This window comes from Poecile atricapillus, chromosome 2 (genome assembly GCF_030490865.1).
Source record: "Poecile atricapillus isolate bPoeAtr1 chromosome 2, bPoeAtr1.hap1, whole genome shotgun sequence".
Classification (NCBI taxonomy): Eukaryota; Metazoa; Chordata; class Aves; order Passeriformes; family Paridae; genus Poecile; species Poecile atricapillus.
The window spans coordinates 21,596,370-21,660,553 of NC_081250.1; the positions used below are offsets into that span (position 1 = coordinate 21,596,370).

The 64,184-nt window shown below is 35.7% G+C and overlaps 1 protein-coding gene across 3 annotated transcripts; it reads right to left on the bottom strand.

The window, feature by feature from the left end:
* Positions 1–3,116: 3,116 nt before the first annotated feature.
* Positions 3,117–51,937, bottom strand: ABCB1 (ATP binding cassette subfamily B member 1). Of its 3 annotated transcripts, XM_058831919.1 has the most exons (31): positions 51,758–51,931; positions 45,044–45,155; positions 39,922–40,084; positions 39,549–39,600; positions 39,004–39,118; positions 38,185–38,245; positions 36,734–36,881; positions 33,782–33,842; positions 29,918–30,109; positions 29,077–29,248; positions 27,827–27,951; positions 26,935–27,106; positions 25,238–25,351; positions 24,826–24,936; positions 23,638–23,763; positions 23,241–23,444; positions 22,704–22,874; positions 21,298–21,459; positions 19,563–19,745; positions 18,613–18,759; positions 18,117–18,221; positions 16,706–16,783; positions 15,221–15,304; positions 14,029–14,232; positions 12,082–12,182; positions 10,965–11,105; positions 9,669–9,825; positions 9,151–9,348; positions 7,114–7,320; positions 6,039–6,185; positions 3,117–4,658 (listed from the first exon to the last, which is right to left on the bottom strand). In XM_058831919.1, exons 5-31 carry the CDS (start codon positions 39,093–39,095, stop codon positions 4,464–4,466), a joined length of 3,858 nt encoding a protein of 1,285 aa, XP_058687902.1. In that variant the 5' UTR covers positions 39,096–39,118; positions 39,549–39,600; positions 39,922–40,084; positions 45,044–45,155; positions 51,758–51,931; the 3' UTR covers positions 3,117–4,463. The 3 variants fall into 3 exon arrangements, with proteins under 3 accessions (XP_058687902.1, XP_058687904.1, XP_058687903.1); XM_058831920.1 differs by lacking the exons at positions 3,117–4,658; positions 6,039–6,185; positions 7,114–7,320; ... (2 more) ...; positions 10,965–11,105; positions 12,082–12,182 and adding an exon at positions 13,470–13,603 and having other exon boundaries at positions 51,758–51,937; XM_058831921.1 differs by lacking the exons at positions 14,029–14,232; positions 15,221–15,304; positions 16,706–16,783; ... (19 more) ...; positions 45,044–45,155; positions 51,758–51,931 and adding an exon at positions 13,403–13,582 and having other exon boundaries at positions 3,142–4,658.
* Positions 51,938–64,184: the final 12,247 nt, after the last annotated feature.

Consider the following 64,184-nt stretch of genomic DNA (forward strand, 5'->3'; position numbering starts at 1 on the left):
TAGAACAAGTGTTTGTGTATTCAAAGAAGATTTTTAACATATTTGTCATCTTTGCGAGGCAAATGAATGATACCGTTTCTGCTCAGAGATTATATACACAGTGTTTACACAAGCAGAACATTTAAATTTAAGTTATCTAAAATATCAATGACTTTAAATGTCATTTTAAAACAGCTCCATACAATTTATAGTATTTCCATTAAAAATGTCTCTGGCATGGTGAATGTAAGGCTGCAGCCAGTGTTTATGGATCTACTTTTATAAAACACTACATAATGCAGGATCTCAGATGCTAATTTTAGTAGAGCTCTCATTAAAGGTATGATTCATTTACTCTACACCAAGACATTAACAATGTAGGTATTTATGATACTCATGCTCACACCCTCTTATGGAGAGATACAATACAAGGTGGCTGCTAATCTGACCTGCTGGTGACAGCAGCTCTAGAACAGGATGAAATGTGCCCCAGTCTTCATTGGACAGACCTTTGTTGACCCTGCAGAAGACAGACTTGTTTAGAGAAATGACCTAGGTTTGAATGCTCACTGTGAATTACATGCAGTCCTGTGCTAGATCTCTACAGCAACAGCATTATGATACTGATTTCCCTCTTAAATGGAGGACACCCAGAATGAAATGTATACAGAAATAAGCGTGCAAAGACAAAATTAAACGTACTCACCTTTCAGTAACAGGGATTGCTAAAGGTAGTTGACCTTGTGTGTTCTGCTCTTTTCCTTTCTGTTCTCTATTTTTGATAGGTTTACAGCCCATGAAACCCACAGCAAAATAATTGAAGTTGCTGCTAGTCCTGTTTCTTACTTTCAGCTTTCAATTTACTGCCTGAAGGTAACTCAAAAAATTATACCATCCCTCTTGGAAATACAGAATGAATTTATGATTAAACTACATTGTTATAGACAATTTGTCTAGAAGACCGAGTACTTGACAATAACAGTTTTTTAGGCTGTCCAAAAATACAGCTACAATGTAGCTTTTTCTGCACAAGAATTGAATGGTTTTGCCCTATATTCATAAGCAGTATACCAAGTTTCTTCTTTCCTACAAGCTGTCTTGTTTCCTTTCAATGGCCAAATCTACAGGTTTGACTGGATTTTGAGGGAGAGGAGTAGGACAAAGAGTTATGAAGGTACAAATAGACTATACACCGTGAGGAAGAGATTATGTCTATTTGTGCTATGAATGATTATTAGGATTACTCATTAACAAGTGTTTAAAGGAGATATTTAGTGTCTTACAGAAATTAAGCTACCAGGAAAGTTACTTTTACAGACAAGTATTCCAACAGGAAAGAGACAATAGATTCAAAGGATTTACTTGCAAGAAGGAAGAACTGTAAATCAGTATTGATGGGGATTCAGTTTTAGGGAGGAAGACCATCACACTTCTCCCAATATGTGGGATAGTTCAGGTAGAACTTTGAAGGAATGCCTGAAGAAGAGACTAGTGGAGATTCAGAACTGATGTATAGTCTTCCTCTGGATATAGTACATGATCTACGGTATTGGTGAGAAATATTCCTTCAGAAACTCTTGAGAAAAGGGAGAATGATGGAGTTTACTCATGCTGTTACTCTATGTCAGAAATTATAGAAGGGTTTAGAAATGAGATACTTATTGCATAAGGAACAGCCAATTATCCTTACAGTAATCAATATGCTGGAGAAAGCTGGGCAATAGGACACTGGTATTTAACTGCCAGATAAGGATCTACAGTAAGAATGACTTTCTAGATCTAAATTCTCTTTTTCTTCTGAGAATTCTATTTTGATTAGTTTTTTCAGCAGGAGGGCTATCAGACTGTTGAACTTAAGTCCTTGCTGTTTGTTTCCCCACAGCCAGTGGCACTTGCTTGCAAAGTGGTTAGGTTTGCCAAGGTGGTGTCAATGCTAACATCTCTCTGAAGACTCCTTCCAAAGATAATGGGTTGAGAGTCCAAGAGATGTATGGGAAAACATTAAATTACCTCCCCTCAAAACAGTGAGTACTGCTTGAAACTGCCACAGGCTCTCAAAGACAGATGAAGAAAGGCCTATTATTTCAGAACAACAACATATACATATCATCCTTTGTTCAGGGTGCTTATGGGAAAAGACAAGAGCCAACTACTCCAACAAGGAGGACTCAGAGCTCAGACAAGTGTCTTGTGACATCAAGGGGAACCAGAATGGTCAGAGCCTGACTGAAAAGGCAGAGCTAAGGAGTAAGGCCTCCTAAGCCCCTTGGAAAGGTGTGGAAAAATAATGGTCCTTAAAGCAGAATTATGCTAGTTCAGTCAACCCTTCCTTTGGGTAAAGTATTGCAATTTAGAGGTGTATGAATAGAATATAATGAAGAACATGTTTTTGGAGGTGTCTTTGTCTGTCCTTTTGGCTTTGTGCCTATAAACTACATGACATTGAATGGAAGCTCAATTGTAGCAATACGGCTGTCATGGCCTTCTGAAAAAAAATTCTGAAAAGGATGTAATTGTGAGCTGCAGCATAGCTCTTCAAGCACTTGTAGTGGATTTGTAATTATTACAAACTTTTGCATGAGTCTCAATAAATACTTCTCTAAAAATGTAGAAGAAAAGAATGGGGAAAAATAGATTGTTTTGGAAAGTTTCTGCATTTGACATGAATTTCTGAAATATGTTTTAAACTATATGGCCAACATTTTAAAAATTGGTTTTCAGATGTTTCTAGTAAAATATTTACAGTATTATCTTGATTTTCATGAAGAGCTAAATTGATCTGGTAAATCAAGCATCTTTTAAATGAGTTGGGGAGATAACCCAGTTATTACTAATGCAGTAATTAGAAAAATGTATCATCAACAGTTAAAAATACTAGTTTAAAAACAAAATACTAACATCCAGAATTTAGTGAAAAAAACAGTTTAAATATGTTCTTACTTGAATCTTCAGACTAATGTTAAAGAGTACCTATTTCATTCTTATAGTTGCAAGTATAACTTATTTATATCATAATCAGAGTAATATCCTTATTGACAGACAAGAACCTTATTGTATCAAGCAATGCATAAATAGGAAACAAACAAATTTTCCAGTCAAACTGATTTGCCATCTAATACAGAAACAAAAGAAAATAGGTGATTCAAGAGGAAAACAATGAGACTGCAACAATCAACATTTTGTAGAGTGTAATTAATAAATGGTTGAACATAATTGATAAGCCTATCTGCCTACTTCAGACTGGTTCTTCATGAATAATTATCTAGGTGTAGGTAAGACAAGACCATATGTGTAAATCTCAGGGAATGAGAGGTTGCTATGATGGAAGTGTGGACAATTGATTAATCAAGACAGTTTTAAACTTAAAAACAAAACTTTACTGCATAAATACTAACAAAATACATTTCTACTGTTTAGTTATTCATAATTATTAATTAATATTACTCCATATTCAAAGCAGTTAGCCTTAACAGCCATCTTATATTAGTAAATAATATACAATAGCCCAGAGCCAATGCCAAGAGTTCAGCACCAATGGTTACAGTCCTTGAGAGTCTCATTCATGGCAGTGCTCAAGTTCAAAAGCTCTTCAACCAAGGACATCAACACCGAAAAGGATGCCTTCCTTTCCCCTCCTCCAAGTCCAAATCCAGGATTTTCACCTTGTATAAAACATTGCAGTCTTTAGAGAGCTCTTAGTCCTTGACCTCTGACTCCTAGGACTTTGAGAGATTTGCAGAGAGTACTTTCCCAGGCTGCAGCAGATGCCTTGTCTTGCCCATCAGTTGTGGTCTTGGCTTTTTTTCTTATCCACTGTTTAATTTCTGGTTCATTTCAACCAGTTTTTTTCCATCTCTTAAGGCTGCAACTCTTCAGTGATCAGTAACTAAACATCAGTGAGGTACTTACAGTTCTGGGACCTTTGTTTTCAGCCTGTGCCCATGTTTTCAAGGCCTTTGCTGACATCCCAGGCTACAACTCCACATCATAACAAGAGACATCTGGCATCAAGCTTCAGCTGACCTGCAAGTTCTCATAACAATTGGTAACAAGCCTAATAGGCCAGAACTGTCCGTCTTATGCAGGCACAGTGAGAATAAGACTTGAGGTTTATTTCTGACAAGAGCAGAACTGTTTCTAATGAGCATGAAAATATTTCCAAGTTGCTTACACCTAAGCAGTGTGATTTTTGAAAGAGTTCAAAGTAAGCTAATATTAATTTTATTTGGCTTAGCATGCTTCTACTTTCATGAGTGCAATGGGCATCACTTTGGCCACATAAAGAAGAGTTTTGAATAATGAAAACTAGTAATGAGAAACTGATACACATTTACTTAGTATTTCTTGGTTTTGTATAACTTATGAAAGGAAAGAAGAAAACCAAAAGTATGAAGACTGACTGTTGATATTGAAAGAATTACAATGACAAAAGTAGCCACAGTGACAATTCAGAGATAAGTACTGTCTTTAATAGAAATATTGCATTACCCACTATGAACATTGACCAGGGAATAGTAGACACCTTTTTCAGCCAGAAGCTGCTGATGGGTGCCCTGCTCTATGATTTTGCCATTCTGGACCACGGCGATCTTGTCAGCATTTTGGATGGTGGAGAGGCGGTGAGCTATGACAATGCATGTACGACCTTCTCGAGCTTTATCCAGTGCTTCCTGGACAATCTGCACAATGAACAAACCAAAAGGTGAGCTATTCTGGCAGCTGCTGTGTGATATCCCTCAACTGCCATCTGTAAACTCTAATATGACAGTGAAGGAAAAGAAATATCTGTTGCTCAAGCTTCTTGATTTAGAATTAGCCTGTGTTGGCAGAGTCCAGACTATTAGAGTGGATAATGGTGTGATAGTTAAGAGAATTAGAAGGAAACAGGTTCATTACTGAGATGCATGGCAGGAAAAAAAGAGAAAATGTCTTAAATTGTAGGAGATGTTCTGACCGGATATAAAAAAAAGATTCACTGCAACGATAATTAAGCATTGGAACAGGTACAAAAACATCTCTACTGAATCTTCTTGAGATTTTCAAGTACTCTACCAGACACAGCATAAAGTAATCTAAATTTGAGTTCAGTATTGGCCTTTCTGTGAAGAGGAGGTTTAACTGGGGACCTCCACAGCTTCCTTTAATGACTGATTAATTATATATGGAAGTCAAGTCAATATCCTGGGGCCAACTGTTATCATAGTAGTTCTCATGATCTCACAGGGAGTCTTATGAATCACATTTTCTTAAAGCTATCACTGGCAGAAAGACATTAAAAACAATCTCTGCTTTGTTGTATTTATTCCTTGTGTTTATTAATACAGAATAAAGAGGTTAAATTTCAATACCTAACTGGCATATAATCAAGAAAACAATAAATCATGGGATTGTTTATTGGCATTTTCCCCTTAAACCTCATTTTTTCATGCCTACAATTGATCCAAACTTAGTAGAAAATTTCAACTTTCCAGATTATAATCTATGATATAATATTTGCCTCATTAATAGCAAGTATCTTGTAGACTCTTTGTTAATCTTCTACATGTAGATTGCACTTCTGTAGTACCAAGATCACAGCTTTGGGCTTAAAAAAGAAGTAAATGTCTTACCAATTTTCACCTGAAATTTTAATTTTAACATGAACACGTAGCAAGAACCAGAGAGCAACGGGAGAAGAAGAAAACTTAAGAAAGCCACATTTCACAGGAAAAAAACAACAAACAACATTCTCTGGCAGCATCCTCAATCTTTTTGGCTTCTGCAGTTCGTGTGTCCTGATTCAATTTTGACACCAACTTTCTCAGTTGAAGCCTGAAGACTTCTAGGCTAAGGAATGTATTCTTCATAGCAACTTCAATCTGCCCACTGCCATACAGATGTAAAAAACACTTATTTTTTCCCCCAAGGAGGGGTAAGACATTTATGTTTGTCTATTATTTGCCTAACTATATAATTTGCATAAGACACCATATTTCCAGCTTTTGGCTTTAAACTGTGGGAGTAAACATGGTAATCATAATACCAAAAAAAATTAGATTCCAGGCTCAGACTTAAGTTACCTTTTCACTTTCTGTGTCTAAGGCAGAAGTAGCTTCATCCAGAAGCAGAATTTGGGGCTTGCGTACAAGAGCTCGGGCAATAGCAATACGTTGTTTCTGGCCACCAGAAAGCTGGGTTCCCTTGTCTCCTACACGGGTATTGTATTTCTGGAAAAAATATATTAAGTTCAGCCTGTGAATGAAAATCAGTTTGGATGTATACTGAAGCATTTGAACTTTGACACCAGCCTCCCATAATCTGCATATTCCACACCAGTAGCTTTCTGAAAACAACTGACCAGAATTTCTATCTGCCACAGATCTGTAGATCTTTTACTAGTAGACTTCTTTAGAACATCAAGTGTTTAATAAATTCAAAGCAACAAGCCACTCTAAGGTTGAAATGGCAATGTTATTCTCAATCAGATGACACAACAGCAAAGGTCAGTGAAAGTCAATGTGACAATACTGGGGTTCAAACTCTGAAAAATCACACAAAGTGAGATGAGTATTCAGGGGAAATGTGCTTAAATTTTTAGCCTTTCTGAATACTTGTAATTATGTCTTCCTGGTCACTGAATAGGACAAGATTTTGTGCATGGCAGACCTGACCCAAGAAGCTCAGTCTTACATTATTATGTGTTTTTCTGATACATATAGGTGAAAAAATTGTTAGTAATTTTCAGACCATAGGAATACTTGAAATTTAAGTTCTGGCTAGGTATAACTGGAAGAAAGTATAAACTCATCAGTCTAGCAGAATATTTTACATATGCTTAAGACAGACAGGAGCTTAAAAAGAAATGCTCAACTTTAAAAACCTCACTCCTTACTACCAGCTCTCAGTTAGTTATAATTGTGTGTTTTTTTCCCTGAGATCTTAAAAGTTCCACTCTCCATCTGACAATGGAATCTCCCAGAGTGAAAATAAGTATGGTAAACACAATTAAGTAAGGAAAATATTTTAAAAATTCTTTCAGATTTATTTTCATCTCAGAGAATTATTGTACCCCAGGTAATGATAAGCAGACACAGTTTTTCCCTGCCACTTTAGTTCACATCCAGTTCTGAGAAGGAAAGAAAGGGAATAACTTACATCTGGCAGAGAGTCAATGAAGGAATGAATATTGGCTTCTTTTGCTGCTCTAACAATTTCCTCAAAGGACACCTGCCGACTGTTATCTCCATAGGCGATGTTTTCAGCAATAGTGAAGTCAAACAGGATTGGTTCTTGTGAGACAATACCAATCTGAGCTCTCAACCACTGGATATTCAGTGCCTTTGCATTTTTGCCATCAAAAAGCTGAGAAAGCAAACATTTTAAATTTTAGTCACATGGCTAGATATGAATTTGAGATTTACTGTAAATTCATACACAGAAGTTGTGCAATTGCAGCTCTTTCCTCAGCTCCTATCAATTGCAAGCCCACATAATCCCTTTCCATCCTTCCTGTCTATGTTCCAAAATTTTCTAATTCATAGAATTGAATGCTGCCTCAGTTATTTTCTTTACATCAGTACTTAATTAGGATTTTGAAGACAGTGGAAGATAGGACATGCTGAGGCAATTTCAAAGAACTTTGGGTAAAGTTCCTTCAATTGTTTCTTCAGCAGGAAAATTTTCCTCTATTTTGCACCTATAAAGAAGAAATTTACTTCTGCATTCCTTAAGATGTCATTTGCAGCCAGTTTTCTTTATTGATAACTCTCTCATATTTCTGCCAAATTTTCCTGCTGAATTGCTATCATTTTCTATTAGATAAATGAAACAGAATTTTCAATTTTATTTTTTTTAATGTATCAGCTTCATAATTACACAAGTTGCCTTAACTTGGACAGACATATACCAGGACATTAAAAGGGCTGTTAAATCTCCATTAGAGTGACCCAGTGCAGTTCTCAGGGTCTGTGTTGGGTGACATGATCAGCTGGGTAGTTGAAGAATTGCTCCCTTCATAGCATGGCTGTTGGAGAAGATTATTCTACTAACTCCACAGCTGGCGCTAGAACAGTCAATTTTTCAGCCAATATAGCTTTTTCTTCAAAGGAAAAGGTGTCAGAATGAACTTGATTCAAAATCCAATGAAATAAGGGAACTTTTGTGAACAGCTGTCCTGACAGTTTCTGCTTTAAGCCCTTTCATTCAGTTCACAGTGCAACCCAGCTTGAGAATTAGTCCAACACTTTTGTGGTTTCTATGGCACAGGTCTGTGTTTTACTGTCAGTAAACTGTTGGTTGTTGCTGTCTTCAGTAAGTTGTTGGTTATTTATGGACACAAGGCCAGAAACACTGGTAAGGAAGTTGCACTTTGTTAAACACATTTTTGGGGCACCTATGCTGCTTCTTTCTACACATCATTTTGATACACTGAACTTTTCTGGGCACTTTTAACCTCAATTAAAAAATCTTTTTCATTGCACCTAGGATTTATTTAAGTATTGTTTCATGTTTTGTGAATATCTCTGCAGAGACAAGTTCTAAAATTCTTCTTATTCTCACCTCATAAAGGCCAAAATATGTATTCTGTTTCAGACAAAACCTCTGAGCATGTTTTCATCAAAGAACAGCAATTAACAGTGCCATTATGTGAAAAAAATTGTAAAGTTGCTCAATAAGTAGTATAAGAAACCCTACATATATTTTAAACCAAAATTACTGAAAGTATTTGCAATCTATCACTTGATAAGCAGCATACTCATAAAGATGTTTCTGACAAGTGCAAATTATGAAAAAAACTACTTTTGTCAATGTTGACATTTTTTTAAAGAACATAGATGACAAATTCTATTACTAAATCATACAGAATATATATAGATACATATATTTATTAGTTTTCAAGCTCTTCTTTTTATAAAAATCTCAGGAAATTTGCCCTGAATTTAAAGCCATCACGAGACTGTGGATCAGGCATATTTTTATAACACAGATATTCATTAATTCATTGTAATGTTGGAAACTGGGACTTAGATGCATTTCATTTAATTAAGGAGTCCAATGAGTCACTGCTGATCTTTACATTAAAAATACTTAAAAAATAAAACCAGAAATATCTATTGTACTTATCACAACACAGAAAACCAATTAAGAACACTCTCACTTAAACTGTTGACATGTTCCTGCAAAAATACTTACCATTTCTCCATCAAGTGGATCATAAAATCTCTCCAGCAGCTGAACAACTGTGCTCTTTCCACAGCCACTGCTGCCAACAAGAGCCAGAGTTTGTCCCTTTTCTACTTTTAGATTCAAACCTTGGAGGATTTTGACTTCTGGTCGGTTTGGGTAGTTAAATGCCACATCTTTGATTGTTATGTTTCCTTCAAATGTTTCCTATAATTAAAATATTATCAGTATTACATCTTTAGGACAATTTTACAGTTGATTAAAATAGAATTGCAGAAGTATCCCCAACCCTCCCCCTACCCTGAAATCAATAGAGATTTTCAAAACAAATACCCTTTTGGCTCTATGTGTAAAAGCTGGACTCACAATAGAGAACTTGGTCCATGTTGTGTTCAGAGGATGTGTCAAGGATGCATTGTGACAAGGATGTAATCAGAAGGAGAGGAAGAATCAGTTTGAAGAGAGTGAGAAGAGTGCTGTCCATATTACCAATAAATAGTATCACCTGTCACACATGGCTTACTTACAGGCTTGTCTCCTTCCTCACTGTAACTGTCTATTGAGGGCACTCTTTCAAATAGCTGAAACAAGTGGGATGCTGATATCTTGGCTTTTGCATAGTCTGGAGCAAAAGAACTGGTTTGTCCTAGTGCCATTGCACCAAATACAACAGCTGAAAACACTCTATAAAAGAAATCAGGAAAAAAATATCAACAGACAACGAAGAAAAGGATAGTGGAAATGTGGCTGCAGTCAGCTTTAACTCAGAGAAAAAAGAGGGCTAAATTTAGAAAGAATAAAGTAGTAATCAACTATTATTGCTTTAATTATTAATCTCCACAAATTTGTTTTTACCCTCTTTTAATGACACGAGATAAACATGCCTGCATTCCAAATTCAGTGTTTCAATTACTTATTAGCATAATTTCTTTAGTTATTAATTCTGGTTAGTATACTAAGTTTCAACTGGGACTATGAGGAAAGTGGTGAATGGATGGCAACACTGTTACACTAGTGCTGTTCTATCATCACTGTGGGTTCCTCTCTGCGGTTCAATGACCTTTGGGAGTTAGTGATCACTTTTTAAGGCATCGATGAAAAGAAGAAATCAAGCCTGTAACAAGGTGACAATAAAGATTTAATTTTCTACCACATCTCTACTGGAAAAATATTGCAGGGTTTTCAATACCGATAAAGGTTGAAAAGTATGCTTTTATTGGTTTTTGATGACTTTTATGTCATTTTATGGAATTTTATGTAATTTATAGGCTACATTAGAATTGTTTAAGAACCCGTTGTCTTCAGATATTACTGCCACAGACCACAGAAACAAAACCATCACCAAGAACAGCTATTTGACATATGACACCTCTTAGTATATTTTAAAGCCAAGTAAAATAGATTCATTTTAATTTATATTGTCTTTTTTCTTCAGAGCTACATAAAGTGATCTGTTTTATTCTGCATTTGAACAACCTAGAAGGGCTCATATAATTTTTGCTCAAACCCTCCCTATACATCTAACCAAAAATTCACTCAGCTGGCTAGAGGTGTTCATCTAGCAGAGGGGTGCAGACACTTTCTAACATCTTCTGTCAGCTGTGTTAACTATCTTTAATCATTAAGTGTTAACTATCTTTAATTAAGTTGGCAACAAAAAATCAGTACGGTTGATGTTCTTGGGTATTTAGGTCACTGATATCCACACTGGTAGGATCTCAGTCTATCATACTTGTTTCCATAGCCCTGAATTGAGTTATTACTCTTAAATTATAAATCATTTTCCTGGATAGACAGAGAAAGGATTGCAAAGAGGTACTTACAAAAATACACTTTTATACTCCATGTGTCCATTTACCACGAGATAGGCACCAAATCGGAAACAGCCGGCATAGGTAAAGAACATCATTGCTTGTGAAAGGGCAAAACAAAAGCCAAATATATGTGCCTTCTTCACAGAATTTCTGTATCAAAAGAATGCATATTTTCATCAAAGTGTGCAGCCATACTGAAGTCCTAGTGCATAAAAATCAATTTCATTCAATTGATACTCTTATGAATGGAAAGTTTACACACACTGAAACACTAACTAAAAACACATCTTCTCTCTCATAGGCCAATAAGTTCTTATTCATACAAAAGCAACAGAAAGATGAAAGTCTTGGAGCAATCCCATCAATATCAACCCTGAGAATGGTTAGGAACTGTTCTGCAAATTGCAAGATATGAACTCAAAACCCAGCAACACAAGAAAAAAGCTAAGTAATATCTTTTATGTCCTGCATTGTGCTCTAACCACTCATTTATTATGGTAGATATGTTAGTGGCACGGCTGCTTCTTTCCCATTTTATCTGTATACATATACTTTCATTTCCTTTACTTTTCTCATAGATGTCTGAAAATGAAACATTCCATTCTGGAACAAATAAAAGTTTAATTGGTAGAGTCTATTTAGTTGTTTAAGTCTTTTAAATTTTTATTTAGTCCAGACAGACTTATATTACTTTATTTGCAGCCCCAAACCAGTAAGTAATGATTCAAGTGTTTTCAATCTTACTAACATTTAAAAAAAAAATGGCTTGATGTAATATTCAATTTACATAAAAAATGTTTTAATAAAATATATCCAAAACAAATCAGGTGAAAATTTATATTAGACCACTTCAAAAGCTCACTTTAAACCAACACTTTTCCAAATTAAGTGACATTGTAATAGAAGATACTGATATTATAACAGAAAATTAATTAAATCAAATTTTAAAAAATGTTGACAGGTGATGGTTACATTTATCAATAAAAATATATAAAATATTTACATCAATTCTGAGATAATTAAATTCTGGTTTAAATCATATGCACTACAAAAAACAATCTATTTTTGTTGAAGTAAATGTTTGCAATTTATTACAGATATTTTTAGCTTAGTTTTTTTATTATACCTGTATGGTAGAATCAGATGTTCTCCATACATTGACTCAAATTTTCTTTCTCGGGTCAAGCTAACAACAGTTCTAATATTTTCTATTGCTTCTGTGGCAATCTGCAATAGAAGAAATGTTTTAATCAAATGTTAAGTATGTTGCAATTCCTTATTTTAAATTAATAAAATATTTTTTGGAATGCAATTTTATATTTTATACCGGTTATTAAAATCATAGACTGTTGATATAAAAATAAGCATTTTATATTTTTCTTTTTAGGACAATGAGATTTTCTTACAATGCTCAGAATTTTCTGATTCTCTCTAATGTTCTGCACATAAATAGTGAAAAACCATTAGACAGCAATAATAAATATAGAGAAGGTACTCCACATAAAAAATGGCACATTAGCATTTAACTTCCAGTCTGCTGGGGTTGGGCTATAACCAAAATGTCCAGGTTACTTAGGTGCCTTAGAGCCTGAGACCTTAGCAGTAAATATTGTCTCTGATACCTTCTTTTATCCTGCAGATTGAGTCATCTGTATACATAAATGTGTCAAGGGAGATTCAGATTAGATACTAATAAAAAAAAAATTCACTGTCAGGGTGATCAGATAAATCTAATCAATCAAAGTAATTAAATAGATTGCCCAGGGAGCTGGTGGAGTCACTGCCTCTGCAAGTGCTCAAGAGATGGATATGGGGATATGGTTTAGGGGTCATTATGGTGGTGCTGGCTTGATGGTTGGACTTGATCACCTTGAAGGTCTCTTCCAACCTTGATGATTCTGTGAAAAGATTCTCAAGGCTTTAATGCATTTTGTTAAATACATTTTGCTAATATACATTTAATGTAATTTTAGTTTAATTAAGATCATAAAGTGAGGCTCTTTTGTAACCTAAGTTCAGCAACTCTTTGCAGAAAGCAAATTTTCCAGGTGGAACACTATTTTTACTGAAAAAACACATATTTTTTAAAAAACTGAATGTCCAGTGCTTGCTTACGTGGCCTTGAGAAGGAAAACTCACATCGTTATGAATAGAAATTCTTTTTGAAGTTTTGAATAAAAAATCATAAATATTTGTAACACCTGTGCTAATTCTTCACAATATGCTGCATTAAGAAAGTCTTTAGTGTCTATTCCAAGGATTGTCAAATATTTTCTTTCAAATCTTACAATGAAACAACATAAAATAAATTCTCATCCCTCAGAGAGAAGCAGAAGAAATGTACACTGTTGAAAGGAAAGGAATTGCATAACCTTAGATAAATTATTTTATTTTCAACAACTTTTAAAAACAGTAGAACATAGAAAGAGATTTTAGAAAAGTTTTACCTTGAAGAAAACAGTATCTGGGAAGTGATGAAATATTTGTTCTGTCCCAAAAGGATTTTTGGAATGAATTGACATTAAATGCCTTCATTTAATTTGTTAAACAAGAGGCTAGCCTTCTTGCTTTTCAGTTCTCATCTTTCTCTTCCATTCAAGAAACAAAGGAATGGCAAACAGAAACCAGTGGATATATACATATTATCACTGCAAACATTAATAAGATGAAGAAGGGGAGAGAAAAAAAAAGAGCAGTGTAATAAACATAAGATAGATGGCATGCCAAAAAGGGATGAGAAGAAAAAAAAAAAGGAGAATGTCAAAATGAGGATGGTTGCAATATAAGGAAAACAAAGATTTATAGAAAAGGAATGAGAAGAGAGTATGCCTGAGTTATGTTTAGCACATTCTGATATTTAACAACTACAAAAATAATAATTGGTTAATAACATAAGTCTTGAATTGCTGTGAAGAGGTTTGATGCTCTTTAGGTCTGCTAGTGTACCTGACTGTCTTTGGAACTTAAATATTGTGAAATGTCCTTTATTTAGAAGTCATACATCCATTAACAATGCTTTGGTAAATATGACTGCACACATTATATGGAAATAGATTAATTTCTCTAGACCCACCTTTCCTGCAGCTTCCAGCTCTCTTTTATCTTTCTTAGCATGCCCAGCCAACATCTTCATTTCAATCATTCCTGCCACTGCAATGATGGGCACAACAGCTAAAAGTAACAGAGTCAGCTGCCAGCCATAAACTAATGATATAATAATTCCAGTCCCCAGGTTGGCTATATTTTGGGCAATTAATGCTAATCTGACACCAGTTGCCTGGAGAAAGAAAAAAAGGCATTTCTTAGTAACATAACTGCATTTTAAATAAGGAAAGCATTTTCACCCACAAAATTCTTGATTCTCAAAACACTGCTTAGAAAGTCTTAACTCGGTTTTGCTATTTTTCAAAATCGGAATTTCTTAAATGCTTCTGTAAAAAATTATCTAGGTCATATTTATTTCTTCTTTCCTCATATTCTGATTACTTAAATTTACTCCGCAACTTCTAAATTCTGCTCTTGGAAATGAAACAAATGTTACCCTCATCACACACTCACAACATCTAAACATTAAAATCTGTCATTTTTTCTAGATCACAGAGCTAGCTTTACAAGTCATCACACAGAGCCCAATGAAGAAGAAAATTAAATATTTAACTTTTCCTATGGAAATAAAGCCAAAGATACTTCAGAATTCTACAGTTCAGAAGCAGTTCAGTTCAGCATATAACTTCATGTAGCAGTAAAAATTTACTTAAGCATACACAAATTACACTCAGTGTATTTTAGCTTGATATTACAGACCCCTGAAAGTAAATAATTTTCTTTTAAAGAATCTCCAACAAGTAACATAGAAAACGAAGCCTATTGCTCTCAGTTCTTTATTTTTAAAATAAGAAATGTGTACAACCAAAAAAATTGCAGGAGATCATAAACTGAATTATTTTAATTGCTTCTCTTTAGGTGAACAAGACCTCTTTAAAAAGACTTCTTAGGTAAGAAATTCCCAATAAATTTATTTAATAATGAAGCTCACAATACAGCACAATAGTCAACTTTATAAAATATTTATTTGGAAATCAGTCTGTAAACATATATTACCATAATTTTCATAAAGTGGATTGATGTATTCTCTACCAGCTACTGTTTTATAGTATATTTTAGTTGTCAAAATCAACACTCTTATCCAGCCAGTCAAACCCAAGCTGTAATGTCATTATATGCTAAACCAAATATAAAAACTTCCAACCCAAAATTTTACTTACGCCTTTCACTTGAGAGGCATCATTGGCAAGTCTTGTAGTTAATGCTCCAGTGCTATTTTTAGGATTATCAAACCAGCCCATATCCTATAGTAAGAAAAATTATTTTTAAGACCAGATTTTGGACAGTTCAAATAAACTGCTTAGAAAAACTGGTATGTGGCAGTGCCTCAGTTTTATGTATTTAAATTAGTTTAATTCCGCCATTGCACATTAAATAGATTTAGAAAGAAGCGTGATCTTGTGAATCATTGATGCATTCATTGTCACTGTTGAGAGGTAAGGGGAGAAGCTGGGAGATTTCCAAAAGCAAAATTTACCCTCCCTCACTGCTGCTCTTTCACTGAATCTCCGTGGAGGAGAAGACTCTTTGGTCACACTCCCTCATGGCTGCAAAGCTCTTTGGGGAGGGATTAAGCGTAAAGAATTTTCAGTTTAAAAATGAAATATCCCTTACTTTGTTTCTTCCCATATTGAAGAGGCTTATTTGGAAGCTATGAGACACCAACAAACCAACAAAAAAAAAACAACCCCAAACCCAATCAAAAGAGAAACCAAACTGGTCCATCTGATTAAAGTTAATTGTTGGGATCAAGTACACAGTCTATGATTTATTTACCACGTTTCCAAATATCTGATTTAAACTGTGATGTGGAATATGCATTGAATGAAGTCCTGGTAATGTATTACAGGCATTTGTGATCTCACGACTCAATTGTAAGATTGCCTTTTCATTAGATTTTTAGTATGCCTGATCTATAAATCATAATATTTTAGACTACAACAGTTTTCTGCCACATTGAAAATAGTCATGTTCACATTAATCAAATTCTGTGTCTACATATAGCTTTATGTGCAAGACTTAAAACCCTGTATTTATCACATTTTGTATTTTAAAATCTAAAATACTGATCCTGAAATAATGCAAAATTAAGGTAAATTTAAAATTACTTCACAGCATTACATTCTATTTATATTTTAACTCTCTGGAAGTGGTTTTACTTTTCAATACACATTTAATATTATTGGATTAACAAAGAACAATTATAGATTCAGGGACTTGGACAGACTTTCAATTAATTAAAAAAAACCACATCTGTACATATCACAATTTAAATCAGACATTTGAGCTAAGAGTTACAGTGTAAGTTGTGTTGCATTTCTTTAGGGGAGAAAGGGCATAAAGAAAGAAAAGCAGGCAAATGAACAGATAATGGGATACTGCTGGTACACATCAACTTGTCAGGCCCTTGTAACTTGGCTGTAAAACTAAGCCTTTGCAAGGAGAGCATAAAAAGCTCTTGTATTGATTTAAGACTCTCCTTCTAAAGACACTTGGCATAACCACACGTAACTAATCAAATTGGTTTCTAGTCTGCTTTAAACAATCTTCTCTGTGTGATAGAGTGATGTAGAATACAGTTATTTTATACTAATACCATCAATTATTTTTAAAACACTGGAAATCAAAATATTTATTATCTTTACCTGTCTAAGCATTGCTTTAAATGCCATGAATCGAAGCCTCATTGTAAGAATTTCTCCAGCTTTGCCAAATGTGAAACCCTGTTTGAGAAAAAGTACAATGCTTAGTATAGTATTACACTGTTTGTATTTATTCAATAAATATTTTAGATAAATTGCATCTACAATGTCAAAGTAAAAAATATTGTAGTCCTGTTTGCAGCAAGCAAATGTAAAACCAGATTTAATATACATGAATTCTAGTAGGTTCTAGTAGGTTCTATAGGCATTCAAATAGTATTTCTGAAAAAAATACAGGAGCATAGCAATATTTCTAAGATTCATTTCACCAGCATGCTTTAAGGAGAAGGTCACTAATCAGCCCTTTGACTTCATTTGTCTGAGTCAACCTAAGTCAGATTTAAACAAGTAGCATTTAGGTAATTCGTTTTAGATTAAAGACTTTGTAAGGTAACCTGGGTTCATTGAAGTCAAATGCATCAGTCAAATTTAAAACATTATCTGAACATTTATAAACTGATCAAACCTATCACAGCCCTGAACTACTCAGCCTTCTGTACTCAAGGCCTTTTTCGCTTGTGCAACAAGACAATTCCATAAACAAGCCAAGTTTCTGCAAGAGACTGTTTATGCTGCTGTCCCAAGCATGTTATTATTTCACTCTGTGGGCTCATTTAACAGATAAAACTATACCAATATGTTCCTAAATTATAAACCGGACTATATATGAAAATATTTTATGTTATTACTACTTTTTTTTTCTTTTTAAGTGGGACAGTTGTAGCAGGTACAACCTTTAGTATTTCAGCCAGAGGAACTGAATATCAGTGTAATGAATGTTACCTGACAAACTAGGCCTGGGAGTCTTTGGGAACTCCCATGGGAGAAATATTAAAATACTATAGAATATTTTATTAATAATGTATTAATTATATATTAATGATAATATAAAATATTAATAATATTAATGTTTATATTAAAATACAATAGGAGAAAAATTGAGAACAAAGGCAGGAGATTATTAGATTTTCAAATACTAACAGATTCAAATAGGAAGGCTTGAGGGTGAGAAGTGGGGTGGTAGAATGTAAGGACAAGAGAGGTTGCCTGTTAGTTGGGAATGGAAGAAGAGTGAGAAAATCCAGAGTTTTGTGCTGAGGAGAACCTGACTGATGAACAAGATGGGAATTTCTGAAGTTAAGAGATCTGAATAGGTTCAAAAGACTCATGAACGCAAGCAGCTCTAGGTCAAAGAAGTTTCAGCATGAGACACATCCAGAATCAAAAACACAGGTTCTGGTTTGAGTTGGAGATGTATTATGAAGATGAAAATTTTTATTATATTTCAGTTTCTGATTTTTGGTTTCTAAAACATGATGAGCAGTTATAATAAGGTTAAAATAATAAAACATACCTGGAAAAAGAAAGTAAAAAAGGAAATGATCCCAAGTACTAAAAACAGCAGTGAATATAAGTTGCTCTGTTTTCTTAAGATGTCCTTGTCAGTCTCATTAAAAATCTATAAAATAAAATTTGAAACAATTTTTTTTATAAAATTAACTAACAATCTAAAATACTCTCATCTTTCTCAGTGACTTTTTTTTGGTAGTCAATTGTATTCATATGAAATTTGACCATATGTTACATAATATTTAATGTATAACAAGCGTATTTCAAATTGTAGTAGGACTTTTAGCATCTCGATACAACCTGAAATACATATGATCATGTTGTACAAACTGAAATTGTATGACATTTACAATTTTGTAAATGTCATATAATTTTTCAGATTTTTGCAAGAGTGCTTCATCCACTCTTCAGCTTCACTGGGGAGTAATTGTTTTTAACCTAATTTTATTAGCAATAAATTTTGTGGGCTTATAGTTTTTGCTTATTTTACTCCAACTTACCCCTATAATTTCAGAAAATATGATTGCAAATGCAGGTTGTAAAGCTCCATTGATAATTGCACACAAGATTCCAGCTACAAAGTATGGCCATTCAGTTTTGTTCAACTTCATAATTTTCAGAAATGAAGCTGGAGGTAGCTCTTCAGCCTAAAGAATGTGAATTGTGTTAGGACAAACATGAATTTATTTGGAGAAATACAGAGAAAAGGAGAAATTAATAATCAATTTCCTACTTCCAGAATCTATTCAGGGGAAGAAAAAATGTATAGTTTTTAATACCTGAATAAATGATTGTAGTTTTTTCTGGTTGTTCTAACACAAGGAAGGAAGCTCTGTACACTATAGCTACAGCTCTTGTTCTTTTGCATTAGTTTATCCATATAATTTTTGTTGGTGAATACTTTGGTATTGGTCAGTAATGACTGAACTACCCATTCTGGGCATATTTCTGTGTGTAATCCATGGCTTGATTAATTCAAGTAGTTGTTCATTAAACAATGTATAACAGCAAGATAATTGCTGAAAATATGAATGCAACAATATTTTGGGGAGGGTTGCAAGTTTTGTTTTAAGAGTTGTTATTTTGGGCTGAATATTTTGTTTCTTATTCACAAATGATTGTTTAACCCATATAGGCTATGTTGGTAAGGTATATAAATACATGTAAGTACATTTCTTTTAAAGGAAATTTATTTTCAATAATAAACTCATTATCTTTGTTATATATGTTTGAATTAACCTTTTATTTCTATTATCATTTATGTTAAGACTAAAAAAGCACTTTATGAATATTATCAGTCACAGGCTATTTAGTATTTAAAAATTCTTATGTCTTTTTCATCCCTGTCAAATGCCTCCTTCTTCTGGTATCTTTTCTCAACAGGAAAATGAATTTAACAAACTTTGTTTGAAGGAATCAAGCTCACTAACAGCTCTGCAAAGATACTTACAGGTGAAGTTTTTTCCTCATCAGTACTGTCATTTTGCTCTCCTGGTTTTTTCATGCTTCTCCGAGTTGATTGTCTTCTCAGTCCTTTAGTTAAGGATTCTTCAGATTCTGGCTCAGATTCATTGCTTTTGACACTACGTACATTCTCATCATTTTCTGATGATGGAACTTCAGCTTCTATTGCCTAAAAGTGGGAAGAACCTGATGCTAAGATTATATGCATATATTAGTTCAAACTTTCAAAATTAGGAGGTAATTAAAGTAACTTTGTTACAGTTGAAAGAGATATGGGGAAAACAACATATAATACCTCAAGGAGATACGAAAATCTGTATAATGTTTATTAGAGCTCTATCTTCAGAGCTTTAGTCATATATGAGTTTTGCATCTCTTATGAAAATTATTAAAGTAAGTGGAAGATAGGAAACTAAGAGTAACTGCTCTTTTTTTTAATGAATTAAACAAAAAGTTTTAAATTGAGGGTGAGCCTTTGCACTCCTCTTGGGATCTGTTAGAATGAGTTATTGGGGGATATACAGTTTATTTATGAAGTGGTAAAACCTTGAAGTTTTAAGTGATAAACACCCTTTCCTGCAGAACACACTTGGTAATTCTAGACTTTAAACGGAATAAAGAAGTTCAGCATGAAACAAGTCAAGGAGATTCTGGCTGAAAAATTAGAGCATCCTGGAAAAGAGCATTACCCTTGGTGGTACTTTTGCCCATCTCTTTGAGAGAATAAATAAATTACTAGCCACCCCTGAGGGATTTGATAGCAACTGGATTCAAAGTTGCCTTCAACTTGTGTTTAGTTTTTTCCAGAATTTTTTTTATTTCTTACTGCTTTTTGTACAACCAATAAAAATGTCTTTTTACTTGCTTTCAATTTTTTATTTTCTTTTTTTTTTATTGTTTTAAAATTTTCTTTCCATTTTATATTTCCTCATTTTCCCCATATTCATATTTGCCTGGATACAAAGTTACTTTGAATCTAAGGTAACCAAATGCATTCTCCTATGAAGAAATATTTCAATTGGTGTGGTTAACTTCTTCAGTCTAACATACTGAGAAGGCAGTTTCGGTTTCTTTAATGGACATAGTGGTTATGCAGTAAAACAAAGGCTACAGTGAAAATCTGCTATAAACTAATGGTCAAATTGGGACATTAGGATGTAAGTATCAAATAACCCTGTCTTCCTTTAATAACTAATACATTTCAAAAGTTTATTATAATTTGCAATCTTTTTTTTTTCTGTCTATATAAGTTAAGAACATATTTTTGCTCTTGGTATAGCTGAACTATTTTTCTTTTTCTTCTATTTCAACACTTTTTTTTTCTTTAGAAAGGAATTCCGTATGAAGGATTATAACTAAACAGCTCAAACATGTTCTATTCCTCCAGTGTCAGCTACTGTATTTTATCAGACTAAGAACAAGCAATGAAATAGAAAATTACTGTTGTTACCTGTTACACATTAACTGCATAAAAGGAAAACATAGAAGAATCTTTTAAGTTTAAATATCTAGAGGATTAAAAATGTACTATTCTGGGTTTAAACAGGTCTTGTACCAAAACTAGTGGTCTCTCTCAAATTATTACTCTTCTTTCAAAGTACATGAGTTTTTCACTGTTATCAAAATATGCTGCATATAATAATTTCTTATAATTCTGCTAAAATGACTATGGCTGCGGGAAAAAAAAAAGAAAATGAGGCAACAGCTAGAGACAAAGTTACCTGCATGTTAACAAGTTTGTGGTAGATTCCCTTTTTCTCAAGCAATTTAGCATGATTCCCTTGCTCTGTGATAACTCCACCTTCGAACACAGCTATCAAATCTGCATTTCGAACTGTTGACAGTCGATGAGCAACCACGACTGTGGTGCGCCCTTCCCTTGCCTGAAAATAGCAATATTTAGTGTATTTATAAGTAAATGCAAAAACTGTTCATCTTCATAGCAGAGTTGAATAGGACCTAAAAGAAACATTAAAATGGTTCACAGAAAAATATAACTTAAAAAAAAATTAAAAACATATTTCAGTGCGTTCCTTAAAACAGAAATATAATTTAAAGCTTTAAATTTCATATTAGAGAACATCTTTCACTGTGGCACATAAATACATCAAATTTTGATCAAAAATATCTAAATAAAAATCTCAATATATAAAATTTTAGAATGTTACAAACCCTAAAATTTTTTCAATTATTTTTTAGAGATATTTTTATTAGAGATTTAGAGATTTTTTAGATAGAGGTTTTTAAAATAGAATTTTTTATATTTAACCCGTACTTGTCCACTTAAACCTTAAAATCCATGGAGAATTTATACTCAGAAACATTAGAAAATATTTTACACTCACTTTTAAAGATATCAGTGTTTTAAGATCTAAGTAATTGCTAATTCAAGAGACTACAATAAAAACAAAATTCTCTACAATTCCATGTGAATTGTATTTCAACTAAGTACCTTTCTTTGGATATTTATAAGCATAATACACTTAATGTTTCAAACATCACAGCTCATCATTTTAATTATGAGGGTGTTTTAAAGTGATCAAGGAAATTTTAATTTAAATAATCAAAATAATGATCCCAAGCAGTAGAATTCTGTTGGAACCCGGAAGGGGTTCATCTTCAGTGATGTCCCTCAAGAGGTCCACCCCAGGACCCCTACAATTCAGTATCTTCATCACTGATACTGATAAATGGGATTGAGTGCACACTCAGCAAGTTTGCAGGTGACATCAAGCTGAGCAGTGCAGTTTATTCACTCGAGGGATGGCATTCAGAAGGTCTCTGACTGGCCTGAGGAGCAGGCCCAGGAGAACCTCATGAAGATCAACAAGGACAGGTGACTGACAACAACATGAATGGCACTAAGAGAGATAAAGGATGAGGATGGTACTTACACCTAAAAAAATGTTGGTTTAAGCTTAACAATGCAGAAAATATTATTCATCTTCAAATTTAAAATATTTCCCTCTAATATTTGCAGGAACTCAAAAATTCTTTGTACAAAGAATATTTGCCAAATCAAAGTTTATATTTTGTGGTTTTCCGTGTCTCTATTTTCAACAAAAGTCCAGGAAATAAATAAACATTAGGCTCCTCCTTAGAAGCTTCATTTTAAAACACTACTGACCTTGTCCAGTGCTGCCTGCACGACTGATTCACTCTCAGTATCCAAAGCTGATGTTGCCTCATCAAGCAGAAGAATTTTAGGATTGCGAACCAGAGCTCGGGCAATTGCTATTCTTTGCTTCTGGCCTCCACTGAGCTGTGCCCCTCTTTCTCCAACCACAGTTTCAAACTTCTACAAGACAAATACATGTATTGAAAACACTCAGTGGCACAGTCCTTCCACTAAAGATGTCAGTAATGCCAGAAATGCCAATAACATCTTCTCCTTTCCCTAAAAAAATAGATACCTACTTTGATAAACCTGACATTATCATTTGTGTTCCTGGAATTCTAGTAGTTCTTCAAATGACAGCCAAATCATCACCTGAAGACATAAAATTAACATTATTCTCAAGAGTTATGAGGAAGCTCTGCATAGCTCTTTACATTCACAGGTCCAGGGATAGCTTCCTATCTTAACAAGCACTCCTTCTGAGGAACTATTTGGCACAAGAACATTTAGAAGAAATTATTTCAGCATGGGAGCTGATCTGCTTACTTTGGGCAGCTTCATGATGAAGTCATAAGCATTTGCCTCCTTGGTGGCTTTTTCAATCTCCTCCATGGTGACATCCTCACGGCCATAACGAATATTTTCTGCAATAGTAGTGGCAAAGAGCACGGGCTCCTGATTCACCACACCAATAACCTCCCGCAGACACCTTACATTTAAGGTCCTAATATCCTGCCCATCAATGGTAACCTAAACAAAAAGGAGCAGACAAAAGTTGTTTACTACGTGTTCTGATCAAGGAATCTCTTTCTCCATAGCAGCATGTGACATTTTAGGGGAGACTTCACCATGTCATTGGAAAATTGACAAGAGCAGTGAGGCTGGAACTGGGCTTTCAACGTGTGTGACATGCAGAGAAGTCACCTCACTTGAGGTGTCTTACCGTGCCTTCCTTGGGATCATAAAATCTCTGGATGAGCTGAACAGTTGTACTTTTCCCACAGCCACTGCCACCAACCAGGGCCACTGTCTGGCCAGAATTAATCTTGAGGTTCAAGCCCTTCAGTATCTGTCCATAAGAAGGTTGGAACAGTATTTAGAAATGTCAAGGTAAATTTGAAAGGCTAGAACAAAATATCCTTCATATTTCTAGCAGAATCTGGTAAAAATATATTTTATAAGCATGAGGGTTTAAATTTTGGATAACTGATTACTTCAGCTAAATTTTCCTTATAATTACATCACAATTGATTCAGTATCAATTTATTGTACAATACACTTCATTACCTGTCTCATGAACTGGTTAATATGAAATAATAATAATAATATTACTACTCATAACTAAAATATAGTATAGAAAAAATATGATGCAAAATTTCTGTATTATGTTGCCTTATCTTTTTCTTTAATGCACCATACATTCCCTGCACTACAGGGAAGCTATGGAAAAGTCATGGCTAAAAGCTGAGTGTATTTCCTTTCTGCCTATCAAAAGTAAGAAAGGTCTCTTTATCAAGGTCAGTGATTTTCTTCAAGGTAAGGAAGGAAATAGTTACGTAGTGCAAAGACACTCTCCATGGAAATATTTTCAGGAATCATTGATATGTTGTCTACCATCACTGCATTAAGATTCTGAATATATGACAGTGCTTTAAAAAGGAAACTTATTTTCTGTCTAGACAAATACATATTCTGACCTCTATTTTATATACAGCAAGTCATTGTTGGACCTGCTTTAATTTTTTTCTGGTTCAGACACAGACATAACAGAGCTGCACTGCAATTATTTTAAAACTTACTATCTCATTATTAATAGTACACACAAACATTTGAGTTAGGATTGTAAATTTAGATTCTGATAGAAATATATATTCATGTTTTTTTGCACAGCCACATTAACTAGAGCTTTAGAAAAAATTATTCAGGAAACTTAACATATTTACCTAAGGCGGAAATAAACCTAGCTAAAATCACAGTGATGATAAGGTAGTTTTATATAAATTAGCGAATCAACCTGAAATTGTTAACTTCCAACAAAAGTGAATTTATGTGACTTTTTTATTATTTTTTTTTTCAACACATGGTCCATATGTTCAACTGTAATACATATATAAAGTTTCAATTACAGTACCTCAACATCTGGTCTGGATGGATAATTGAAGTAAACATTTTTGAATTCCAAGTTCCCTTTTATGTGGTCTGGTTTGTAACCTGTCTCTGAATAGCTGTCAATTTGAGGTTCCTGTGCAAAATAAAATACAAAACCAAAACCAATACTTTTTTCATAAGGAAGTCCTTGAGTGCACCATTCTTCTGCAGAAATATTAAACATGTTTCTTAAGTAATTTAGGTGAGATTTCTGAAATATCTAAATTGCACGATGTTTTGCTCATTCACTGCTACATTGATGATATGCTCATGCAAGAATACTTTTAAAATTTTTCCATTAAGCTTTTGTGTGAATTTAGTTCCTGTCTTTAAAAAGCAGGGTCTCTTATCTTCAAAAGGAGTTTTGAAATTATAATGAGGGCAAAGATACTCACATTGTCTATTATATTAAAGACTGTATAGGCAGCTCCTCTTGCACTAGCAAATGCCTCTATGCTTGGAGCAGTCTGTCCAATACTGAAAGCTCCAATCAATACAGAGAAAAAGACCTGAAAGAAATGTTTACAGAGCCATGTATTCATTCTTATTTAAGCAGAGAATTTTATTTCTTTATTTATTTACATTAGATATTTTTGGGTAAGGAGGTTCCATGTCTGTTAACAGAAGTTTAAGGAATCTAGAATTAAAGCAAAACTGAAAAGTTTTCTCTTAAACAGAAAAAAACATTAAGAAACAGGCTTTTTTACAGTTCAGATGAGAACTGAAGTACTGTACAACATTAATTTTGCAAATATATTTAGAAAAAGTGAAAAAAAGACTCAGACCTGTAAAATCTATCACAAAAAATTTAGAATTGAACTTGATGTCTCAGGATTTATTGTACTAATTTACTCATTGGCCAAAAACCAGAAAGTGTATTACATATCTTCTAAGAGAACAACAAGTGATATGCAAAACACTATCATTCTGCTTTCAAAAAGATAGTGAAATAGGGGCATAGAAACCCAAGTTCTTCATCACAAAGTAATAAAGGATCCCCTGCTTCAATAAGAGTGAAGTGCAAGAAAACAAGAAACAGCAGCAGAGAAAAAAAAATATTTTTTCTCATAATAACACAGTTTATTGCTTTCAGTTAATATCAAAACAAAAGCAATTAAAGCACACTGCTCAGAGATCAGAGATAGCAGTCAGAGCAAAGTCAGTCACACCCACCATCTTGAACAAGGGTTATTCATAGATTTTGCACATGATAAATGTGAAAATAATGTCATAAAACATCATTTAGTGAGCTACAACACAGACAAATTGCAATTGCAAATACTTTGAACTGAATAAATTACACATAAGGTCATGAACTTGACTGAGAAGTTCCACAAGTGAACCTGTACTAAAGGTTCAAAAGAGCCAAAAACACATATGAGAGACATTTTTCACAAACTGCAGTGATTCATAAATGAAATGGGTAGTTTAAAAAAATATATAAATATATGCATACAGTCACCTGGCCAAGCTTCATCATGGTTAGCAAGTTATTCTTACCCCATACCCTGTTTATTTCATAATCCATACAAAATCAGAATGGTTTCCACATCAAGAGAAGAATTTAAGTTATGACTTAAGTGTTATGGCCTTCAGTTAGATGGTGATATATTTCCTAGTCACAAGTATATTTTTATCCCCTGCAGTTTCTAAAAATACTGAGAACTGATTCCAAGCTTTCATGATGCAAAACACAAGCAATACAGTAAGAAAACTACCTACTTAGACTGCACAACAGCTAAAAAACAGTTATTTGTTTCTTCATCCTGAAAATATATTCAGCCCTTGGAAAGCAAATAGCAACTAGAAAGGGTATTGTACTTCAGTTTTTGATTTAACTGTTTCTGTATCAGTCTGATCTTATGAAAATTAGAAAATATATATGAACAGCTGGAAATCATATATATTTTATTTGGGTTCATATAGATTTTGAGATCTTATAGAAACAACATGTAGGCTTTCGTGGTGAGAATCTTTTTGTTAAGAAGGGATGCTACTTTGCCAATTTTGGGATATAATTCTCATTACACACTTTAATGTTTGTTCTTTATTATTTCTCACTATTACAGAGAATTTACTCATTAATACTTACTGTAAGAACTTTGCCAATAGTGTAATCATCAGTTAAGATCAAAGTAGTTCCATACCAGAATGCCAGTGCATATGATGCATATATCAGTAAGAAAGCAGCGCCCATAGAAATATTAGCTGTAATAGCCTTTCTTATTCCAATCCGTTTAGCATCTTCTAAATTTTTATGGTATCTGGAAGAAAGATAGAAGTTCAAAATAGACCTACTCTTGTACCATGGCAGACACCACAACAACTCTATGGATGGGTTAGAAAAAGAATGTTTATAAAGTACAGCAGTTAGGTACATAAAATATCTAACCGTAAGACTGTATAAAGGTGTAGACAGGCATGGACTTTCTAAGGTAACCCCTAAAAATGCCATTTGACAAAATCACTAATGACATTAGTCAGCTTGGTATATAGAAGTAAAAGGGCATTGCAGGTCAGGGACTGTCATTTAAGTTGCTTAAATAACCTGCAGATCAGTGAACTTTGATTGTGAGCCACTCAAGATAAAAGGTTAAAATATATCACAAGATTTTTATTTTACAGTATAGTGGAAATAGAAATACTGTTCATTGGCACCTTCACAACTACTGAGTAATCACTTTAGATTACCAAGGATATAATCATCTCTCCACAGAGCAGGGTCTTCTTTTGTCTAAAGCTCTCACAGTATGATATTTGAAGTAGCTTGCACACCTTTTAATGCAGAGACAACATACCAACTCTAGAAAAATAACTGATTGTGTTTCAACATGTAGCAAACCTTGTAACAGTCTCTAACAATCTCTTATTAACTAAAAAATACAGAAAGCACAAGACTTTCAAGAGAAAATATCCAAGAAAATCTCAAACCATTTGAAGTGAATATTTTAAGATCTACTGATGAAAGCAAATATTGCTCCTACCTTTTAATTTCTTTTTCCTGTCCTCCAAAAGCTATTACAGTACGGATGGCTGCCAGAACTTCTTCTGCAACAGCACCTGCTTTTGCATATGCAGCTTGTTCTTTGTCAGTGAAAGCAGAGAGAACCTAATACAGAATCAAATATTTTGACATACAGAAACCAGAATAAGCTCAAGCACCCATAATGGCTTTTATCACATTTAGTATCTTCCAATATGAAGCCTTTTTACAATATTAGGCATGAGTGCAGAATGTCCAACATCCAAATTCTTAAATATGCTGTGAATTCGATCAAATAATTCCACATTCCACATTGTAAACAACTAAGGCCTGGACTTTCCACTCTGCTTTCACCCAGTGCAAGAGATAAGAAGAGTACTTAGTGAGCTGGTGCAGTTCTCCCCCCACAGACCTCCTTAGCTCGTTCTCATCCCTGGCTACCTTAGAAGAGGGCCCTATAACTTAGACTGTAAAGATGTGGCCACAGTCTGTGAAGACTCAGCCAGTTGACATACATGGCACAGATGTCTCTAATCCTACCTTTTCTGCAATATACCCACTCCAGACAGTGAAAGTTTTCATGATCTTTGAAATATAAGGGAAATAAAATACCATAAAAATCTGAAGACTTAAAAAATGTAAGTCACTATAGTCCCATGGAAATTTGGTCTTTCTCTCATCTAGGTCTGTATAGAATTTCTTACCAAATCTGTTAACAATTATGAAAAAAAAACTCTGTGTCTGAGACAAAGGTTTTTTTCTAATTTATTCTCTTATTTTCCAGGAAGCACAATTATTCTTTTCAAGAGAAAAAGTACTTATACAGATGTAAGTTAAAGAGTTACAGGTGTGAATTCTACACGTCTTGCTTCCTTCTCTGTATGTGCTATAGTAGTAGAAACAGCTTCAAATCAAACAAGTCTTCCCAAACTATGGGAATTATAATATTCAAATTACATAGAATTTTTGAACTGTAGAATGATCTTGGAAGGGATCTTAAAGGTATCTAGTTCCAACTGCCTTGCCATGGGCAGGGACACCTTCCACTAGACCAGGTTGCTCAGAGCCTCGTCTGACTTCAATTAGAGGGTACCGATACATAGTTCACCTAAGAGCTTATATACATAAGTGTTATCTAAAGCTATAATTGCCCTAAGCAACACATTCTAAAACTAAGACTTACAGTTTTGTATATTTATTTCATTACCTGCCATTAATATATAACCTAACATTGTACATATGTTAACTCACCTTTGCCCAAAGGGCTGCTGAAAGTCCCAGGACAGGACTAACTGCTAGTATTACAAGGGTTAATTTCCACCCTCTTATGAGACCAACAACAAATCCTGTCACAAATGTTGTTAGTGCTTGAACAAGCAATCCAATCTTGTCACCTATTCCATCATTAATCTTGGAGACATCACTGAAAAACAAATTACATACAGAGAGGAAAAAAAACGTAGAAAGCACAAGGAAGGTTTCTAGTTTTGTTACGTGAGGAATACAATCTTTATTATTCAACTGCTGCTCCCAATAACCATTTTCTTCAAGGTTAAGCATTATGTAGTGTGGGAAAGGAAAATTTTGTATTTCTTGTGAAACTGCAATGCTATAAACTTGCTTTTGTTGGAAAAAGTTTAAATTCTTTCTGTAGTGCAAAACTAAACTCACTTTCTTAATTCCAAATCTTTGATCCGTTTGAGCTGTTTGGAAATAAAAGATAAAGGCTTTCATGTAGGCAACTTTATGCAGTTAAAGCTGTTCACATTGCTGGGCTGAGTGGGCACCTTTTTCAGTCCTCAGTGTGCCCAGAAATGAACTGTTTTCTCTTCATGGGGGTAATACCATAGGGTGGGCTTTAGTTAACCTCAGAGTTCAAGGGAACTTAAAAAAAATACTTTTCTGACATCTTTATGGCAGTCCTGTATCAGAAGTATTAGAAATTCAGTCCCTGAGACTCTCCATGAGGAAATTTGAAAACTTTGTTTTACATTGAAATAATTTAATTTAAAAATAAAGATTTCTAAGTCCTGCATGTTTAACAAGATAAAATAATATTGGGGAAGGTATAGTGTAAGTAAGGTATACTTACTCTAAAAGACGAGTGTTAAGTTCTCCCACATCATTTACATCAAACCATCCAATTTCCTGCCTCATAATTGCATGAAAAAATTTTTCTCTAATTTTTTTTATTTGCCGACCTGCTGCTAAGGTCCAGAACGAAGTCTGAATATAAGCAGCAAGAAGAACACCAGCTGCTATTCCAGAATAGTAGTATGCATATCTGTAAAAAAAAAAAAAAAAAAAAAAAAAAAAAAAAAAAAAAAAAAAAAAAAAAAAAAGGCAAGATTTTCTGAAATCAGGTTAAAATTGGTTTAATTACCTTGCTAGTGTGAATTTAGCATGATGCTTACTTTTTCTGTTTGACCTGATTTAGAGTTTATATGCTTATACTAAAACTTACACTTTACTGTAAAACTTGCTGGGTTTTCCATAAACAGCACTTAATGTCAGAATTACCTTTTCTTAAAAAAGTAGTAGGTATTTTCTCATAAGATTCTTTTAGAACTGTATTCCTGATACAATACCCTTTTCACTTAAATATGTCATGTCCAAAAACTGCCTAGTATTTTTAACACACATAGACAGACCAAATCACATATATTATATACACATTTAAATCATAAACATGCCTCTGTAAATAAATAAATAAATAAATATATGCATGATGCAGTAAATATTTCCTCATTTGCAAATACAGCATTACTATATGTACATCTACTGAAAGCAAATACCATTAGATCAGAAATTATTTGGCTCTTTTATTCATAACTGATATTTTATTTTTACATTAATTCAGCCCTGTGCTATGAGCATGGTGTCAAATCCAAACCAGGAGTATGTGAACAACAATATTTCTCAAACTGGAAGTAAATCTGAGTCACAGCTTTAAGCTTTTCAATAAAGCATAAAATCAATTTTGATTTGATGAAGAATTGACATCAGAATCACTTATAATTGAACTTACACAAGAACTGAATAAAAAAAAAGTTACTTAATGGATTTCATTTGTAAAACACAACCAAAATCAATGATTAAATATTCATGATGTATATTACCTGTAACTATAAGAATAATGTATCTACATAAAAGTAAACTATAAGGAAAAAGCTTTTCTGAACTCTTGTGACCTTCACTCTTTTACAGAGTTATGCATACTGATTTTATAGAATTTTAACATGAAACTTGGCAGGATCAAATTGCAGGAATCTGTTTGCAAATGCTCTGCTCTAAGAGAGAATGGCTTTATAAATTAAACCCTTCAAATTTTATTCCAATCTTTCTTGTGGCTATAATATCATTCAGTTTAGTTAGGGACTTTGAAACTATACTCATCATGAAATTCACTTAATCAAAACTGTTTAATAAAATCAGGTTAATGCCTAACAGAATGCTGGATAATTGAATATTGACCTCTGTCACATTCAGCTCCATTAAAACTCCACAACCAAAAAAACAGCCTCTCAAACTTAACCCAAGAACACCAATTCTAAATTCAGCAGTAATTACTTTAGACAATTACTTTATGATGCTACATAACTTCAAAGAATTGATTTATGCTTGGACTTTGTTTACTGAGAAATCATATCCAAAGGGATTTATATCTTTGCGAGATTCCATGCTGATGAAATATATTCTGTAAATTCACTGCTGCAACTTATCAGGGAGTAAATGCACATTGCATTGTAAACTAATAGTTCTTTTTCTTTTGGAAGATAGTTGGAGTTTAGGCAAACTGAGTAACAAACTCAACTAAGTCCACATGTATAGTTCAGTACTTGAACACACCTGTGTGAGAACTCTGTCCTTGCAAACAGTTTCTATCATTATTTGACCTGCTGGCAGGCGTTCCTAGAGAAACAAGGAGTTGGTGCAAAGAGCTTCGTAACACCAATGAAAACGACAACTCAAGGCTCTATCTAGAAACTTTGGAAAAGAACACCTATTCCTGTGTTGTTAGTAATACATTTATTAGTAAACAATTTGTTTCTAAAGAGAACTAGGGCTGCTTTTTATTCTTGCATGTACTTTCAGAGCTAATTTTTGGTGGTTTGACCCTGGCTGGATTCCAGGTGCCCACTGAGGACACTACCATTTCCCTTCCCCAACTAGATTCAGAAGACAAAAATATAATTCAAAGCTTGTAGGTCAAGATAAGGACAGGGAGAGATCACTCACCAATTAAATAATGGGCAAAACAAATTCTAAAATTTCACATGTAGCAGTTTTTTAGTTACTATTTTAAAATTCTTTTAGAATAAACACAGGACAGACTTTGAAAATGTTGTGCAACTAGGCATCAAGTATTTACTAAGCGTAGAAGTTAGGGTGACTTCACTCACACACACACATTATTATTATTTGCATTATTATTTGCAATTCTGCCTTCAAAATTGTTTTCAAATCACTGGGAACAGGTATATTCCACTGAAGGTTTGTAGGCATTACTTACATTCATGTCAGAGACTGACAGAAATGTTGCAGGAGCAAGAAACTCTCCTATAAAGCATAATTTCCAATTCCCTGTCAATTCATTCTCATTACATCCAAGTTCTTCATTTCTAAGGAACAGCCTTTTCCTAACTTGTTCATTTATTTAACAGTAAAGAGCTGCTCAGGTATGTTTTGGTTTGGGGTTTTTTGGTGCAAATATTCATAGGTTTTTAATTGCAAAAATTAACTACTGAATCTAAATAAGTTTACAATCCACTGTTACCCAAAATTATAATGCACTTCAATAAAAAACAGCAAGAGTTACTACAGAAAATGCCTTATCTCCTCCTTTTCTTCAAAAAAGACAATTGCCTTGAGGAGTACATCAGACAATTTTCAGTATCTAATGTGGAGCAGAGTTTAACCTGAAGAAAAATACTGAGATGGTACAAGAAACACACAAGCTTTAGACATCCTGCGTAAACCCAAGTGTACGGACAATGGTTAATAAAGCCTCTTAACAAAACATATTTATTAGCAGTTTATGTTTCTTCTCATTTGATCTTTTCTTTATGGAGTTTTGTAGCAAAGTACCTACTGGCTATTGTCTTCTGCTGTTTCCAGATCTAGAATGCCAGATTTAAGGTAGCATATAAACTTAATATGCATTTTCTACAGTCTAGATTATTTCACAGAATTACAGAATTGTTTAGGTTGGTAGAGACCTTTAAAATATTTTAATCCAACCACTAGCTCAGCACTTCTAAGTCCATCACTAAAAAATGTCCCTCAGGCTCACATCCACAAATATTTTAAATACCTCCAGGGATGGTCACTCAGCTGCTTCCCTGGTCATCCTGTTCCAACGTTTGACAGCCCTTTCCACAAAGGTATTTTTTCTAACACCCAAACTCCCCTAGCACAACCTGAGGCCACTTCCTTTTGTCCTGTTGCTTATTAGCTGGGAGAAGAGACCAAACCCCATCTTTCTACAGTCTCCCTTCAGGTACTTGTAGAGAGTGATTTAGCTTAACTTGGCAGCAAAGAAGTAGGTACTATCTGACAATTCAACTGGTTTTAGCAAGTGAATCACCATAGCTCAAGGTAACAACAGATGATAATCAATGTAAATTTTTATCATATCAATTACTTTCTATAAATTCAGAGGAAGAGAAGAAAGAAGGATGGCAATGTAGATTTCACTGGGATACAGAGCACCTCTGAAATGTGTCGGGTTGGGTCAGAGCAAGAGATTACAGGGAAATTGTTTGGAATAGCTGGGAATGTTCAAGAATCTTCCCAGGGCCTCAAATAATCCCTTGTGCCAATCTTTAATTACATATTATTAAATCATTGCTTTTATGTTGTTTAAAGTGTGGAAAACATCCTTGGGAGAAGAATGGCTTGACTAGAAATGTGTTGCTACATTAGAAAATAAGAGGAAATATCAATTTTTGATTACCTTGTCATATCTTCTTCCAGCTTGTCAAGCATATCTGAAGTGAAATTCATTGAAACATTTCCTTAGAAAGGAAGAGAAGAGTAAATAGTTTTAACAGAGCAAAACTTAACAAATCAGTTTTCCTGCATGCTGTTCAGTATATCTGCTATATCTCCTTTTGAATCAAGTTGATTTGGAAGAAAGGAGGAAATTTTAATGTACATGGATGAATGTTTCTAATACAGGGTAAGTCATAATGCCACTGACTACAAAACTACACCACTGTAATTTGAGATTAAAAAAGTCTTCCTGAGCATACAAACATAGAAGAACAGAATGGTTTGGGTTGGACAGGACCTTAAGGGGTCAATCCAGTTCTAACACCCCTACTATGAACAGGGACGCCTTCCACTAGATCAGGCTGCTCAGGGCTCCATCCAAGCTGGCCTTGAACACTTACAGGGATCAGGCATCCACAACATCTCTGGGAAACTTGTTCCAGTCCCTCATCATACCCACAGTGAGGAATTTCTTCCTGATATCTCATCTAAATAATCCCTCTTTCAGTTCAAAGCCATTATCTGTCATTCAATTACTACAGGTTGTTGTTGTAAAAAGTCACTCTCCAACTCTCTTGTAGCCCTATTACAGGTACTGAAAGGCTGCTATAAGGTCTCCCAGGAATCTTCTGCAGGGTGAACAGCACCAACTTGCTTAGCCTGTTCTCATAAGGGTGGTGCTTCAGCCCTCTGATCATGTTCATGGCCCTCCTTTGGACTTACTCCAACAGGTATCCTTATGCTGGGGGGTCCCAGAGCTGTATACAGCACTCCAGAGAGATGCAGAGAGAGTAGAATCACCTCTCTCCATTTTCTAATCACAACTCTTTTGATGCAGCCATGATATTACTTCTTGGGTTAAGCCTACAGTGCTGGCTCACTTTGAGCTTCTTGTCAACAAATACCTTCAAATCATTCTCCTCAGGATTGCTTTTGAACCACTTTTTTCCCAGCCTCTATTTGTGCTTGGGATTGCTCCAGTCCACATGCAGGACCTTTCACCTGGCCTTGTTGAATTTCAGGAGGTTATCAGAGACCCACCTCTCCAGCCTGTCTAGATCTGTCTGGATGCATCCCTTCCCTCGAGCATGTCAGCTGCACTGCACAGCTTGGTGTCATTGGCAAACTTGCTGAGAGTGCACTTGATCCCACTGTCCATGTCATTGACAAAGCTGTTAAACAGTGTCAGTCCCAATACTGACCCCTGAAGAACCCACTCATCACTGGTCTTCACTTGGACAACTCTTTGAGTGTGACCCTCCAGCCAATTTCTTATCCACCAAGTGATCCCTCAAACTCATGTCTTTCCAGTTTAGTGAAAAAGATATTGACTGGGACAGTGTCAAATGCTTTGCAGGAAGACCAGGCAGATGATGTCCAAGCACTTCCCTACACACCAAATCTGTAACCCAGCTGTTGCCATCAAATTTGTTCAGGCATTATTTGCCCTTAAAACTGTCATGTTGGTTATAATCAGTCATCTCCTTATATTCCATGTCCCTTAGCATAGTTTCCAGAGGATCTGCTTTATGATCTTGCTGGGCACAGAGGTGAGGTTGACTGGCCTGGAATTCCTTGGGTCTTCCTTTTTCCGTTTTTAAAAATGAGGGTTATGTTTCTCCCTTTTTCAGTCAGTGGGAAGTTCATCAGACTGCCATGACATCTCAAATATAATGGACAGTGGCTTAGCAAATTCCTCCACCAGTTCCCTCAGGCCCCACAGATGCATCTCATCAGGTCTCGTGGACTTGTGCACCTCCAGACACCTTAGATATTCTCAAACCTGATCTTCTCCCACAGCAGGCAGTTCTTCATTCCCCAGCCTCTGCCTTTCCCTTCAGTGACTTGGGCAGTGTGCCTGGAACATTTTCCAATGAAGACTGAGGCAAAAAATCATTGAGTCCCTCAGCCTATTCCATATCTCAAGTAACCAGGTCCTACATTGCCTTCTGGAGAGGGCCCACATTTTCTCTTATCTTCCTTTGATCACTGACCTACCTATAGAAGCTTTCCTTGTTGCCATTGACATTCCTGGCCAGATTTAATTCTATCAGGACTTCAGCTTTCCTAGCCTGATCCCTGGCTGCTTGGACAGGTATTTTGTATTTCTTCCAAGCTACCTTTCCTTGCTTCCACCCTCTCCAGGCTTGCTTTTTGTGTCTGAGTTTGTCTCCTTGTTCATCCATAAAGGCCTCCCGGTGTTTCTGCCTGACTTCTTTGTTGGAATTCATCACTGAGCTTGGAGGAGGTCATCCTTGAATATCAACCAGCTTTCTTGGCCCCTCTTTCCCCAAAGACTTTATCCCATGGTACTCTACCAAGATCCTTGAAGAGCTCCCAATCTCTGAGGTTCTAAATAGTGAGCTAGTGAGAGTTCTAGTTAGGGAGCTGTCCTCCCTCCTTGCTGCCCTGAAACTCCACCATTTCATGGTCACTGCAGCCCAGGCTTCCCTTGAGATTCACATTCCCCACGAGTCCCTCCTTTTTAGAAAGAAAAAGGTCCAGTGTAGCACCTCTCCTCACTGGCTCCTCTAACATTTGAAGAAGTTATCATCAACACAGTCCAGGAACCTCCTGAATTGCTTATGCCCAGTGTTGTTGTTCCTCCAGCAGTAATTGGGGTGGTTGCAGACCCCCATGAGGACCCGGGCTTGTGAATGCAAGGCTGCTCCAATCTGTCTATAGAGGACCTCATCTGCTCAGTCTTCCTGGTCAGGCAGCCTATAGGAGACTTCCACTGCAATGTCATCTCAACCATAGTGACTTTCTATTACAATGAACATGAGCTACTAATTTGCATCATAGTATAGCACTGTGGTTTCTGACATCAGTATCTCCTTTCAAGATGTGTGATTCCTCCTGTCTCTTATTTAAAAATGAGCCATTGTTCTTGTCACAGCAGATATATTCTTACCTGTAAAATTATTGTTTCCAGAAGCAACAAAACTATCAGTCATATCACCAAAAATGATCATCGCAATAGGGAGACTGCTTCCATGAGCAACTGCCAGCACAGTGCCAAGTATCATTAATAATTTATCTGACCAGCTGGAGTATCGAAACTGTGAGTGAGAAGAGAAATTAATTCCAACTGTTGTATTAGAATGCTAACAGAATGCTATCCCTACAAAGCCAAGAAAGTAAAGAAAAAGCCATCAATTGCACACCTGCTGCCACAAAACTACAACTTTATCTCTTTAGAAATACAGTTTAAAAACAGTTTAAATCTAGAGGAATAAATCCTTTCTATATAAGCACTTCTACGCTATAAACACTCAAAACTAGAGAGATGTTCCAGTTTAATGCAGCAGTATCTGCACCTGGGAAAGAAAGACCATAGGAAAACAAGGCATAAGAAATTTACACTTTTTAAATTTGCCATTTAAAAGTTCAAATTGCAAGAAGTTTTAGTGGCATTATGACAACTAAGACAAAAATAGCTTTTACTGTAAATTCATTATTATGCAGTCAGAAAAACTGTTCCTAATGTACCACAGACATCGTAAAAATGTACTGAAATCTTAAATCCTCTTGCTGTTGAACTTAATAAAGTTTGGGCTCATCTATTACAAAATCATTAGTTTTATTCTGTATTGTAAAATACTAAGTTTACTGATGTAAATTGTAGTCATCGGATGTAATTGTACAAATATAAACTGATGTGGCAAAGCAAAGAAATTGGGCACTGGCCACCATCATGGATTATAGTTTTATGTCTGTTACTTGCAGTGTCATTGTTGTGTTTACATTACACACACTAAACCTAGAAAATATAAAATATTTCAGTATGACTAAAAGAGGACCTAGGATTTACTTGATTAAATATGAAAATGTTATCTTTTAAAAAACATACAGAAAATTTTAAAGAATTTGGAACCTTTCAGTACACAATTCTTAATTTTAATTTTCATCAGTGGCATGGAATTGCCCTTTATTGCTGACTCAGATGATTGAACTCATGGGGATAATCAGTTTGATTAGTACCTGACTGGTAATTTAGAGGACAAGACCACACTCATTGTAGGTATGTGGTCACCCTTCTCATTGTGTCAGAAGAAATGATTGAACATGGAAATTCCTGTCTTTCACAAAAAAATATCTTGAATGGATGTGTTTAAGCTGAGAAATTACTAAGGGACGCTGCTAAGAATCCTTATCTGTAATAAGAGAGCTTCTTTAGTATAACTACATCCACAAAAAGAACTGCTTAATTTCTATACTATAGCAAATATTCTGTAGTATGAACATACTTGGTAGAGACAGCTCATATATGCAGGATACTAACATAATTGTAACCATTTTTTATTACAATTTGAAATGTGCCTATGTGTACATATACGTACACACAGAGAGAATAAACCTTACCAGTGTAAGTGGGCTGACCACCTTAGGTTTTTCCCCGTTCTTCTTCTTCTTCTTAGCCTTTCTAAAAAGAGTGTGATAGTTTTAGTGAACTTAAAAATGGACCACATTTCACAGAAATACTAACTCAACATATTAATGCATTTTGATTATAATTATGAAATAATTCTACAGCAAACAATTGTGTAAAATGAATGTGATTTATTGAGAATTCTTGAGCTGTTTCTATTTAAATCTTTAGCAATATAAGTTGCATCACCTCCTAACTTCTGTAAATTTAAGTCATGTTCTTCCCAGTTCACCCCTTCAAGGATGAAACAACACCAGCGGGGTTGGTGGTTCCACTATCTGGTCAGGGAAGTTGTGAACTAAAGCACTGTATAGATTCCAAAACAGGAGAGGAAGAAAAAAAACAACTTTTTTTTGTAAAAAAGTGTATGGGAAATAAAATGTTAAAGATATGTAAAATATTGACTCACTGCCATACTAAAAATACTAAGATAATTTTTAGCAGATGACATAAATGAATCCAATATTTCCATTCCAACATAATTTTTGACATATTTTTTTGAATTGTTTTTGTAGTAAATACTGTGGACACTTAGTCCCTTTAAAGGAGAAAATAAATAGTCCTTTTGCATGAAATAAATGTGGCAATCAATGGTACTCTTACGTTGATACAAAGCTTTCTCTTACTAGGTTTTCCTAAAGAAATAAGGTAAAAATACGATTTAAAATATGAAATTCAGTAAGATACAAAACAAAGTAATGGAGTCTAATAAGCTTCAATACAGAATGTTTACTATGTTTAAGAATACTTACTCTTTGTCTTCAGATTCATGATCCTGGCTGGATGCAGCGATCTCATGACTATTTCCATCCGCAGAATACTTCTTTTCATCTTCAGAAGGCATATTAAATGTATTGAAATAGTTTCCTGTAAAATAATATTTGACTGAGAAATACACAGTCTTAAGTCGAGGATGGTAATCTCAACAATCATTTGTTTGAAAGAAAAATATGTATACTTATTACAATCAGTAAAGTTATTAATATCATATATTTCAAAGTGAATATTCATAATGCAGAAGCATAAGCATATTGAAAGAAGTTCAGAAGTTTGGAGTTTCCTTACAAACATTTATATTCTATATTTATCCATTTGATAACTCTTTCATTCATTTAATTTCATTTGAATTATATAAAAATTATATTTTCTGCAATTCAGCACAGATATACAAAATAAATGAAAAATTAAATGTTTATTTAAAAGAATATGAAGTTGATTGTATTTGTCCCAGTTTTAATTATCAGTGAATTTATAAAATATCTCTGATTCAAAAGAAAACCCCAAACTACTGACATACCGTGAAAGGTTGTTCCCGGCTTGTGTCTACTCCTCTGAAAAATTATTCAAACCTGAACAGAATTAATATGGTTAAGGAAATGCAGCATGATTGGACTTTGCTCCTCTTATGTAAGTCAGAGATAACAAATAGCTTTCTCTTGGATTTCTTCCCATTCCAATAGCCTCATTTATATTGGACAGTAAAATGCATGCACTTTGGCAGGCACCTCCCTTTTCCCAAGGGAATAATACTAGTCCTTGAATGCATGCATATTTCATTGTCACCTGGGAAAACAAGCCTGAATACTTTATTCTTCCACCAGAAAAAGTTCCCTATTATAGGGACTGTTGTTTTACTTATGCCCCTAAAACTGAAAGGAACTCCTCTTTACCTTATTAGAGATGCTGCTGAATGCTCGAAGTAACTGTTGCACTTAAGGATGAATCCATTCTTGAATACACAGTGAGAATGAAACCAGGTTACACCAAAACATTGTTATAATCTTTTGCTTCCTTTCCCATCTTCTAAGTCTAATTCAGGAAAATACCACACATCTAGCATGAAAGAAAACAGGAGTTTACTACAGTGGATATAGTTTCTCATCTGAGCACTGCAGAACAGCAAGATGAGTTTCAGACTCGATTTAGAAATGTTTTGGAAATAGCTCTGGTAAGCAGAAATTAGCCTAATTAGTATTCTGATTTTTGAACGTATGTTCATATTCTAAACTGTTTGAAATGAGCCATTTGTTTTATTGTGGAATATATTGTTTTTATCAGTATCTGTAGGCATTACTTGTTATGAAAATAACAAGTTTTTAAAATGTTTAAATAAATTAGTTGCACTTCATAACCCTTATTTCAATGTATGTATTAAAGTAGACATGCTCACACTTTTACAGAAGTAAAATTTACAAAAATTTAAATAAAAAATACTTGTCTTAGAAGACAGGTAGGTTTATATGAATTTTTCGGTAGATATTCTATCACTTTATTCACATCAAATTTACTTAATCTTATAATTACCCAGAAGAAATTATTTGTGTTCCTTTTTCCCATGCATGCCTGTAATCTCAAAATATTACTGAAACAGTATTTTTATAATACTTTGGAATAGAAATAGTCTTATCAGATTGAGGATTACTTTAGAAAGGGTAGTTTAGCATTGCCAGTCAAGCAGACTATAATGAGTTAATAAGTATTGTATGTTTATCAAAAGTCATTGTGATATATTTATATAGAATTATATATTATATTATTATAATATATAATATTATTCTCAGCAGTTACTGGGAATACTGGGCTTTAACTTGTGTGCCTAAATGGTTTCCTGGACTTCATCTTAAAGGACTGGTCCAATTATTCCAGTGGGAACCAAAAAAAAAAAACAAACCTAAAGTAAGAATCTTAAAGAAAAGTCAATTGATTAAAAAAAAAAATAGTATATGCCGTTCTTTCACGACTCTTCTGCCTTAAATGGAAAATTGAGAGAACTAAGAGTTCTGTCAGAATGTTTTGTTATCTCATTGCAATGTCTCAATGCTATTGCAGTGCAATCATGATAAGAAACGGAAGTAGAAATAAAACAGAAGAGCAATTTTTACCAGAGTTTCTCTTGCCTGCATACAGTAACGCAAAGAAAATGAAAAACAACTGGTTTTATCACACTAGGAGTGGAAGCAACTAAATTGATATTAAAAAGTGGGAAAATTGGGGAAGTACAGTTTATGGATGCTAAAGATGAGCAAAAGCAGGGAGCACAGTGCCTGTGGAAAAGCAGGCCACATAACTTTCTCAGTCTCGCCTGAGAAAGTGGCCTGGGAAATCATAAGGTGGAATTAAAACAATCCTCAGACATAGAAGACAGCCTTGCAGGTTGTGTTTGTCAGTTTCTTGTTTTCTTGCAAGAGAAGGTCGAGGGGTGGTGTACCCCACTGACCAATGATAGTAATGTGTTAGTTTACTAACCAATAAGAGTTTTATCTTTCTGTACTTTTGTGTATCGGTCTATAAAAGAAGATCTGAGGTAATAAACCTCGCCCTCCTGTTCAACGCACAAGAGAGTCTGTGTTGTGCTTCTCACCGTTCCCAATAGTGCGACATACAGTGTTTTACTACTACTTAATAAGATACAAAATTCTGTAACTTCTCTATGGCTTCTGTAGTTTGTTCAGTCACATAGCTTCACAATTTGAAATCAGAGAAGAATCAGAATCAGTGAATTTGAAATCAGAGAATATCACTAAATCTTTCTTCTAATCTCTTATATCTTGTTTAAAACTAATAATTTGGGTAAGAATATATCATTTCAACCTGAAGCGATTAAATCTGTAAAATAAACCAACAACAGAAGAATCTGAGGCGTCACCACTGCACATTACCTGAGTATATTAAAAATCTGTAGGTGAACACAGTAGCTGATTCACAACCAAAGACGTACAAAACCACCTGGAAACAGCGTGGGTGCCAGTCAATCTACTTCAAGCTGAAATATTTTCTCATCCAAAGTCTGGCAACTGGTTTTGCCCTAAATATATTAGCAGGATTCATAAAACCAGTGTTTGAAAAATACTGTCTTCCCTCAGATAAGTTACTTGGTTAAATCAACAGCTTACCCTCAGCTTTAGCCAATCTTTGATGTCACCAGGGCAGAAATTTTACACTAAAATTTGCAAATGGTCATAAATTTATTACACCTATTGGCTAACTGCTTCTATGTTCCATTTCCCTCGAAAGACATTGTTTAGTTGAAGATAGAACAATACCTCTTGGATTTTATCATTTCTGTGAAGCTCTGCATCATCACATGTATTTTCTATGTGAAAATACTTTATCTATCTATCCATCTATCTATCTATCTATCTATGTATACATATACTAAATATATATTCAGAAGGTTTACTCAATTCCCTCTTTATTAAGATAGTAGCCAATTCCCTTTGCCTTATACACTTTTATTGTTTCTGTATTATATTCACATATAATTTTTAAGCATAAATACTTTTTACATGAAAGATTTTGAAATATGATCACAGGCCCCTTGAAATGTTCTGTCGACATTAATTCTGTAGACTGAAGAAGAGTTAACTCCTTTCTCTTATGTGTTATAAATCCATGATTTGAATGTGCCTCTTGGGCACTCCAGTACAATGAGAGCTTGTATTGGCACAATAAATTAAACCTTAAATCCTTCTTTGAGTCGTTGCTTTTATAGAACATTCACCAGACTTTTCAGTATAACTCTGTTATTTAAGTTGTAGTTTGCATGATCATAACGTAATTTTTGAATTAGTTAAGTTAGATATATAGAGAGCATCCTCTACTGTACTCACTACTCATTATTTCAGACTGTTTCCATGTATTTAATTGTCTAAATTTACTTATCCAACCCCCATATTGTGTCAAATTGTCTTAATATTTTATTAACAAATTGATCATGAGATATGAGTTTCTGAAACTGCAGAAAAAAGCATTTGAAAAATAGGGCTCTCAGGTTTTGTGGTGAAGTTTCAACTACTTATGCTTCTAAAAAATAATTTCTGTTGAGAAAATCTCATCCAACAAATCACACATTGGATCTATGCATTTTTTGTATGATGAAGGCCAGCATATCACCAAGTGATACATGGTATTTGAACTACTGACACAGAAATGTTACTCTAACTTTGGTATCTTAGTGTTTATAAACAGTATTAAAAAAATGAACCTTTTTTTATATATACTTATTAACAAAAGTAGTAAACAAGACAAGAAACAAGAAGTACTTCAACAGCTGCATATATTGTGACCAGAGAATATCACGCAAACTATTTTTTTAGTCTATTTACTTTAAAAATGGAAAGTTTGATTTTCCAAAAAGAGCCAGGTAGGCAAAATGCTGGAAAGGATTGCAGGAGTTCTATAATGATTCCTCAATGACATTCAATTCTAGCATAAATCAAAACACCTGTGAAGAACCTCTAATTTATGGTACTAGGAGAACTGTTCTATTATAGCAGCCTGTTAATCAGGGCAGGAAAAGAATAATATTCTGTAAAGGAATTTTTCTAGCTTAGGTACCATTCTATTGATGAGAGTTGTCCTATACGAAGGGAATTATTATACTGTCAGAAACTGACAATTTAGTGTTCCTTTAACTATGCTGTATATTCGGCTACACAGTAATGCCTATTGTAGTTGCTGGACATTTTATTTTTCCTGGATGAAGCATGAGAAAAATCAAATTAATGTAAGCATCAAGCTTCTGTTTGTGTTTAAAAGGCAAATCTATTCTGAAAAGCATGTTTTAAAATGTCCAAAACACTCTTACTGTCTGTGATTTGATTTGGGGTTAATTTTTTATTCTCATAAGGAGGACAGCCACAGACTAATGTCACTACATTCCTACTACAAATGTGCCAGTTTTCAGCTTTACAAACTCAGTCTTGTTTCTGAAAACATAATCATTCCTTGCTGGATAGTTGCATTTTAAGTTATATCATTACTTATATTACAGTTAGAAAAATGAATTTAAAGAAATATAGTACTGAACATTAGGACTTTAAAAATGTTCAGGACTTTATTTTACAAATGAAAACAATTTATTTTACAAATGAAACATTTTTCCCACTTAAATCTGAATAAAATATATAATATTACCACAAGTCCAATTTTTGTCCATGTAACTTTTCCAGGCAAGGATATGCCTGGTAACATTTTAACAGTGAAAGTAATCCTTCCCTCACTGAGTGTCTGTGATTGGACAACCACCTTTTGCCATGCACAAAGAGCCCTTTGTAAATACTGAATACACACAGCTTAAAAGCATGCAGCAGTTAGTGATTAGTTACCATATATTACCATTCTTTGATAACTTGAATTAATGAAATACTAAACTGTGTGTTGGTATGTTGAGTGCCCTGAAGCAAGAAAGAGGAGGAATCATTGCTGGCCAAGAAGTCTTCAGTGAGGTAGGGTAGAGCTGGTTTCTACTGCCCCTGGAATGGATCCTGGTTGGGACTGAACTGCTGTCTTCCAAAGCCCTGCTTTTCCCTTACATTTTATTTCTTTTCATTGTCGCTCTATTAGGAACGGCGAGAAGAACGACACAGACTCTCTTGGGAGTCGATTGGGAGAATTTCTCTCTGGTTTATTACCTCAGGTCTTTTTTATAGATCGATACGTGAAAAGTACAGAGAAGAAACTTTTATTGGTTAGTAAACTAACACATCACCATCATTGGTCAGTGGGGCACACCACCCCTTGACCTTCTCTTGCAAGAAACAAGGAACAAACAGCACCTGTAAGGCTGTTTTCTGTCTCTGAGGATTGTTTTAATTCTTCTTTATGAATTCCCAGGCCACTTTCCCAGGCAAGACTGAGAAAGCTATGTGGCCTGAAATTTCCACAGGCACCGTGCTCTCTATTTCAGAGTTAGCATCCATATTTCATGATCATGTTTTTTTCTCTTGAATCCCTAAATTGATGCTTAAACTCCATTTCAAGAGTCTTACCTCTGTCTGAAACCTTTCTTACCTTGCAGAAGCCCATTTTATCAACTTTGCAGTTCTTCCTTCAAATTAAGCAATTTCCTCAAAAGTCTGAAAGATGGTTACACCTCTGTCTTGGATCACAGACAGCTGAACACCTGAGAAACAAGAAAAGGAGTTTACAAACTCACTACATATGAAATATATAACAGCATTAATTTTATATTTTATACACAAATCAAAGCTATTGACTTGTACAATACTATTCAAAGCCATATTTTCTAAGTATTTGCATTTGATTCCATACTATCTGTGAAATGTCTAGATCACAAAAAAAATTAGGAGAATGAAAAACCCCACATTCAGCTTCTTCCCAGTAATACTGAATTTCAAGTTTTTGTTTATTTCTATAGCTACTGTTCATTATATGTGGAAGACATATGATGTCAAAATGCCATCCTGTCTATCCTCCTTCCTTCAGATCACATCAAGTATTACATATTCCATTTTTAACAGCTGTTTGAATTCTGTACCTCCATTGTTAGTTTCCAAAAGCAAAGATGGAGAACTTCAGACTATCTGAAGGTATTTGGATGTCTAACATGAATTTTCCTTGAGATAAATTAGACCTGTTACCCCTTCCCTGTCCAAAACAAATAGGAAGAACTTCCACTTCACTTTACAGTACTTTCAAAATTTTAATGCTGTTTTCACAATTGTGGCCTGTCCTCTCTGGACAAAAAACAAACAAACAAACCAACAAAAAAAAAACCAAACAAAGCCACAAAAACAAGACCCCAAGCAAACACCCCCTCACCCTGTACCCCTGCCCCAGGTCCTATAACCCCTGTATGCAGAATTGGTGCTAATGATCTTTGACATTACTATCCTCTGGACACAAGCTGATTGAAAACTTTGATTTCTTTTCAGGAAAGTAGCCCCAAAGTAGGGGTTATTTCAATAATAGGCAAATATTCTTAATTTCTATAAGTAACTTAACTTCCATTTTCTGTAGCAGTATGGGAGTATACTTATTTCAATTGATCTTAGACATTGCATTTTGTTGCTCTGGTGAAATGACAAGAAATAATCACTTAATCTCATAAGACATTCATTATGGCACTGTAACCATGTTCTGCATGTTAGTCTTTAACCACAGTGAAATTGCTTTGTTCCTTTTTGATGTTTACTGTAAAACAAATGATTGTGCACTCTAAGGTAAATGTGTTTCTACAGGCAATTGGTCACAGTGCAGACATATGTTCACAAGCTACAAACCTTTCAAACAGCCATAACCACAGACAATGGAGGCAATGCTTCCTCATATTATTTCTGCTTCCAGAAACATCTCCCCTGTGCCACACCTCTGCCTTATATATCAACACCAATGATGCCTGACAACAAGCCAGGGAGACTCACCAGGAAGATTCCAGCTATAATATCAAGATACATCTGCATCTGATCGTTCTGCAAGAACACTTCTAAAGAGATTGAAGGAAATAATGCTCTCACCATGCAGGACTTTAGCAATTAGAAAATCAGATTTCTCTATTTTGTGGCCAACTACATTGTGGCCACAGTAACTGAAAAGGCAACTACCTGCAGCCTTGCTAGTGACTCAGATTACATGCTCTAATGTCTGATTAATTTAGCTGCATTTTCTCTTAAGTCTCCATTTCTCTAATTCCATAAAGGAACTTTAATCTTAATTTCCATAAATTCATCCCAAAATCATTAAAATGTATTTTGATTGCAACAAAGTTTATAACTCTATCCACAGATACTACCCTTGTTAAGAAAAAACCATTTTCCCATACACTTCCCAATAAAACTTGAATTTATTAGACTTTTGCCTTGCAAATCCAAATTTCATGGTGTTTTCCTTATTTATTTCTTATTCATGTCTAAGTATAAACTTTATGCAAAAGTGATATAACATTTTAAACTGTAATCCAATCAATGAAACTTAAGCTAAGTTATTAACTCATATTACTCATATAAGTTTGGCCAATCATGGCCAAACAGATATGAGTAATATTAGTAAATTCAGACCTTCCTGCTAAGAAACAGAAGAAAGCATCCATACAAGATTTTTAACTAATCAGCAAGCCTCAGGGTCTTCCTCAATGTTCCTCCCCTTCCCTGTGTAGGCAGTGAAATCTCAGCATGATTTACTATTTCCCAGACAGAATGGGAGATAAAGGCTGCAGGTTAGAGTCAGAAGGACTGGCAGGTGGCTCCCCAAAAAGTTGATATTCACGGGGACCCGTGCACCACAAGGCTTTGTGGATACTCAAAGTGTTGCAGCACCATACAATGATAATTGAAGGAACAAAGTGATCTCTGCACATGTTCCAACCTCCTCACTCTTTGCACTCTTTCTGACTCAGCCCTGTGTCATGACCTCTGTACAGTTTACATTCAGCTTGCATGCAACAACACGTGACCTTCTGTGAGTGCCGTGATACTAAATGTAATTACTTGATTTCTTTTGATAGTCAACAATAAATCATGAATGATTAACAGCTCACCCTGATTCAGAGGCATTCAGAGCAGTCCTGTTTCCATACCACCACTCACTGAGAGCAAATTAGTTCATTTGTATGGAAAATGTTCAAGGAAACAACTCTAAGCATCTCATTCAAGCACCTAAGTCAAACCGAGTTACCTCCTACTGTAAGAAGAAGTCTACTCTCCTTGTATTCATTATCTGCATCTGGCACACAAGGAATGCTGTTCTCATAGAAATTAGAGAACCTAAGGCAAATACCCTAAGGATCCAGAGATTTCCTGGGCAAGGTATCCTTATTAAATGCTACTGAGATTCCTCAGTGGGAGCATCATCTGGGGTTCTTTGAGTAGTCAGTACTGTGAAGCAGAACCAAATTTAGGAAATGAATCATTTTTAACTAACTCTGGTGAGTATCTATGGGACTTGGCATGCAAAAAAAGTCTTTTATGTAAGCAATAGAGTTAAAAACATGGCAGTGATTCCATGTCATGAGCCATTTGAAGAAGACATTACAGGATTTTTTGTAGTGTCTGAGGATGAATATATTGCTAAATTATCCCACACTGTAAAGAAGACAGATTATTTCTTCAGTGGTCATGCATGGCTGACAATCAGTTCATGAAGATGTCCACTGAGCTGGAAGCTATAAGCAGGTGTGACCAAAACCAGGCCAAGTCCTATAATGAAACTGATTCCATGGTATGGTGCACATGAGGGAGGAGAATGTATCTGCCTAGGTTATTTATGGAACACCTGAGCAAAGAAAGATGCTTATTACTATATGTCACAGGACCAGAAGAATTTCTCACACACCAGTTGGATAATCTATTGTGTATATGAAATTGCATGTTTACAAGAACATAAATTATCGAAATACAATACTTCATTTTGTTCCAAATATATATGTGACAAAATCTCTTTTTGAACACTGATGTGGCGTATTGTTTCACAGAACATACTTACAACCTACTTTCCTAATAGATTTCCACCTATATTCATATATCAACTGAACCATTCAAGAGTGGTAGGTCTTTCAGGGAAAGTATGTGTACATGTTTCCTCAAGGTCTAAAAATGAAACTAAGTCTAAGTCATCATGAGTGCATGGTCTTTTCATGCACTGGGGGTCGGATTGTGTTATCACATTTAATTTGTTACAGAGTTCACCTTGCTCCATTAAATCCAGCATTAGAACTCACAATTTCCTCTGTTTCACAAGAGGGTGAATCTGGGTAGGCAGAATAATGCTTATCTCAATATTTCCTAGTAAGGTGTTCCCCATAAACATTTTAACCCCAAGAACAGTTAAACTTATCTTGTTTCTTTTTATGTGCTACCACTATGGTAGTCATCAAAACATCCTTTGTGCTTCCACAAATATTCATAGTAGTGGCTATTCTGACAATGGTAAACTAAGTAAACTGATCTCCTCCCAACAGATCACATGGATACAGATAAGGACTCCATCGTCTTGCCATATAAGATGATTCATACATACCTTAGTGTTAAACCAAGATAGGAAATAGAGGAAAAGAATAATTACATTGTTCAATTCTGAAAATCCCCTTCTTCTTCTTCATATATATTTAGATTAATACATGAAAAAGAGGGGTGAACAACAAAAGAGGAAAAATATATATGTATATTTTCTGTATCAGCAAAATAAGAGTGGAATAATGGCAAATGTTGCCAACCACTGTTGTGCATCAATTTTGCTCTAGCTGATAATAAGAACATTCAGGCTTTTTTCTCTCTTCAGATCTGGGTGTATAATACTAGTCTAATGGTGTTTAAAAGTAGATTCTCAGTTTCTGATTGCTAGGTTGACCTTATAATTTCTGAAGTGAACCATTTACTAACTTGAAGACACACCCTGAAACCTCTACTACACTGATGGATTTCTGCACACTCAGAAAGCTCTTTTGCTTCAATACCAATCACCCAGAACACAACTGTCAACTATACATACAAGGATATAAGGGAAACTCAGACCACAACTATACTGAAAATTCAGGTTAAGGTGACAACAAAATAGGCTTTTATGATGCAGTTATGCTGTTAAAACCAGAACAATGGTAAAAAAAATGCACCCACTGATTACTCCTGCTTGGGTTGTGCTGCCCCTAAAATGTGGGAGATTTTTATAACAATAGCAGCTGACCTGACTGTAGAGCAACCAAGAATATTTGCTTAAAACTTGAGACCACTGAATTCAGAAACTTTTAAAATGGGGCTTTTGGGACTAAAGGATTAGCTTCCCTTAACTAGTAAAGATTACACAGCCTCAGAATAGAGTATTATTATCAGCTATACTGCAGGCACAATTTCCTGTAAGAAATTTAGTAGGTAGATGTCTCAGAACAGTTATCTGAGGAATGACAAGAGACTTGGCTAGCAGATTATTCCACCTAGAATGCTATAAGATATAAAATACTGTGAATCCTGGGATAATTGTTGGTATGGGTATCTGGGAATGTATCTGACCAAGCAGAAGCGCTGGCTTTTAAGTAGCAGCGGTACAAGACTTAAGTTAGGAAGAGTAAGTATCGGACCTGTGAATCAAGCACAGTGGGAAGAGCTACAAATTCGGCTTCAGCAGATATGGATGGAAAATGGACAAGGTAATGAAGATAAGAAAGAATACAAGGAAATCCCAGTCTTGTGGCTCCAATAAAAGGTCTACACACTAGATATTACAGACTGTAATTTTGAGAAATACAGTCTTAAATGACCCACAGCCTCCATTTAAAATAAAGTTATAAAGGAATAGAAAAGGAAAAACAGTCTTTAGCGTGGCTTTAGCTCTTTATGTGAAAAGAGGTGGTAATGGTAACTGCAAAATATTCTTGGACAGTATGATAAAAACTTCCTTTAGCAGACACCAATGAAACTGCAGGAAGGAAACAAGATAAAATTTGAGAAGAAGAGGCAAAGTTTTGAGAAAATGGGATAGAATACATAAAATCCTTGCTGGCTCATTTTGTCAAGCAAATAAAAAATCACAAGGAATAAAAACTACAGAAAATAATAGGTCACTCTCAGCAAAGCCCTCAGACATCATCTCTTCCTCTCAATAACAAAGACTAGGGAGACTCTGCTGTCTACTTGCCCCTGGTCTAGTGGTAAAATCACAATATAACCAATGGAAATGGCCAATGACAATATTAGTACTGGGTGGTCAAGGGAAGAACATTAACAACCACTAGTGCCATGATGTTAATTGATACCGTAGTGTCAATAACCACTCTTCAACAAATATTTTTTCCAGCTATAACCCAAGAACAAGGGAAAATTATAAAACTTACTGCATTATATGCATTAAAGGATGTTTAAGTACCTGTATTAAGATCTCTGCCTGAAGTTAAATAGCTGCCAAGTTCAGGAGTTTCCTTCTCCTGTTCCTTCAGGAGTGGGAGGATCCCTTTTAGGAACACCGGGAACTATTGGCACAGTCTTGTTGAAACAAAATGGATTAGCTGCAGATTTTGCTACGGATGTTTGTGAAATTGGGCCTGACCAGTGGGAGGTGAGGGTGGAGTGATTCCTGCAAGTCATTGATGCTTTGTTATTAAGAATCCGGAGGAAGTAAAAACAGTGGATATTTGGGTAACAGAATTTCCTCAAGTTTTGTGTCTGTAATTTAAAATGTGAAAAAATAGAAATTGTGTTTTAATGGCAGAGGAAGGACTCCAATCCACCATCAACAAGTTTACTGGAAAGTAAGATCTTAGTACAGAGACCTATTATTTTAACATCTGATTTGTCCAGGGTTAAAAGCAAAGAAAAAAAGCTAAAAGTGAGATTTTAACACATAAATAATATAGCCATCTCTCAGGTTGTTTGTAAACCTGAAGTTTGTGTAACACTAAACAGAATATTTGACTTATTTTGTTTCCTATTTAGCCAGTGCAATTTGAGATTCTTATGATTTGTGGGAAAAAAACTGTATTCTGTATTAAAAATCAGGTTTAGCATTAGTACAGGCAATTAGCTTTGGGTATACATCACTAGAGGCTCTTTTGCAGTAGTCTGTATTACACACGCTCCACTAAAGTACATATCACACATTTATTGAAGGTTATTGAAGTACATAATCAGTGGAAAAGTACAAACTGAATATATATCAAACCAAGGCTAACTGCATACACACTGGCTTTTATAAATACGATCTTTCTGTAGAATAAGGCAAGACTTTAACACTAGCTCTATAGGTTTTTTAGCCACCAAAGAAAACAGAAGTGCACTTTACCTGTTTATGTGTCTCTCACCAGATAAAAGCTCCCTTATTGACTTCGTGCCACAGGTTATTCAGTGTGGTTCACAAATGGCTCCAGTTTTTATCAAAAGTATGGGAAATCCTCTATTAGATATGCTGGGAAAAATGAAAAGAGCTGTCTGCCTTCAGTCTGCACAAGCAACAGAGCCACAAGCTCTGCTAATGATGTTAAAAGAGAAACCCAAAGGAAATGACCTAGCTTCATACTTAGTTTCAGACTGGATACATCAAGCTTTAACTATTTGGCTACCAAAGTAGAATAAAAATTACCTACAAACACAGAACAGAAATCTGGTAGCCTCTCCATCATGGAAAGGAAATCCTGAACATAGATAAACCAGGTAAAAACCACTTGTACATAATAAACACTATGTACACTTTAAATAGATTTGTTCCAATAGATGCATGAGAAATATCATGTAGGGAGTGCTTGAATGCAAAAGGGAGTATTAGAAGATAGCTAGTTGACCAAATATGAAGATAGATGAGTATGATGCCTTACATTATAGCTTTCATATTTTCCAGATTTGGTACTGCTTTGGTATATAACTCTGAACTTCATATAAGGTGTTAGCAAGTCCTCTTCACAGTGTAGTCAGACTAAACAATCCTTTTCCAGCCTGAGAACCAAGGACACCGCTGCAGCTTCAGGCCCAAAAAGTACAAACAGCAAATTGAGGAGAGCAATCTGGGAGGATGGAACTTCATAACCTGAAGCTGTAATTGGACAACTAATCCTGATATGTAAAAGGACCAAATCTTATAAAAGTGTGAGAACTTGTGACCTGTCATCCATCTGGGGTGTAGCTACGGCTGGGCTCTTGTACTGCCCAAGGTGTATCCTTTGAAGGCCTTTCTAATAAATACCTACTTTATTCCTTTAACACTATCTAGCTTCTGTTCCAGGTAGCCTCTCCAAGGCATCAGGTACATAATTGCTCAGTTTGTGCTGTGGTGAATACCTCCACTAGGAGAAAAATAAAATTAATACATTAAAGAATTCATAAACCATTTTTGCCATGGTTTAATTCCAGATGGCAACTAAATGCCACACAGCCACTCGCTCACTCTCTGCCCAGTGCAATGAGGAGCAGAACTGGAACAAAGTAAAAACTGGTGGGTAAAGGTAAGAAATCTTTCATAACTGAGGCAAAGTAAAATACAACAACAAAAATAACAACAGTAATAGGAATAATAATGAAAGAGAGAGAGAGAGAGAGAGAGACAGGGGGACATAAAACGTAGGAGAAATAAGTGACTCACAAGATAGTTGCTCACCACTTGCTAACTGATACTCAGCCCATCCCTGAACTGTGATCAGCTCCTCCCAGCCAACTCCCTCACCTTGTATGACATGTGGTGGGAAATATTCCTTCGGCCATCTCAGGTCAGCTGTCCTGACTGTCCTCCTCCTGCCCCAAGCTTCTCGTGCAGCTTTTCACTGGCAGAACATGAGACACTAAGAAGTCCTTGAATTAGGGTAAGTATTACTTAGCAACAGCCAAAATATCAGTGAGAAACATCAGAAACAAATGAGCTCTATCCTAGCCAAATTCAGGACAACAACCTAGGATACAAGGACTAGGATACAAATGCCAGAATTGGTGCAGTCCCATCTTAGTCCCACATACCATGCAAGATGGAAGTAAGCATGATTTCCTAACTCTAGACTAACTGACAAAGTTATTTCAGTAAAGAAAGCTATAACCAAGTGTACCACCAAGCAGGCATTTTTCATTGTATTTTCCAGATACAATTTAAAGCAATAAATTTATTTGACACAAGGAACATATATTCCAGGAAAATCATCAAGGAATTATGTGGAAGCCTGTGAAGAAAAGAAAGGCTCCATGTAGCGGTGGATTTGCCGTTCAAGGTAAATTGAATGGCCCAATGGGGCTATAAAAATAGCACTAAGCCAAAAGGTGAAAAATTACAGAAAGGTTTGGGATACTGCATCTTCTGATCATTGCAATGACCTGTGAGTCACAGCTTCTCCCAATTTCATGTGATTTAGAGCTATGTCTGGGAGAAAAAAAGTCTGCCTCATATTTTAACTGAAGAATGGCTAAACTGAAGAATGGCTACTGACCCTATCTAAACACATAGAAAGAGATTAATGTTGCTATAGCAACTCAGATGGGAAAGAATGCTCAATGCACAAATAAACACACAAGAACGAACCACTACTGTGCAGAATGGCAAGGAGGATGGAAAGTAGTGCTGCATATTTTCCACACAAGTTTACAGTCTAAACTGTAAATGGGATGAACTAGCTTCAATTATAAACAAAGCAGAACCTTATGTATATCAAGATAAACTCATAAATGGAAAACAGCCTAAATAGTTCCAGTTTTGATTTTAATCAAAGGTAAATAAGCTAATAAAAGCAAGAATGTTATGTTATAAATGTTGCTATTAAAATTTAAGAGTACATAAAGGAAGCCTCACCAGAATTATTGACAGTGGCTTTTAAAAGAAGCAGCATAAATTAATTATTAAGTTTTGTCTGAGTAAAGTTTGCCTGTTTCTATTTTTATTATTGTCCTGGGTTGATTATGATGTTAAATTGTATCCCCATTCGTTCACCTAACCCATACACAGGTTTTGTATTCTTAAAATTTCATCTAAGAGTAAAAGTGAGTGGAAAAGAAGCACCGAGTCTGTTATCAGAGACTGTACTTGCTCCCCCCCCGCATCGGGAGTTTTGACTACAGCACAGACAGACAACAAGACACAGATCGCCTTGGCTTTCCAACTAGCCGGAGCAGAGAGGTCTTCCTGGACTGTTTTCTGTCCCTTTTTCTGAAACAAATCGAACCTGCTTTGGACTGGGGACTCGGGGGAGCACCGGGAGCTTGCACCCGTGGACTACCGGGAGCCCAGCCTGGGCAGCGGCATTTTCCAGCGCCAGAGGGACTGATAACAGAGCGAACACCCACAGGAAAGAGACCCTCTGAAGTTTGTCATCTCTTCGGAACGGCGAGAGGTTTTGTAATTTGATACCGTTCATTTTTGTGCTGGGTGGTGCTGTGCCTGTGAAATAAACAGGTTTTTTCCACTTCTCTCAGAGAAATCTCTTCCCGAACCGGTTGGGGGGTGGGAGAAAAGGGCCACGTGGGTTTGCTTCACGGGGGGAGCCCCACTGGAGGTTTTCTGCCAAATTTGCCCTAAACCAGGACAATTATAAACTATGTTAGGTTCAAAATTGTGAATATTTGCTTACATAACAAGGGAAGTAGTAAGCGCCCTTCACTTTATTGATAATAGACCTTACCTGTAGTGACAGTGGAAAACTCTTTTGTACCAAGGACAATGAAAACATTAGATACTTGTCTCCACTACTTTAAAACTGTGGGAGACAAATGTGAGGGCTAAATAACAGCATCTATATTCCACGATGCCAAAAATAATCTTGTGATTTTAACAAATATCTCTGATTTTAAGGGAATGTATTATGGGTGCTTGAAGCAGCATACAAATTTAACTTGTGTATTTTATTTCTATTTACTTGGATAAAAATCAAATTAATGCACAACAATTGTGATGGAATCTGAGCAACCTCAGCAACTGAAATGCAAGTGGAAATCACAAGAGACAGTTAAACTAAGAAAAACCGAAGTGAACACTGTGAAAACCAAAAGTGAAACCAAAAAAAAAAAAAAAAAAAAAAAAAGATATTAAATTTTTACTTCACAGCATTTTGTTCTTGCTGTGGTTAACTTTTTTAAACAGCTCCAACGGAGAGAAAATTCAAAATTTTATGTGTACAAATACTATCCAGTAGCAACAAAACAATTAAAACAATTAGAATGCATGTTACTATGAACAAAGCACTTACTCTGACTTTTCAAAGGAAGAACAGATATACTGCTTTTATTAAAGGGCCATTGCAACACTGATCCATAAATGGATTTCATGTGACTGACTACAACCAAGAGTTTTTATGGATACCATTTTAGAGGGAGTAGAAATTGTGACTGGAATTTTGAATGCTATTATGTAGAAACTTTGACTTCTGAGTTATCATAACTGGAATGTATTATAAGCAACATTCAAACCCCATGAAGTAAAAATACATATAAATAAATAATTGAATATTATTTGCCTGAGATGTAACAATGTCACGAGGGAATAAAAACATGGATAGAAGTAGCAAAAATATCAGTTTTAGAGAAAAAAAGGCACTGGAAGTAGAGAGTGCTATTAACATTGTTAACCTAATCAGTATATATCTTCAAGCCTTTAAGCAGTAATCACCAACACACACATGGGACAATCAGAATGTAGGATGGCTGAAGTGTCAACTATTGAAATGGAACAGAGCTGTAATTCTAGGAGAAATGAAGGCCAAGATCCTATACTGAAGAAGGCATAAAGATGATTGTAAAACAGCACATGCAGAACCCACATTGCTATTGCCTGAAAAGATGTATCAGTCAGTGAAGGAAGGTAAGGGGAATTACTGATGGGCTTTTAACTGATTCAGAAAGGCATGTAAGAAAGAGGGTTATAGTCACTGAGACCTGTCCCACAGACATGCAGTCTGAAGAAGGTTCCACAATAGAAACAGAGTACTGCTCCTACAACAGCAGTAGCTACTTCAGTGTGGACCTAAACAGCTAATGATTTGTGGTGGTTTCACATTGATTGACATTTGGGACAAAAGTAAGAAAACACCCACGGAACTGATTTCTTTGAGAGAAGCTGCTGGGAGCTTCCTCTGTGCATGGCAAAGGCCAATAGCTGGCTAGTTCTGAGAACTGACAACATTTTGCACCATTTAGAAATCAGATCCACCTCTGTGAGATCCACATTTTAAAAACCACAAGCCTGGGAACTTTCTCTTGGCTTCTGGCCTCAGAAGGTAGCGGAGCTCTGGTGAGGCTGGCTCTGCTCCTCCATGGCCTGTGCGGTCTGGGGGAGGCCAGGCCAGACCCCAGCGGCTCCTGGGCAAGGGATGGAGGCTGCAGGTGCCCCAGCGGCTCCTGGGCAAGGGATGGAGGCTGCAGGAGCCTGGCCCCAGTCTGGGCCAGCCCACGGCTGCTGACATCTTACTGACACTAAACCTCTCCCAGCCCTCACCAACAGCTCCAGGCTGAGCCAGGACCATCCGCCCCTCCCAGCGGCTGCCGGGCAGAGGAAGGCACCCAGTGCAGCCCGAAATCCAGCACTGTGAGTACTGTAGCTGCTGGGCAGGATATTAACACTTTCACTACACAGACGAGACCTGCAGACCTTGTTCTTCTCTCCAGGGAGAAAAAAAGAATGATGACACAGAGAAAGACAACATGAAAACACCAAGGTCAGTAAAGAAAGAGTCAAACCTCAGATGGAAGGAAAATGAGGACATGCTGAATGGGGCTGAAATATTCTTTTGGTAGGGCAGTGGAGATGGACAATGATATACTGAAATACCTCCTTTAATTCATGAGAGAGTATGGGGGTATGAAGTGTTCAAACTGTAGATGTGAGCAGAGGCATCCATTGATAAAGCCAAGCAGATGCTGAAATATCTATAATCTCAGGAGAAGTTTAAACAGAGAGAGAGATAAGAGTGGTGAAGATCCTTTGCCCCCAGGGAGAGAAGAAGAAAACCTCTGTTCCCAGAGATGATCACAGAGACCTGAAGAGAACCTTTGCCTTTGAACAACTCATCCTTGAAACAATACCCCATGAGTTCATGTCCCATGGACACATCTCTAGGAGGCCTGTAAAAATGGGAGGAATTCCATGATGCAGAACTTTTTTCCTGGGCAGCTGCTATTTGTGGAAATGAAAAGGCACAATAGAACTGTTTCTTGTGGAGAAGTCTCCATGGCATGACAAGAAAAAACTCCTCTCCCTACGAGAACTGATGAAAGGCTATTGTATAGTTGGTATCCCAGGTTTTGTCTCTATATTGTCAGTTGGGAAAGCAAAACGTTCGGCAGGGGGAGGAAAGGTGTTCTGGAGTTTTTATTCCAATGCTTATTCTTGCAGTCCTGTTAATAAAGTTTCTTTATACCTTTGAAGTTTAAAGCCTGTTTTTCCCTTCTCCTGATATATATCTCACAGCAAGAAATGAGTAAATGCACTAGTGATATTAGCCAATGCTAAACCCACCACATTATTTGGTGCGTTGGCTGGGAAATTCAAATTGGCAAATCTAAACCACTACGTAATTCCAGGATCTATAATATATATATATAAAATATATATACAGATACATGTAATTGTTTCTTTGTATTTCAGCAGACATTGTCAGAAGATTGTGCTCTGTGTAGAGAAATAAGTATGCAATGTTTCTCATCTATACAATTTTGGGCAAACATTTGCAATGTTCACTTACACTAGCAGAATTATAATATCCAGAACATCAGCAGCCTGGGGCTAGCTGGAATCTTTATAATATATACATTAAGGAATCACAGAAAACTGAGCAAGTAGCTAAAAAAAAAAAAAAAAAAGAGAAGGCACCATGCAGTGAAAAGATATATTACTTCAGAGAATCAACAACCACTAAGATCAGGAAAGAATGAAGAAACTTTGAATCTACTAAGGTAATTTTAGAGGACAGTCAAGCACTGCTACAAGAATCCAATATTTTAGCCATAAATCATTACCTTTATATTAACTAGATGTCTTTTTGTTACAGCTTGCAGTATGTCTTGTAGTGCGTGACAGAAGACCTGGGGCTATCTGGAGCTATTCAATTGCAAAAGACCTACATGGATTTTGCAAAAAAATTACAAGGGAAGACTGAAGCTGGGTGACAGTGCACTTTCTTGCTCTCAGGCAGTACCTAGCCTTGAGCCAGCAGAGTGTGAGACTGTGGGTTCAGAATCACACAATCACAGAATGGTTGAGGCTGGAAGGTCGTTTGGTCCAACCTCTCTGCTCACACACAGTCCCCTAGAGTCCATTACTCAGTATTGCACCCAGATGGCTTCTGAAGAGGTGGCTTCTTTTCCAGGGAAGGAGATTCCACAGCTATTCTGGGAAAGCTGTTTCAATGCTCAGTCACCATCACAGTAAAGAAGTTCTTCCTTCCATATTCAAAGTGCAATTTCCTGTGTATCAATTTCTCCCTGTTGCCTCTTGTCCTATTGCTCGTCCTATCACTGAGAAGAGCCTGATCCATCCTCTTGACCCCCTCCCTTCAGATACTCATAAACACTGGTGAGGTCCCCTCTCAGCTGCCTCTTTTCAAGGCTGAACAGACTCAGTTCCCCCAGGCTTTCCTTTTAAGAGAGATGCTCTTGTCCCCCAGTCATCTTCTCCTCTGCTGGACCCACCCCAGGAGCTCCATTTCTTCCTCGTTCTGATGAGTCCAGAACTGGACACAGCACTCCAGATGTGGCCTCACCAGGGCTGAGTAGAGGGGCAGGATCACCTCCCTGGAAATGCTGGAACTGCTCTTCTTAATGCACCCCAGGATACCATGGGTCTGCAAGGCTACAAGGGCACTGCTGGTTCATGACAGCTCATTGTCCACAAGGACCCCCACGTCCTTCTCATCAGAGCTACCTCCCAGCAGGTGAGTTCCTGGCCTGTACTGGTGTGTGAGGTTATTCTTCCCCACCTACAGGACCCTGCATTTGTGTTTGTTGGATTTCAAAAGGTTCTGCTCTTCCAATCCTTCCAGCCTGTCAAGGTCCCTCTGAAGGGCTACACAGCACTCCAGAGTATCGGCCACTCCTCTCAGCTTTGTGTCATCAGTGAACTTGAGGAGGCATCTGCCTCTTCATCCAAGTAAGCAATGAACAAGTTAAACAATTCCAAGACTGAACCTTGGGGGACATCACTAGTGACAGTCCAACTAGACCCTGTGCCACTGCTCAAAACCCTCTGAGACCTGGCCATTCAGCCAGCTCTCAATCCACCTCACCATCTACTCAACCAGCCCACTCTTATTGAGTTTGCAAGGCATGGGGAATTGACAAGAAGCTTGCAAGGCAGAAGATTTCTGCCTTGATGAGTACATGTCCCAAGCATGATATAATAAATATTTGCTTGCCTTGAACACAGACAGAAGTACACTAAACCAGCAAACCCAGCAACAACAAACTAGCATTTTATAACACAGCTAATCATATAAATAATATGGAACCACAGAGACTTGGGGTATAGTTTCACAAAAGTGATACAGAAAAACATTTTCAAGTAATAAAATCTGGCAAATAATAACTAAGGATGCAGAACAAACAGGAAAGAAGCCTGGCAAAATCAGAACAAATTCCTGTCCTAAAATAAAAAAAAGAGAAGTTAAATTATTGGTAGCAGACAAGATCCTCTGCTTGTTTTGATTGAGAAGGGGTGTGGAACATTAAAACTTCAAGGATGGGAGAGGAAGAATGGGGAGAAAAATCATTCACTTCAGTTCTACCCTTACTGAGGACCTCTTAAGTGTGACCACCCCAGCATCAGTGATTCAGCTGAGAACTACAACAGCAATCACCACAGCATTCACGTATTCATTGCAAAAAGGGGTATATTGCTCCTGGATGTGTAGGAAAATCATGTTAAGGTTTGAATTGCACACCTGTGAAGAAAAAGGATCTTAACTTACATTTTTATCTTCTATTACTGATCAAATGAGGCCACCAAGTGGCAATGTAAATATTCTAAGTCACAAAGGAAAAGTGTAATAACTTTTAATGACACAAGTTTAGAACATGTAAAAAGAACAATCAAGAGAAATGAACACAGATCAAATTTTATGTGCCATGCCATAAAGCAGTAATCTCATTTATCCTGCAAGTAATCTCACAAGTGTAACTTCCAAAAGCTACAGTGTTTAAGTAATGATGTTTTCAAATATAGCTTTCTTACTCGTTCCACGCAAGCAACCTTAAACCAACTTGCAACAAGTTTCAAAACTCCTAGATTGCAATTTACGTCCTTCCAATCCTAAATCACAAACATGTTTCATGTTTCAGTGTTTCATATTGCTTTTCCTTGGCCAACTCTACTATGATGATGTAATTTTATAAAATTTAGGTTTTGTTCTTATTCTCCTTCTGTTCATGTCACTCAAGTATGCTCTAAAAAGGCATATGGTATTCTTCTCAATTCTTTTCACTCCTTCCACAGAATGAAGTATCAGCAGTATGCCAAAAAAAGAAGGTGGGTGAAATTCCATCTTCTAACATGCTCTTAAACCTTTCTTTTAAAGACTCCTGTAAAGATTTTCTAAGACATAAGGATAAGCAAGAACACCAAAGTGCAAGATCTACAAATCCAAAAAACTGACCCATTCTAGAATTCTTATAGGAAAGAGCAATCTGGAAAAGTGCAACTACAACCTCAAAATATACCTATCATGTGTCAGTACAAAGATGTTGGTAAATCAGATATGCTGCCAAAAAAAAACCCAAAAAATAAAACAAAACAAAAAAACCTAGCAAAGCAAAAAATAAGCCCAAATGATTTCAAATCACAAATTAAAAAGAGCAAGCATGTATGCCTCCTACATATACAGAATCACAGAACTGATAGTGTTGGAAAGGGCCTCTGGCAATCATCTTGTCCAAACCCCTGCCAAGACACAGTTACCTGGAGCAAGAGGCACAGGAACATGTCCAGGTGAGTTTTAAATGTCTTCAGAGAGGGACACTCCTTGACCTCCCTGGGTAGCCTGTGGCAGTTCTTCCTTATGTTGATATGAAACTTTTTGTGGTTTAGTTATGGTTCATATACAAAGCTAGCCAGCTGACTGGAACCCATGAGATGTATTCTGTACTATCAGTATACTCAGAATTACCCTAAAGTGCAATAGTAAAATACATCACATTTCACACCAATTTGTGTTTTACTCCTAACTGAGGGAGTCTTATGTGGCAGCTTGAGACCAACTTCATTTCCTCCTACTATAAATGACAATACAGTGCCAACTTGTGGATTAATCCTGGTCAGCAGCTAAGGTCCGCATGGCCACTTATTCACTTCTGCTCAGTGGGATAGGAGAGAGAATTGTACTGGAAAAGGACCAAAAACTGTGAGCCGACTTAAAGACAGTTTAATAAGTGAAGCAAAGCAGTATATGCAAGCAAAGCAAAATAAGGAAAACATTTACTGCTTCCCATTAACAGGCAAAACGTTAGCCATTTCCAGGAAACGTTCTGTTCTTTGTTGCAGCTTCTGGAAATTGCCCCTTGTCTGTTTGCTCTGCCCTCCTCAGAAAAGCCTCTTCTTCTCTCCTCCCATTGGCTAATTGAAAGGAGTAAGATTTTCCCTCAGTCTATTTTTCATACAGAGAGGCTTTAAAAATTCAAGACTTACCAGACTAAATTTCCTGATAAAGTTATTGAGCTTTCCAAAGCAGCTGCTGATATTCAAATTATTATTTTTTATTCTTTTGAAGTCTTCTAGAACCTTTTTACATTTTCTGCTTTGATAAGATGGTAGTGGAAGATAAACAATACTTGAAAGAAAGCAACAATTTTTAAGGAAATCCATTTACTTAAGGACTAAAACCTGTTAATATTGAAACCTAAGGCTTGGTCCAGCAGAAAACTCTGATTTACATAGATATACATAGAAAAGTTCTCATGGTGTTTGTTGGTTTCTTCTCTTTGGTGGTGGTTTTTTCGGGTCTTTTTGTTTGTTTTGGGTTTTTGTTTAAATATTAGTAATTATCCACTATGTTTATCATCAGTTCGAGAACAACAAACCTTTCAGCTGAAATTGCTCATCTGCAAGGATTAAATCTACTTCAGCCTTAGCTTAAATTCAATTGAAAGTTTACTGAATTTGCACAAATCTCTTAACAGAAGCTATAGAAACAATATGCCTTAAAAAAGCCTCCAAGAAGCAGAAAGACACCTGAAGACAGGGTTTTAATTTTTGAGAGGCAGCAAGTAACACATGCAACATTTCCCCTTGATACTCTGAAAGAACAAGTAAGGAACAACAGCTTGTTTCGGTCTTGTACTAGTAGAGCCATTTAAAATTAAAAAATAAGTATTATTATTGATTCCAGTGTAGAAAGGATATCCTCCTTCAGATTTACCTGTGCCTCCACTTCTTTATGATGTTTCTGGAGCAGGGAGGAAGAGAGGCAGAAACAAAATTATGAGCTACCTTATAGTGAATTTGAATGTAAGATGCTTGGGAAAAGAATCCACTCAAGCAAAGAAGCTTTATTTTAGAGAAGCAGAACAGTTTACTTACCATGTCATATCAAGTTCAACGAAGACAAAGATAAGGTCAAATTTATTCAGTTACATGTTGGGTGAGGTGAGAATACAACATATCAAGTAATAGATGATCTTGGAAGTTTTGGTAAGTGGTAAGACTTGAATCAATTTATGAGAGCTTCTGATGAAAAAATGTTTATATACTACTACATTTGAAAAAATAGCCATCTATATGGTAATTTACTTTTCAGTCTTCTTATGTCAACATAATTCCTCTTCATTGTAACATAATTGTGCTGGACGCAGTTCTTGTTTGACTGTCAGGAACTGTCAAGAAATAGCTTCATTTCTACAAGGGATATTCTCCAAAGAAACCATAATCCAGTTGGGATTTGCATGTCAGTGTTATAGATACATATTATATTGCTGTATTTTCGCAAATATCAGAATGAATGTTATATGTATAAGGTTAGAAAACCTTGTTGTATTAGTGTGGTTCCTTCTATTTCTGTTGTTGATGAAGCTTAGAAATGCTAGTATAATATACATAGGTGTTGAGCTATGGCATGGTACTGGAGCGGGGACTACTTTTGTTTGTATAACCCAGGGACTAGAGGAGATGGTTGGAGACACCCCCATTCTTAGATTATCTTGTCCAGATGAGGACAGCAGTAACCAGAGCTCTGGGAGAGGAATTTACTGCATTTCTGTTATCAGGGAATGTGGAACTCGGTGGAGCCAAGAAGATTGATTTATTGAGAAGGGGGCGAGTCAAAAACTAACCAAAGAAACATCCAAAACTTAAGGAGAATGTTTGAATCATGTATGAGAATTTATGAATATGTAGTAGGATTCTGTTTTTAAGGGACAATCCTTTGTTAGTAAGGTGTGCTCTCTTGGCTGAATGCAGACACCTGGCCGTATCTGTATACTTTATTTTTATCTCCTAATTGTCTTTCTATTAAAACTGTAAATTCTATAAAAAAAAAATATGTGAAGCTCGTTTTTCACATTAGTAAATAGAAATTCTTATGTTTCATTAATATGAATGGGTAGGTTGGAATTTAACAGACACATTTAGGAGTACTATGTACATAACTCAGTAGAATGAAGAGTTGTGCCAAAATTTATTTCACCATTCACCGTCATCACAAACAAAGTTTGTAAATCAAACAAAGTTATATTCTTAGGCTGAAAGGGAACTTCCTCCCATAAAGGAAGCAAATCAAACTAATCCATACAGTTTCGCACCTCCCCAACTACCCAGCCAAATCATCCTG

What these genes read in the sequence shown, in the direction of transcription:
- ABCB1 (XM_058831919.1), bottom strand. Translation starts at nt 39,095, where the DNA reads ATGCCTTCTGAAGATGAAAAGAAGTATTCTGCGGATGGAAATAGTCAT. An exon ending in ATGCCTCTCAAGTGAAAGGC is followed by an intron (nt 14,233 to 15,220) that starts GTAAGTAAAATT and finishes TTCTTTCTCCAG; the next exon opens with GCAACTGGTGTCAGATTAGC. An exon ending in TCATTGACTCTCTGCCAGAT is followed by an intron (nt 6,186 to 7,113) that starts GTAAGTTATTCC and finishes TATTTTTTCCAG; the next exon opens with AAATACAATACCCGTGTAGG.